At 42.8% G+C, this 57,332-nt stretch overlaps 1 long non-coding RNA gene across 1 annotated transcript; it reads left to right on the top strand.

The window, feature by feature from the left end:
* Positions 1-7,491: 7,491 nt before the first annotated feature.
* Positions 7,492-43,031, top strand: LOC118529352 (uncharacterized). Its single transcript, XR_013447510.1, has 6 exons — positions 7,492-7,553; positions 30,197-30,296; positions 30,497-30,659; positions 33,514-33,573; positions 35,229-35,507; positions 42,428-43,031. It is a non-coding gene; the product is annotated as an uncharacterized LOC118529352 (long non-coding RNA).
* The last annotated feature ends 14,301 nt before the right edge of the window (positions 43,032-57,332 follow it).

The raw sequence follows: 57,332 nt of genomic DNA, 5'->3' as shown, positions 1-57,332 counted from the left end.
ACCAGCACGAGCTGTCAAACTGCCTCTTGGCTAGGCAGCCCAGAGTTTTGTCCGCCCCAGGACAATGCAGTGTAGTAAGATTAGAGACGGAGGATAGCTTTCTTCTGTAAAATGGAAGAGGGACAGTTATGAAAGGAGAGATGGAAAATCAGCATCTTCCAGCCTACAAGTGCCCCACCGGGCAAAGACATATTAAGAAGTATATACATAAGTCCCCTTTTATCCAAGGTTTCACTTTTGTGGTTTCAGTTACCCGCGGTCAAGTGCGGACCAGAAGCAGATGATCCTCCCTCTGACGTGTGGTCAGAAGGGCCTAACGCTACGTCACGATGCCTATGTCATTCCCCCCCTTTGTCTCATCACCCAGGCATTTTATCATCTCACATCTTCACAAGAAATGGTGGGAGCACAGTATAGTAAGATATTTTGAGAAAGAGAGAGACCACGTTCACAAAACTTCTATTACAGTACGTTGTTACAATTGTCCTATTATTGGTTATTGTTGTTAATCTCTTACTATGCATTATTTATAAGTTAAACTTTATCACAAGTACGTATGTATAGGAAAAAAACAGTCTATCTAAGGTTCGATACTAACCGCTGTGTCAGGCATCCCCTGGGGAGGTCTTGAAATGGATCCCCCGTGGATAAGGGGGGGCAACTACTGTATATGGATGTTGAGGTCTAGGAACATCATTTTCCTAAAGCTGTCTGTGAGCTGCACACTCTTGGGAAAGTTTTTGCGTACTCCAGTGTAAAGTGTTTGTGAGATCATGGGAAATGCCTCTGCCTCTGGTTCTTGGCACAGAACTCCTGAAACTCTTGTAATTTCCCAGGTGGTAGGAGGATCACCTAGGGTAGTGACTCTGGGTGGGCACTGGATGGCTCCTGGGTGAGGGCCAGTCACAGGAAAGCCTGAGCCATGATGAGAAATGTGGAATTTTTAGCCCCACCCTGCTTCTCTTGAGAAGGGAGAAGGGCTGAAAAGAGAGTTACTGATTGATCACACCTACACGGGGAAGCCTCCATAAAATCGGCAAAGTATGGAGTTTGGAGAGCTTCTTTGTTGGTGATCATGTGGAGGTTCTGGAAGACAGGCATGCCTGGACAGGACATGCAAGCTCTGTGCCCCTTCCCACAACCTTCACCCTACACATCTCTTCCATCTGGATGGTCATCTGTATCCTTTATCAGATCCTTTTGTAATGAACCAGTAAATGTAAGTAAACTCTTTTCCTGAGTTCTGAGAGCTGCTCTAGCAAATTAGTTGATCCCAAGGAGGAGGTTATAGGAGCCTCCAATCTGTGGTTTGTTGGTGAGAAGCACAGGAGACAACTTGAGCTTGGGCCTGGCATCTGAAGTGTGTGTGTGTGTGTGTGTGTGTGTGTGTTTAGGGGGTAGGCGGTCTCTTTGGACCGAGCCCTTACCCTGTGGAATCTGATGCTATCTCTGGGTAGAGTGTCAGAATTGAATTAAATCAAAGAACACCTGGCTGGTGTCCCAGAGACTTGCTTGTGGTGGGGCAAACTCTATACATTTGATGACCAAAGTAGTAAAGGAGACACACAGGGAAGAAACATAGATGGGACACCAAGTTTTTCCATTAGTGTTCCAGCTTGGGGACCACTACCCAGGTCATCTTCAGGCTCTACCCCATCTCCCATTGATCTGTCCTGTGAGCTCTTGTTTCTGCCCCCCTGTAACCTTCCCTGGCATCTGCCTGCTGCCCAATCTCCTGTGTGGTCTCTTGGCTCCGCAGTGACTTTCCAAGGGTCAGTTCCATCCTTTTTCTCTTTTCCAGCCAAGCACCTCAGAACTCAGCTTGAGTCTAGTGCAAAACAAACAAAAACCAAACAAAGAAAAAGCGGACATTTGTTTTAAGTGTATTTGGTTAGCTCCGTATTAATAGCTCAGAATTGAATAAGGAGGTCATCTCTAGTACCTACGCAAGACTCCTTTTCTATAAAGTTATCCAAAAAGAGCAGGGGAAGAGGTAAAGTGCTATAGAAAGCGCAGCTACCATAATAATTGTGGGGACAGGTATCAGTTACTGCTCACTTAGTCTGCGGTGAGGATCTTGCATACATTAACTGAAACATTCCTCATGAGAGAGACAATCTGTGGTCAATTGTAGCCCCATTTTACGGATAAGAAAACTAGGGATCTGACAGATTAGAATGTCTGCCTGTATACAACTAGCTGGTGGAGCCTGAATTAAAACCCACACTGTTCTGATTCCAAGTCCATGGTCTTAACCATTATGCCTCTTAGCAGCAAAGTCACATGAAATGTAACCATTTATGGCTCATGTTAACACTAAGGATGGTTAAGAGGTAATGCTTCAGGAGTCATTGCCCCCTCATTGACCTTACCTTTCCGTATCCTTTCCTTGATCTTCCTCTTTGGGCTCTTCTCATTTTTCTTTAGGTGCACCCATGTTTGAAGTCTCTTAAATGTACCCATGAGTATTGCTTCATTCCTCCCAGGGTTAAAAAGCTCAGTACACGCGGGTCTGGTGGGCAGGATACTCAGGGTTTGGATCTGTTTCTAATGTCACATTCCATTTCTGGGCTCTATTTTTCCTCTGAAGCCCACACAGAGTAATTAATATCAAATAGTAAGACAAGTTCTTCAATAATTAACACCTGGAAAGGAGCCAGACAACTGGCACCAAAGCCAGACTCCGTGCAATTTGGTTTCGTGGAGCTGGACAAATAACGAAGAAAAGAACATGTAGTCACCACTGGAGTATTCGGGCTTTAGTGGAGTAATAAAACCTGGACAGCAACCAAAGATAGAAGATAGGAAATTGGAAGCCACATAGAGTAACGATGTGGACAAGGGCAGCTGAACTGAAGTGACAGATGCATTGGAGATGGGACATCACAGAAAATATTACGTGGCCCGTGGACAGCAGAAGGCTTTATGTGGTTAAAACCACAGAGCTAACTGACCTTTCAGTTAGCTGCATCGGCAGTCAAAAGGGCCATTCGGATTAGCTAAACAATGGTTCTGAAAGCAGTTCTGTTCCAATAGTGCAGGCTGCACTCCTGGGCTTGGTGAGATGCACGGAGGGGCGCCTGGGTGGCTCAGTCGTTAAGCGTTTGCCTTCAGCTCAGGTCATGATCCCAGGGTCCTGGGATCGAGTCCCACATCGGGCTCCCTGCTCGGCGGGAAGCCTGTTTCTCCCTCTCCCACTCTCCCTGCTTGTGTTCCCTCTCTTGCTGTCTCTCTCTCTCTGTTAAAAAATAAATGAAATCTTTAAAAAAAAAAAAAAAAGAGATGCACAGAAAATGAGTGGAAAGTCCCACGTCACGAACGCCATCTGCTTGATTACTGCTCGGCCTTGGTGCCTCGAATTCCCCCCCACAACCCTTCTGGGTTGAAGCACTCCAGGGGCTATTATAATGTGTACCTTAATAGTAGGTTGCAAGATTCTAACAAGAGAGCCAATCATTCCTCTTTCATCAAAAAAAAAAAAGTAACCTAACTATCCTGTTCGGTTTCCCTCTTCACCCAGCAAGCTTCACAACGGACGGATGCATTACTAGGTAGGAGGCACACCCACCCACCTGGTCACGCACATCCTCAGCTCAGGCGGCCAATGCTCCAGCAGCTCCCCAAGCAAGGGTGGCCACAGAGTCACGGTTTTGCTCTGCCCTGGCAGGGAGAATGCAGTTGTACTCTGAAAAGCAGTATCAAGTCCAGAGTTCACTACCAGTTTTGCTTGGGATTTTTGCTTTTCAAAGAAAGTATTTCTGCAAAATGTTCTTAGTTTTACAGAAATACAGTAGAAAAGAAAATCTGCCTGCCATTTCAATAATATATTAAATGCCCCAAAAAATCACCCTCACTGGCAAGTGAGTAATTCATTGCAGTTTTTTTTAAATTGAGGTGAAATTGACATAATATAAAATTAACCTTTTTTTAAAGATTTTATTTATTTATTTGAGAGGCAGAGAGTGAGGGAGCGTGCATGAATGGGGGGAGGGGCAGAGGGAGAAGCAGGCTTTCTGCTGAGCAGGGATCCCGATGCGGGGCTCGATCCCGGGACTTGGGATCATGATCTGAGCCGAAGGCAGATGCTTAACTGGCTGAGATACCCAGGCGTCCCCAAAATTAACCATTTTAATATAAGCCATTCAGCCATCAAAGCCAGACTCGGTGCAATTTGGTTTCATTGAGCTGGGCAGGTAACGAAGAAAAAGAACATTTAGTTACCACCAGAGTGTTTGAAGTTGCAGTGGGGTAATAAAAGCTAGACAACAGAGGTATTTAGTACATTCACAATATTGTGCAACCAATACCTCTACTGAGTTCCAAACATTTTCCTAACCCCTTAAGGAGATCCTGTACTTAATAAGCAGTTACTTCTAATTCTCCCTGTCCCCCCGCCCCCCGGCCCCTGGCAACCACCAATCTGTGTTCTGTCTCTATGGATTTACCTATTCTGGTTATTTCACATAAATGGAATCATATAGTATGTGACTTTTTGTGTCTGGCTTCTTTCACTTAGCATAAGATTTTCAAGGTTCATCCAGGTCGTAGTATGTATCAGTAGTTCATTCCTTTTTATGGCTGAATAATATGCCATTGTGTGGATATATCACATTTTGTTTCTCCATTCATCTGTTGATAGACATTTGGGTTGTTTCTATCTTCTGGCTACTATGAATAGCACTGCTTTGAACATGGGTTTACATGTATTTGTTTGAATACCTATTTTCTTTCTTTTTTTTTTAGATTTTACTTATTTATTTGACAGAGAGATAGTGAGAGAGAGCACAAGTGGAGAGGAGAGGGAGAAGCAGGCTCCCCGCATAACAAGGAGCCTGATGTGGGACTTGATCCCCAGACCCCGGGATCATGACCTGAGCCGAAGGCAGACGCTTAACCGACTGAGCCACCCAGGCGCCCTTGAATACCTATTTTCAATTTTGGGGGGTATATTCATAGGAATGGAATTATTAGGTCATATGGTAAGTATAGGTTTAATGTTTTTTTAAAAGATTTTATTTATTTGAGAGAGAGAGGAGGAGCAGGGCAAGGGACAGAGGGAGAAAGAGAAGCAGACTCACCACTCAGCAGGGAGGCTGACTAGGGGCTCGATCCCAGAACCCTGGGATTATGACCTGAGCCAAAGGCAGATGCTTAACCGACTGAGCCACCCAGGTGCCCCTGTTTAACTTTTTTTTAAGATTTATTTATTTTAGAGCAAGTGAGAGACAGAGAGGGAGAGAGAGTCTTAAGCAGACTCTGTGCTGAGCATGGAGCCCTATACGGGCTCGATCTCACTGCCTTGAGATCATGACCTGAGCTGAAACCAAGAGTCGGTTGCTTAACCACCTGTGCCACCCGGGTGCCCCTATGTTTGACTTTTTGAGGAACTGTTAATGTGTTTTCCACAGAGACTGTAACATTTACATATCTCCATGATTCAGTTTCTCCACATCCTAATACTTGTTATTTTCTTTTTTTTTCTTCTTTGTCTTAGCCAATCTAGTGAATGTGAAGTGGTGTCTTATTGTGGTGGTGATTTGCATTTTCCTAATGACTAATGATTTTGAACATCTTTTCATGTGCATATTGGCCATTTGTATATCTTCCTTAGAGAAATGTCTATTTAAGTTCTTCACCCATATTTTACTTGGGTTATTTGTGAGTAATTCACTTTAAAAAGTGATGTTTATGGCTTCAAAAAACCATTCATAATTGGTAATTTCTAACTTTTGGGGGTAATGACAGTCAGCATCTTGACTCATTATATCTTTACCTTGACACTATTCCAAGAGATGCTCTTCTGAGATCACAATCCCAGATAATAACCACACTAATATTTGCTGAGTCCCTACTATGTGGTAGACATTGTTTTAAGTGCTTTCATTTATATTATTAACTCATCAAATCATCATAACCCTATGAAATACAAGACATAGAAGAAAAAAACCAAGACCCAAAGGCATTAAGTAACTTGGTCCAAATCACATAGCTAGAAAGTGGTGGAACTGGGATTCAAACCCAGTGTAGATAGACATTAGTAGAGGTAAAATAAGATTAGATTGAGGTAGTCCTCAACTCAAATTTTTGCCCTATTAATCGTCCCAGAAGGTGGTTTTTGGTTGGTTTATACTCCAGAGTTCTACAAAGCTGTTATGACAGAGAGATGAACTGCTATGTACAGAACTAAACTTTCTCAAGAGAGGGGCAACCATGTGAGTCTTAAAATTTTATCTATGCAAATAGAAAAGATGTTGACAAAAATAAGTACCCATAGGGGTAAAATGGACAACTTCCGGTGAAAAACTGTACAAATGTCCACTAATGAATGGGATGGATGATGGAGGACGTGCAGAATAAGAATGCGGCTTTAGGAATGCTAAAAGACCAAGGACTCAATAAAAAGAACCCATGGACTGTTCACTCCCTTGTAATTGGGAAGATGTGTGAACAAGCTGGAAGACTCATAGATGTGTCATCACGTGCTACCTTAATGAAAACCAACGAATAAAAAAATAAAAACTCAGTGGCACATCCTATATTTTAACACAGAAGAAAAGGCCAGGCTAATTATATTGAGTAAGGTTTTTTCTTTTTTTTTTTGTAACTGGATTCATTAAGCACAGGATGTGTCCAAACTTCTTCCTGAAAGTATGCTAAGTAGTCTTTGAAGATGTTGCTGGCTCAATGAAATGCATTAATAAACCTAAAAATGTTAATATGTTTTAATATAAGTGAGTCATGAACATGAGATACAGCTTATTCCCCCAAAGCCTTCATTTCCCCCACCCACTTTCATCCCTTTAGTTACTTCCTATTCCTTTCTTTTAAGTCTTTTTCCCTCATTAAAAATGACTTATAACTTCATAGCGAGAATTGAGGTCTATAAGAAACTGTTATAAACTGGAGAGCTAAAGGCCAGAAAAGAAGGGAGGAGTTTGGAAAACAAAATCAATTTGGACTAAAGCAGAGAGCAAAATTGGCAAAGAACAGGTTGACAGCAGACTGCCCGAGGGCATGGGTTTGGCTGTGTGGTTCATGTCTGATAGTAAATGGACTTTATAAATAGCCAATCATCTAATGTGTAGGCATTCATTTAGAAATATCAGTAGATGTAGAACATGCCAGTGTTTGACCAGGATAAATATCAGAGACAACTATGACACATACCACCACCGGTATGCAAATGCCTCTCAGCAAAGGGGCAGAGAGCAGCGACTGTTTCTTTGAGTTTAATGAAATGGCCTGTTACTCCACCAGGCATATTATCAAATGATGCTTTTTTCAGAATCTGTTTCATGGAGGGTTGAGTGGATGTGGTCATGGGAAAGTGGCTGGAGGAAGAGAGATTGCTAGACAGAGAGTTAGGAGAGATGTCCCTGTGGAGTAGGGTTTGGAAAAAGATCTGTAGGGAAGAGACAAGGTGACCAGGCAGGAAGTATGTGGGAGGCTCTTTCAGCTGGGGTGGGGGGGTGGGGAACAGAGACATCCTGAGGAACAAAGGAGAGGTCACGAGTGCGTCTGCTTGGGAAAGATGCGAAAAGGAGTCCAGCAAGGTGAGCGGGATGAGAACATCACAATGTGCCCATGCACAAATGCAGAAAGAGGAGGTGACTGGTGGCTGGGTCAGAAAGCCTGGAGAGGGAGAGTATTCCAGAAGATTTGGTCTTGAAAAACCAAAAGCATTGAGCTGCTAAGAGTGTGAGTGAAAGCCTGCGGATCACATTGGCAAGGTCTGTCCTGCAAAGCAGGTTTTTGTTTTGCTTCCGCAGATGTTGGAAACCTTTAATGCAACCTTGACCTAGGCAGGCTAAGTATCATTTCCATCTCCATGATTTCTGTGGTTGGCAAGAAGAAGAGTAAAAGACTAATGTGTAGAGCAGTGTGGTTCTCAACTGGGGGCGGGGGGTTGCCTCTAATTGGCAATGTCTGCAAATACTGTTGGTTGTCAAGACTGTGGTGGGGAGGTGGTGGTAGTGGCAGCTAGTGGGTGGGGGACAGGGATGCTGCTGACCACCCTACAATGCTCAGGACAGCCCCCACAACAAAGAATTATCCAGTCCAAAATGCCAGTAGTGCCAAGGTTGAGAAGCTCTGGTATAGATGGACCCATCATTTTCCTTCTCTTATGCTTCATGCCCAGGAGACACACACATACACACACACAGCGAATTTGGGAATCTGAGTCTGGGTCCCAGGTGTCAAGGTTTTGGGCTGTCATCTGGACACTAGCAAGTGACTGAATAATGACAATAGTAACAGCTACCAATTTTGAGTGTCAAGTGCTGGGTATGGTTCTTTATTAATCTCTCATTTCATCTCTCCAGCAGCCCCAGAGGGTGGGTGTTCTCCATTCAGTTCTACAGAGGGAGACACTGAGATTCAATTAGAAAACGTATCCAGGATCACACTGCCAGCCCCTCAGCGGGCTTAGAAGGATTTAGAAGCCAGCTCTAGAGATCTGAAGGCCACATCTTTTGATGAGACTGTTTTAACATTCCCTGTGATGCCAGAGCCAGTTTGCTTTGGAACATTTTGCACTGGAGATAAAAGGTCATTAAACTCTCAGCTGTTTGGTTTAACCAACGACATTTTGGTCTATTCCAGACCTTCACTTCTTTGATTGCCTGGGTGAGGATGAAGCTGAGTGAGGCTCAGAAATATCTGTTGTTTAGATTTGGGGAGGAGGCAATGAAAAGAAGGTGGTCTGACTTCTATACCACACTACATTTCATCTGTCATATATATATATCACCTTTTCCTTCTTCCTTCCTTCCTTCCTTCCTTCTCCTCCTCCTCCTCTTCTTCTTTTCTTTCTTTCTTTCTTTCTTTCTTTCTTTCTTTCTTTCTTTCTTTCTTTCTTTCTTTCTTTTTCTTTCTTTTTGTAGGACAGTACACAGCCTACAGTTGTTTTTTTTTATTATGTTATGTTAATCACCATACATTACATCATTAGTTTTTGTAGTGTTCCATGATTCATTGTTTGCGTATAACACCCAGTGCTCCATGCAGTACGTGCCCTCTTTAATACCCATCACCAGGCTAGCCCATCCCCTCTAGAACCCTCAGTTTGTTTCTCAGAATCCATAGTCTGTCATGGTTCGTCTCCCCCCCCCCATTCCCCCCCTTCGTTTTTCCCTTCCTCCTATCTTTTTTTTTTTTTTTTTTAACATATAATGTATTATTTGGTTCAGAGGTACAGGTTTGTGATTCATCAGTCTTACACAGTTCACAGCGCTCACCATAGCACATACCCTCCCCAATGTCTATCACCCAGCCACCCCATGCTCCCACCCCCCACCACTCCAGCAACCCTCAGTTTGTTTCCTGCCAGTTGTTTTTATATATAACAGACTGTCCTATCTTCTTAACCACCTCTGCCCCTTCCCATGCTATCTCAGCCCCAGGTACATTATTAGCCCAGTGCCATGCCCTCAGCAAGCATTTCATAAATATTAGCTGTGATTACTATTATTTCTTCATCTCAATGCTTGTTACAATGTGGGGCTATCTATACATTTACCTGTCTCCTCTCCAGGACTGGGACCTCCTGTGAGGCAGAGACTGTCCCTTTCTCATCTTTGCAATCCAGCTCCTGGCAAATGTCTGGCAGTCAATAAATATTTGTTGAATGACTTCTCTATTAGAAGGTAGGCATCAACCACAAGGTTGATGATCCAGGAGGTACGATTTTGGTGCTTTCATTCAGCACTTCTTAATTTCAAAACAATAACTGAAATGTTAAAAGCTTAAAATTTTTAATGTGCATGTTTATGTATGTATTATAATTTTTAAATTAAAGTTTATTTAAAATCCAGTAAAGAAGAGGAGAGAAAGAAGCAGGGTGTGGTTCCAACTGTCCTATCACCTCATTTTTTCTAAAAGAAGTGTATGATTAGATCTTGGAATTAGAAAACAAACAAATGGGTCCTTGAGTCAGTAAGTAGGGCTTTCCTTTTTTTGCATTGGTTCATAGAGTGCAAATTACAGAAAATGGTTTTTGTAGTTCTTGGCTTAATGATCACCCTGGAAAATGATTTTGGAATGCTAGTGATAGCAAGAGATTGTTTATTCTATTACTTTCACTCTGACCAAGCCCACATCTTTCTCTAAAGTATGTCTTATTTTTAGAGTTTATAAATCAAATGTATTGTAGAGATGGAATGCAGCATGAAATGCGCTCACAAACAAAAATTCAGTCTGATTCTGCAGTCATTACACAGCAGAAACAAAAGTGGAGCCACTAAGACTTTTCCCTTCATGAAGCTGTAACCTTGGGACCTTTGTGAGATAGTTAATGTGTTATTATTTTAAAAAATTAGAAATCTACCTTTAAAGAAAATTTGGTTATTTGAAGAAATATGTACCAAGAGAGACAAAAACCAACACTTCATTCTTATTCATTCCAACATTTTTGGACCACAAATTTTAAATATTTAAAGTCCACCAAAGGTACATAAATATTTAAAATGAGCATAAAAATGAGAACAAGCAAAAGAAAGCAATTCATTAGCACATGATCACTTTCGTATCTAAAAAGAAGGCACATGCCCTTGTGAGTCTTGTACCCTCTCTGCCCATTCCTTCACCTGAGAGATGAAAGAGTTGAACCATGTTTTTTCAGGTTCCTTCCTGGTCTTCCCTTCTTGATTCCTTACTTCTCACTCCCAAGTATATTAATCATCTCATACGTCATCCGTATTTTACATATCGCCGATCCTACAGTCATTTGGAGGAGTGTTGTTTTAGACACAAATCCAGTGAGAATCTCTCAGTTGGCTTGATAATGGAACCAGCTTCAGTCAAGTTGCTCAGAGAAGGACTAGTCTTGTGTACTTGACTGCTGATGAGCTGCCCTTAGATACATTATGGAAAATTTTCTTATGTCTTTGCTGGTGGCATCCTGGTGCCCTCAGATCCTCTGCTCCCTATCCCCCAACCCAGGGGCCCAGCCACTGGGGACCTTCAATTGCCCACGGCCATCCCCACTTTCTCACTATGAACCTCAGGCTCACCACTGCAGATTGGTTTCCTTGCCCCAGTAAATCTTATTCAGATACATACCTTAAAACATATTGTGCACATTTCGTATGAGCCCTGGTGACTTTATTCCTTGGAAAGTTTTTATTTCTATTAGCTCACTGGCTGTTCGGAAATGGCAGTATTCAACAGTAATCTCAGAACATCTGGTTTCTAAATATAGTCCTACTATTTAAAAAAAAAAAAGAAACCTATGTGTTTCACTTTATCTTACTTGACGCTTCTGGAAAAATGGGAAATAGTCACAGCCTTTGTTCCCTCACTCAGATACCGTGAGGATAAAATGAGATATATATGTAAAAGAGGTCTGAAAGTTTTTGATAGGGCTGATATCAATGTAAAGTAATATTCAACATGAAATTAACGTTAGAACAATCTCCAAGAAATATTTTCAAATGTGTGTGATGTCTCTTTGTGTTAGGTGCCTGATAAATTATAGCTTTCAGATCCAAGTTAATAGAGCGGTGGGAAAGAATCTTCCCTCTCCCCACGCCTCCCACCCCCTCTTTTCTCCTTGCCTGAAACATCTGGTGGCCCTTTGTAGTTCTGGATGATTTGATTTGGAATTCATTAGTAATAATTGATGTGCTTTCTGGAATTTGTTTAAACAGTTAATCGTGTGGTGAGTAGCTAAGCCAAAAAGGATTGTTCAAATGGAGGCTGCCAACCTGGTAGAACCGAGATGGGCAAGTATTGAATGCTTGGTGTCTGAGGCTTTAGAAAGCTCCCTACAGCCCTGCCCCTCACTTGACTTGGGTGTGAGGGAGTGTGTTCATCATGAGGGAAGTTTGGTTTCCTTGTAGAGTTTTTAAGAGCTACCTTTTGGCAGAGCGATGAGGAGAATAACCAAAGACATTTGGACTTTAATGACTATAGGTGGTGGGGCCACACACATACATAGACCTAGGAATTTGCCTTCGAGAAGTTTAAAATCTGGAAATCTAGAGGAAGAAAAAAAGTGTCCACACAGGCAACCCTAAGCAGCGTGGGGAGGATTACTCAAAGGCAACTCTGGGGCAAGGTTTGTCGACACCGTGTGGGTCGCGGACCTCTACTGGAATCTGATGAAAGCTATTGACGGGTACGTGCCGCACATATGACATGTATGGAGGTATTTGTGAGCGGGGATTCATGTGCGATTCCATTAGGCGTACAAGTACAGCGGGTTCACAGACTTCCTGAGGCACATCCAAGGACCCAAGTCAAGAACCCTTGGAAAGACGTGTTCCGATGAGCAGTGGGTGTTATACACAACTAATGAATCGTTGAACACTACGTCAAAAACTAATGATGTACTATATGTTGGCTAACTGAACATAATAAAAATTGTTTTAAAATTAATTAATAATAATAAAAAAGAACCCTTGGAAAAAGGGATGGTAAAATAACAAATATCATGTTGGTTAGGAATCTTTCTAAGTAACAGAAAACCCATCTGTGCTTTATAAGCCAAATTTTAAAATTATTAGAGCAATGGGCATAAAATTACTCTGTCCAATTGTTACAAAAGTTTCAAAAAGTGTACTCTCAGCTTCTGTACTTATCTCGTCAAGGATCAGTAACAGACTTTAGGCCGGCATGGGTCCACGAGCCCCCCTGTGTAACCAGGCCTGTCCCAGAGCACAGCTTGCTCATTCAGGGAAATTCTCCCTTCTCTCTACTGAATCGTCAGTTTTTTCCTCTCTACTAAGTAACTATCACAAGCATTCACACATACGACTAAGAAAACTCAGTTCAAACTGACTTAATCACGAAAGGAATTAATTGATGCTATGATCATACAAAAACCCGTTGAAGCATTTTAAAGGCTATTTTCTCCCTAAATAGTTCAGCATACCTTTCTAAAAATTAAAGTCAGTTTTTTATACAATAATTATGCTAATATCACATTTGAGGAAATGTAACAATAATTCCCTTATAACGCTTAATACTCTAATTTGCCCCAATCATTCCCCCAGTATTTGTTTACAGTTGGTAGTTTTCAGCAGGGTCCAAATTAGGCCCCCATGTTGCATTTGTTTGCTCTGTTTCCTTAGTCTCTTATAATCTTTAACAGCTTCTCCCCTATCAACACACACACATGCTATTTTTCTCCCCTGCCATTGACATGTTGAAACAATGGCTCAGGTGTATTGTAGAAGCTTCCACATTTTGGATGTCTCTACTGGCTTCATCATGGTGTCATTTAACTAGCTCTTCTATCCTTTGTTATTTCCCAAAAACTGCTAGGTTAGATCCAGAGTCTTGATTAAATTTGGGTTCATACTTTTTGGTAAGACACTTGATAATGATGCAATGTATTCCTAATGCATGACATTGGAGGCATAATGTCTTATCCTCTCACTTTCAGTGAGAGATGAAAATTGATCAGTGGGTTCAGGTGATGACAAGGGATAACCTCCTTTGTAAAAACACACTTCTTTATTTGTGATCAACAAATCATGGGTGAGTTGATACGAAGTGCTCTCAAGTGTCAAAGAAGGATACCTCTGCAATAACTGGCTAAAGCTTGAGTTTATGGAACTTCTTATGTGGGATGTTATTTCTTTTAACTTCCCTTCCAAAACACATGGAATATTTCGGTGCAGGTTCTGGCCTCCAGCCCCCCAGGAGGTATGATCGATATGGAAATTCCTAGACAAGCCTAGATCATTTTTGCTTTAGTGTGAATTAAGTGTCTGCAGTGTGCTACACTCTTCTTATCCAGTCCTTCGTTCTTTCTCCTCCTCAAGAGCATAGAACCTGGCAAATCTTGAAAATATTGGTGACACTGAATATTTGGTATTATGCTTTCCACGAAGAAATGATAGTTGTTAGAAGTCAGATATTTCTCAAATTTTCTTTATATTTCATAGTTATAATATTTGCTCCCTTTCATCTTTTTCTTTTTTCTTCACCTATAGAACCTCAGACTTCTTTCCTTTTTCTTATAGCCAAACATTATCACCATAGGAAGCCATTTATTAAGCTATATATGCTCCCCCCAGAGCTTGTAAATTGATAGATGATGTCGTGGAAAGAATTGAAAGACCCAAATTTTGTTTTGTTTTGTTTTTTGTTTTTTTAAGGATTTTATTTATTTATTTGACAGAGAGAGCACAGCGAGAGAGGGAACACAAGCAGGGGGAGTGGGAGAGGGAGAAGCAGGCTTCCCACTGAGCAGGGAGCCCGATGCGGGGCTCAATCCCAGGACCCTGGGATCATGACCTGAGCCGAAGGCAGATGCTTAATGACTGAGCCACCCAGGCACCCCGAAAGACCCAAGTTTTGATCCTTTTTACCACATATATTGGGCAGAGGCAATTTATGTTTTACTGGTATTTGCTCCATTTGAAGTAGTCAACTTTCTTTTGGAATTCTAAAAACGTGGCATTTCAATTTTGTGAAGTAAGATATGACAATAGGAAGAGTTATCACAGATCACGGTTTCCAATTGTGTTATCAAAATAGAATATAAGTAAAAAAATAAAAATTTTGGAACTATGTTAAAGACAAATAATAGTACTATTAATAAACCTCATACAGGCTCTGAGACAGCCATGTCTGTTCGTTACTTTGCACCATCCCCCCGCCATTCTTGGGGCTATAGTGGGGCCAGGGTGGGCTAGGAAATGACACGGACATGCAGACCATCTCTAGGCTCTCAGGAGTCCCACAAAGCGCCCGGAGTTGTTTTCAATGACACCAAATGGAGACACAAGAGGCCAGAAACTGGGAAAACAACCCTTCTCATCCTTTTTCAGTGTTGTCTTGACTATTACAAGATTTAGATCATATGGGTGGCTCAGTTGGTTAAGCGTCTGACTTCGGCTCAGGTCATGATCTCAGGGTCCCAGGATCGAGTCCTGCATCAGGCTCTCCGCTCAGCAGGAAGTCTGTTTCTCCCTCTCCCTCTCCCTCTGTGCTCTCCCCCTCTATCTCTCTCTCTCTTAAGTAAATAAATAAAATTAAAAAAAAAAAAAACCTCTGACAAACAAATTTACCATAAAGCTTTAACAAATGGCCTTTCAGATGCAGATATCATCATTCCTAAAGTTTTCCAAATACATAGGCATTATAGAATTTTAGGTTTTTTTTTTAAAAGATTTATTTATTTATTTTGAGAGAGAGCACTCAAGCAAGCATGAACAGGAGCAAGAGGAGAGGGAAAAGGGGAGAGAGAATCCCAAGCAGACTCTGCGCTGAGTGGGGAGCCGGACACAGGGCTCAATCCCATGACCCCGAGATCACGACCTGAGGTGAAATCAAGAGCTGGAGGCTTAACCGACTGAGCCACCCAGGTGCCCCAGAATTTTAGGGTTTTGAGGCATCCGAAAGTCACGGAGTCTAACCATGGATCTTATCCATGACTCTCAGGTTCCAAGAGATAAAGGGTCAAGCATCCTCTGCTCTGGCTTTTCCTGGGAGCAGATCTTCCCTGTCTTGTGCATCCCCCTACTTATTTATTATGTGCTTGCAATGTGCTCGCAGCTGTGCGAGGGGCTAGATGACCTGAAGAGAGAACTCTGTGGGTAGAGAGAATAGGAAGAATACAGATGAGGTAAAAGAGATCCTTGAACAAAGAGAGATGGTTCTGGACACTAAGAGTCAAAACAAAACAGCGCATCTGATAATACCCGACAGGCATTTCTACTTGGCCATTCCCTCCTGCCCGCCCCCCCAACATGGCCATTGTGAAAGCTGCCACAGCAGACTGGCACAATTGGTCGTAGGTCTCCATTTATGTTCGGAAAAATACCATTTCACCACTCAAGTAGTGCTACATTGACCCACGTTCCCCGTGGAAAGGTTTCATGATCTAAATCCTGTAGTAGTCAAGACAACACCGAAAAAGGATGGGAAGGGTTGTTCTCCCAGTTTCTGGCCTCTTGTGTCTCCATCTGGTGTCATTGAAAACAACTCCGGGCGCTTTGTGGGACTCGGGAGAGCCTAGAGATGGTCTGCATGTCCGTGTCATTTCCTAGCCCACCCTGGCCCCACTATAGCCCCGAGTATGGCCGGGGGATGGTGCAAAGTAACCTGCAGACATGGCTGTCTCAGAGCCTGTGAGCCAGGGAGACAAGAGGGTGGAAAGGAGAGACTCTGAGCCAAGCTGCTGTCACAAGGGGACAGGAAGGAGATGACAACTGCTATCCATAATGCCAACCACTCTGGGACACCCTATGCTTTGCTCGGGCTTCGGATGATGTTTTCTTTCCAAGAGAACAAGACTATTATTCTTGTTCACTGACATGGAAGGTTATGGCTCCCAATTGTCCTTTAGGACTTTCAGGGTCTCTTTCCTTTCTTCTTTCTCTCTTTTTTCTTCTTTTCCTTTTCCCTCTCTGTTTTTTTTATTTCCTTCCCCTCCTTTACTCCTTTTGTTCTTTCTCTCTTCTTCTCTCTGTCTCTGTCAGTCTCTCTCTCTCTCTGTCTCTCCCTCTCTGTGTCTCTGTCTCATTCTCTCTCTAGCTATGTCTCCTCTGCATATGGGCAAACATTCTGGGCATTGATCTAGAGACTGAGATAAAAGTCTTCCAACAGCTTGAGGAGGATAGAACATGGGGCTAGGGTTCAGGAAACCTGGATTCTCCGCCTGGCTTTGTCATTAATATTTGTGACAGACAGGATAAGATGAAAGATGTAAATGTGCTTTGAAAAATTAGTACAGAGTACAATTGTCTATTCTTCTCAAGCTTCAGTGAGGCTGGGACTGCCCAAGGACAATAAGAAATCTGTTCAGTCACCCGTTGTTGTGCCTGGCATTGGGTCAGAGGGCCCCACTCAGCCTATAGAACTATTTTTGAGTTTAAAAAGGCCCACTTCCAGCAAGAAAGCCTGAAGAATTCATGCAATACCAGACATGCAGTGAAACCTGAGAATACAGTAATTCCTGAGCTCAGTTTAAAATCAAGATCGATGTTGTCCTTCTGAAGTCACTGTTCCATTTAGCTCCATGCCAAGGATTACTGCCACGCTGAGTGATGGGGCCCCTGGACCCAGCTCTGCCCCATGAAAAGCATAACACAGACAGATGTTGTTATCTCTAATTATACTCTTGAATGCGCCACTATGATCTCTCTGATACAGGCCTGTCCCCAAGCACATGCTGCAGGGAACACAAGTGACTTTTACAAACTGCTGTGGGCATGCTTAGGGTGATAACTGCTTCGTTATACCCATACTTTCAACGCCCATTTTCACTTCACTTCATTTTCTCAACCCGAAGCCTGCAAAGGATGGTCAGACACATCAGATGGGCTGCTTGAGAAGCTGGAGGACCTGCTGCTGTTTAGGGCTCCGATGAAAGAAAGCGGAAGTTGTAAGCATGGTTTCTAGTCTGGTGGTAGCAGCATCTCCTGCACACTGCTTAGAATTCTCGGGCCCCACCGAATCAGAAAACTCTGGGGGATGAGGCCCAAGAATCTGTATTTGTTTAAGATTTATTTATTTATTTTTGAGGGGGAGGGGCAGAGGGAGAAGGAGAGAGAAATCCCAAGCAGACTGCGCTGAGCACGGAGCCCCACACGTGGCTCGATCTCATGACACTGAGATCATGACCTGAGCTAAAATCAAGAGTCAGATGCTCAAATGACTGAGCCACCCAGGCACCCCACAAAGAATCTATATTTTAATAAGCCTTCCAGGTGTCCTGATGCACACTGAATGTATTCTTTTCCCGCTGCCGTAACAAATTACCACAAACTTGGTGGCTCAAAGCGACCCTGATGGGTTATCTTGCCTTCTACAGGTCAGAAGTCGGACGTGGGTCCCACAGGCTGAAATGGAAAGGTTGTCAGGGCTGCATTCCTTTCTGGAGGTTCTGAGGGAGGACTGTTCCCCTGGCCTGTTCCAGTATCTATGGGCCGCCTGCATTCCTTGGCTCAGGGCCTTATCCTCCATTTCCAAAGCCAGGAATGCGGGTCCAGTCCTTTCATTCTCATGCTCTCCAACCTTTCTTCCACTTTGAAAGACTCATGTGATTAGATTGAGCCTACCCACACAATCTCCGGTCTCATCTCAAGGCCAGCTCTTACCAACCTTAGTTGCATCCAGCCCTGTTGCCATGTCACGTGATATTGTCACAGGTTCCAGGGATGTCCAAGGTGTGGACAACGTGGGTGGGGGTGGGTAATTCTGCCTACCGCAGTCCACCCTTCAGCCCCCAAAGTTCCACGTCTGCCCCCCATGCAGGACGTACTCACCCTACCGGGGTCCCCAAAGCCTCAACGCAAGACAGCATCAACTCAAGGTCCAAAATCTCACTTAAATCTCATCAGCTCAGAAGTTCCCAATCTCATTATCTAAATAATCTAACTAGGGGATGGGTGAGCGTCTGGGTGTAATCCATCCTGGGGCACAATTCCTCTGCCTCTGCAGACCTGTGAAAGTACTGAAGATACCATGTTAGGAGAGACATAGGATAACAAGTAGAGATAGTCTTACTCAAAAAAGGACAAAAAGAGGGGAAAAGGAAATCACGGATTTCAAGCAATTTCAAAATCCAGCTGGGCAAACTCCACTTGGTTTCAGGACCTGGGAATAATCTCCTGTGGCTCATTCCTTTGCTCTCTAGGTCAGTGTGCATGTGTTTGCAGCTGAGTAGCTGTATCAGACTGTTCACTGAGTTTTGGGGCACAAATGGGCTTCTTTCATTTCATAATCTCTCTGAAACTTTCAGACCAAGCTTTCAGACCAAGGAGGTGTTTCTGCCGGGATAAGATTTCCAGGAGCCTTGTGGGTCTTCCATGTAAGTCATGGTGATTCACTCCATTAGACAAGAGGATCATCCCCAACTCTTTCTCCGACAACCCCATGTTTGTTTTTGGCCTCTCTTGAGTTGGCTGATGGGATCTATGAGCGCCACCTTCATCTACAATGAGATTTTTTTTTTGTGACCCAATATTCTGAATGTTTGGTCTTTCTAAGGTGTTATTAAAATGTTGTTCAGCCATACCTTCAGCTTTTCCTCTATGGCACGCTTTCCTGACAGTGAATCTCTGAATTTAAACGTCTTTACCAATCTGGATACACTGAAAATTTTCCAGATCGTCAGGTCCTGGTTTCTCTTGGTTTAACTGTTCTTCCCTCGTTTATCTCATCCCTCTTACATTTTACTCTAAGCAGAGAAACCAAGCCACACCTTCAACACCTTCCTTGGAAATCTCACCCATTGCCCAGTATCATCATTTATTGGTTGTGCTTTCCACACAAGTGCAAGACACAAGTCCACTGAGCTTTCTGACCCCGTGTAACATGGATTCCTTTTCTTCTAGTTTCCCGTAACTGTTCTTTATTCCTTATTTATGCTTTCTCTACCATGTTCCTCACTTCCCCCTAAGTCCTCACTAGCAAAGCCATTAGCATCTAAATTTCTACTAACAATCTGCTCGAGGCCATTTGGACTTTTCTGTCATGCTCCTCAAAATTCTCCCAACCTCTACCCATTGCCCAATTCCAAAGCCACTTCCACATTTTTGGGTATTTGCTATAGCAGCACCCCACTGATGGTACCAAAGTCTGTATTCATTTTCTATTACTGCCATAACAAATCACCACACCACAGATTTAGTGGCTTAAAATAATATGAATTTCTTATCTTACAGTTCTGTGGGTACAGTTTCAACAAGAGTCTCACTAGGCTGAGGTGGCAAGGTACCCAGGCGACTGGAGAGCATCCTTTGGATTTAGATTTTGAGGTGGGGAGGTTAAAAATGTGTCTAAGACCACACAAGCCAGCACAACAGTAGAACATCTGGCACAATGCTTAGGTTTATGATAGTTTAATAAATATGCATTGTAGGCAGCTATGACTACAACTTTTCTTGCTGGCAAAGAAGAGAGTGAGATCTAAACACTATGAACTCAAAGAAAAATACAAGGAGATGAAAGCAGTTCGAATATGATAATAGAAGACACAGATGTTCCAACATAAGAATAATTGGCATCCCTGAACTAAATAGCCTGATAAGTGCATCAGTATCAGAAAAAGTATCGTGAGCTATCATATGGGGAAATTCTCCTGAATTGGAGGCTAAAGTGAGTCGGCAAATCAAAAGTTCACACCATATGCCAGGAAAAATTCATACCAAACACTCAAAATGAAATATACTCGGGTTATTAAAACTCAAGAATGAAAAAAAAAAGTCTCTAGGTGTCCATGAAGGAAAATAAAACTACCTACAAGGGGAGAAATTAGGTAATTCTCAAATTTCTCTAAAACAATATCCAATGGTGAAAGATAATTGAACAGTGTGTGAAATTCTGAGGCAAAATGTAATTTAAGAATATTATATCTAGTCAGATTATATTCAGAAATAAATGCAAGAAATAAATTTATGTTCCTTCCTTACAATGGTAAACTATGTAAACTTAAAAGAACAAAAAACAAGAGATAGTAAACAATCTCCAGGATGTAAAGTTAACTGAATAAAAGATGTTCAACAATGAACATAGAGTTACAATTTTCATTGAATGCCACTTTGTAACTTTTGAATTTTTGTTGTTATTACCACATATTTTTTGAATTACAGAAATAAAAATGTTTTTTAAAAAGGAAACAAATTATTTTAAATAAATATTTTAAAAATAAAATGGAAATATTTTAAATCAGAAAATAGATATATATATTTTTAAATAAATATTTTAATTTATTTAAATCTTAAAAGTTCTCATCACAAGAAAAAAAATTGTGACTGGTGAGGGACAGTAACTGGACTTATTATGGTCATCATTTCATGGTATACACATATATCAAATCATCATGCTGCACACCTGAAACTAATATAATCTTACAGGTCAATTATATCTCAATAAAAAATATTTTTAAATATTTTAAAATATTTTATAAATGTAAGAGACGATCTCAACCTGAAATGACTCAGTTAATGTTGTTTTTGGGTTTTTTTTTTAAAGATTTTTATTTATTTATTTGACAGAGAGAGACACAGCGAGAGAGGGAACACAAGCAGGGGGAGTGGGAGAGGGAGAAGCAGGCTTCCTGTGGAGCAGGGAGCCCGATGCAGAACTCGATGCCAAGACCCCGGGATCACGCCTGAGCCAAAGGCAGAGGCTTAACGACTAAGCCACCGTTAATGTTGTTTTTATGATTCTTTCCTTTTTAAAAAAGATTTATTTATTAATTTTAGAAAGCGAGAGACCACATACACTCAAGAGGAGAGAGGGGCAGATGGAGAGGAAGAGATAGAATCTCAAGCAGATTCCACACTGAGCACAGAGGCCCATGTAGGGCTCAGTCTCACGACCCTGAGATCATGACTTGAGCCAAAACCAAAAGTCAGATGCTCAACCAGCTGCGCCACCCAGGTGCCCCTATGATTTTTTCTTTAAAAATAATTAGTTTGAGGGGCACCTGGGTGGCTCAGTCGTTAAGCGGCTGCCTTCGGCTCGGGTCGTGATCCCAGGGTCCTGGGATCGAGCCCCGCATCGGGCTCCCTGCTCGGCGGGAAGCCTGCTTCTCCCTCTCCCACTCCCCCTGCTTGTGTTCCCTCTCTCGCTGTGTCTTTCTCTCTCAAATAAATAAATAAAATCTTTAAAAAAAAATAAAAAAATAAAAAATAAATAAAAATAATTAGTTTGGTGAAATTCAGGTATCTGTAAAAAAAATCAAAATAAAGAACACAGAAATGGAAAAGCTGTAACAAAAGCACTATTACCAAACATTGTTCCATGCAAGTATAAAACTAAGACTAATGTTTGGGGTATTTTAGACTGCAAAATTATAAACTCTGCCTAACAAAATAAAAATAATATAAGTCACAAAATCTGAAGATGGGATGTGAGAATCTGGAGGACATTTTCATAATAAAGCATTGATTGAGGTTGCTTAAAAATTCTTAATGTAAATAAAAATAAAATAAAGACTCAAACTTCTAAGTGTTAAGAAAGGCACACTAGACTCACCTTCAGAAGATTTGTAATATATTTGAGGTTTTAAAGGAACAGAGTACACAGTAAACAAGTGAATAGCATGTCTCAAATTAACTACAGAATACTTTTTCACACGATGTTTCAGGGAACGTATCTCCAAGAATGCAATGCCAGTCACAACAGGTGGAAGATGAAAACCAGCAGGAATCATGCAGGGAATTGGGGCTATTTGATCAAAAAAAAAAAAAAAGAAAGAAAGAAAGAAAAGAAAGAAAGAAAGAGAAAAGTAGAGCAACCTTAGTCCTCAAGCATATGAAGGATTGTTGTAAATAAAATAGTATACAGATGGTCTCTATATACACAAAATGAGAAGAATCACCATTCAATCAACTATTTCTTGAACATTATAATCATGTACTCGGAACAATGTGAGCACCACGGGATAGGAAGAAGTAGAAGAAATATCCACACTTAACGGGGCGCCTGGGTGGCTCAGTCGTTAAGTGTCTGCCTTCGGCTCAGGTCATGATCTCAGGGTCCTGGGATCGAGCCCCTCATCGGGCTCCCTGCTCGGCGGGAGGCCTGCTTCTCCCTCTCCCACTCCCCCTGCTTGTGTTCCCTCTCTCGCTGTATCTCTCTCTGTCAAATAAATAAAAATCTTAAAAAAAATAAATAAATTAAATAAATGAAGTTTCCTTTAAAAAAAAAAGATCTACACTTAAAACAATGTCCTCGGAGATAAGATAAGCCTGGTGAAAACATCAGTGTAAAACCACATGACGCTTCGTAATTAAGCACCACGATTTGTCATGAAAGGATGATGTGATAAAGACCATGGGGTAGGGGCAGCAGCATGGGAGCTGGTGCTACTCTAAACTGGTTCTATGAAGTAGTTGGGTGGGAAACAGTGTTTCCATAGAAGTTCTAAGCCACTGACAGAATGCATGTCAATGTGAAAATGCTCTTTTGGAAAAAGTACTATTTTTGCTTCTATAAAGAAAGGAACAAAGGTTTTTCATCCAGCAATCGGTAAGATGTTCAGTACAAAAGGCTGAAAACCACAGCCCTAATGGTCACCCAGAGAAAATTGTAATTGATCCAAATGATCAACTCTTTTTTTTTTATGTTTCAAGTTTTTATTTAAGTTGTACTTAGTTAACAGACAGTGTAATATTAGTTTCAGGAGTAGAATTTTATGATTCATCACTTACATATAACACCCAGTGCTCAATACCACAAGTGCCCTCCTTAACGCCCATCACCAGTTTAGCCCATCCCCCATTCCCCATCCCCCACCCCCCACCTACCATCCCTCCAGGAAGCCTCAGTGTGTTCTCCATAGTTAAGAGGCTCTTATAGTTTGCTTCCCTCTCTCTCTCTTTTTTTCCTTCCCTTACATTCTTCTGTTTTATTTCTTAAATTCCACATATGAGTGAAATCATATGGTATTTGTCTTTCTCTGACATATTTTGCTTAGCATAATACTCTCTCTAGCTCCATCTACGTTGTTGCCAATGGCAAGATTTAATTCTTTTTCATGGCTGAGTAATATTCCATTGTATATATCTACCACATCAAATGATCAGTTCTTAAGAGCTTCCCTGTCTCTGAAATAGGACATAATACTGCAGCAAATGGCAGCTTAATACAGAACAAATTCTGAAGGGACAAATTCCTTTGAAAATGTGAGTCCAAAATGGAAATACTCACTGTGAGCCCTGAGATTATAGGAGACTTTAGTGGGGAAAGGACTTTGCAAAAGAACAAGATTCTTCACCTTAATAGTGATTTTTGTTTTGCTTTATTTTGCTTTTGGATCCAAACTATATTCTTTACTGGAGAGCAGATGTTCAGTAGAAACTGGAAGTAGTAAGTTCAACCAAGGGCGTCACTTGCTTCGTGTTCAACACACATAGTCAAAACAAATAAACAGAAAAAGGCCTCCAGAGAGTCTTCCCTTTGTGACTGCTTTCTCCAGGTGACATGAAACAAACACAGCCTCCCACACCAGCTGAGCCCTGCGCCCCTCGGGAGGCGGCTGCTGAGTGCTCTGCAGTGCGTGGGCTGCAAGCATCCAGTGTCTCCAACAGACTGGAACGATCCCAGACAGAAGTCTGGGGGTGATTGCATTGCATCCTCAGAAGCTGCTTTCACACGATGTGAGGGTCTCTTCATATGAAGTCTTTTTGTCGATAAGCTCAATTCAAATGGGAATTCATCAAGCCTCAAACCTCTTTTTCAAAAGAATCCCGTAACACGTCTATTTACCTTGTTTTTCATAACTTGTTTTAAAATGTCCTGACTTTCTATGTCTTCCTTCCATTGGGCCATTTCTTGTATCACCGTTGGAGTATATAGAAGACCTTCGGAAGACTGGTGTGAGTAATCTGCGAGCAGGAACTATATTGTAACACACCTGGGGAGTTCAGAAGGAGCAGCCGGAATGGTTTCTTCTGAGAAGCACCCAAAAAGTGCCTAAGAAGCCTTCTGGTGTTGGAAGTCCCAATGAGAGCCTCATCTCCCTCACCTTGGGCAAGTGGTCTCAGCTCGCTCTAACCTGCAGTCTCCTAATTATGATATTTTTTTCAGAAGCAGATTGGATTAGGTCATTGATAAGTCAGAAACTGGAGGGTCTGAGATTTTACCCTACGTGCAAGCTAAAAAGTTAGGCTGCCACAGGTTGGTTGTATACTTACACTGACAGGAGACATGAGAACTCTGGGCCAGAGACAAAGATCATCTATTCCTCACAGCAAAAGCAGCAGCTAGAGCAATATCTTGCTTTGGTCCCCAATGTGATAAGGGCCAAATGGCACTGGCACATGCTGTGGGGTGTATTAGAGCAGATGAACTTGGAAATTAGGAAAATCTGATCTTAAATAGGGCTGCTGGTAACCTTCCCAGCTACCCCTCTAAGGGGAGAGCTTACTCAATACCTTGGAATGCGAGCCAATCTCTGGGGAGGGGAAGAAATGGGCTTTATCTTTATTATTGGGATGTTTCCAGAGAGAGGGAGAAACATCTCTAAGCTTTACTATCCTGGAATGTCTCTTTATACAAACATCGGCTATAAATTCCTTTGCTCAAAGAAACTGGACCGTGCAGGAACGTGAGGATTCCATAGATGAATGTCACCCAGCAGTTGCTCGCTTGCTTAAAGTCCTCAGTGGTTCCTCTTTGTCATTAGAATAACATCCAGCTCTGCCTTGTTGTGGGCCAAGAGGCCCTACTTGATCTGGTCCCTGCCTACCTTTCCAGTCTCATCTCGTCCATTTCCACTAGGCTCCAGCCACACTGGCCTTATTTGCATCCCTTAGACATACCAGATTTATTTTTACCTCAGAGTCCTTCAACTTGCTGCGTCCTCTATCTGGAACACTATTCCCTAGGACCTTCCCAGGACTGACTCCTGATGCTCATTTTGGTGCAGCTCAACTGTCACCTCCTCAGAGAAGCCTCTCGTGTCCCCAACACTTGTCCCTCTGGACCACATCACCACCTCATCATCTTCATGGCCATTAACATTATCTTCTGTTTAGTTCTCTGGGTTCTGGCTGTCTGCCCTTGAAAGAATGGAAGTCCCGTGAGAGTAGAGAACTTGATTTGCACTTAGTTTTTAATCTAATAGCTAGAATAGTATCTGCCTTATTTCAGTAAATATTTGTTGAATGAATGTGGGATCTGTAAAATGGGGATAATCATAGTTATTTCATAGAAGTCTAGATAATTTAACAAGTGCAAACATGCTTTGTAAACTGTAGATACATATAAAGGAAATGTATTCATATTGAATAGAATCATACAGGGATTGAGGTGAAGGCATCACATGAAGGGTAAGCCTTACATCGTACTCTAAATAGTCATCAGTCTACTCCAGAACATAGCATCCTCTTGCAGAGGACATAAGCCAAATACAAAGAACTCAAAAATCTGTGGGGGCTTCATTTGTATGTGCATCTTACTTTTGACCTATTTATGAAAAGCTGTAGAAATGCATAAGTGAATTTGATGTAGCCATATAAGAATTTTTTTATTTCTTCTTTTTAAGATTTATTTATTTATTTGAGAGAGAGAGAGAGAGAGAGAGCGTGCATGGGGGGAGGGGCAGAGAGAGAGAGAGGGTCTTGCTTAAGACCGCTTATGACAGAGCACAGAACCCGACCTGGGGCTCGATCTCATGACTCTGAGATCACAACCTGAGCCAAAACCAAGAGTCGGACGCTTGACCGACTCTGCCACCCAGGCACTCCGAGATTTTTTTTTTTAACTTCTTGAGAGTTTAGGCCAATATAAGACTAGACATTCATTAAATATGTAATTAAAATGAATTGAATTAACTATCTAATATGTAAATAAAACTGCTCCTGGGGCATAAAGATTATTTTCTTTATTTAACAAATGCTTATTGAAAATCTTCAATATGGCATGGGGATTTCCCCATGATCTACTACCAGACCAATTCCCTAACATCATTTTTTGCTCTTCCCTACCTCACACTATATATACTGTAGACACAATTGGCCTGCTTTTGCTCCCTGATCTTGGTCTACTATTTCAGACTTCTGTTCCTTTGTTTAACCCATGCTCACTGACTGGAAAGCCTTGGGCACACCCACCTTCACCTGCTTGGGAAGGACCTCACTTTGCCAGGAGGCAGTCAGTCCCTGCTTGACTTTCTAACCCCCGTGGTTTCTGGAGATGTGCCTTTCATCCGTGCTTCCTGTCCATGTCTCAGTCACTGCACTTACCCTGTTCTATGATTTTCTGTTTACATATCTGTTTTCTCCACTATACTTGCCTCTTCTGTGACAGACTGTGTTTGAATTATCTTTTAATCTCCAACATCTAATGTGTTATATGACAGAGTAGGTGCTCAAATTATATTTGTTGAAGGAAAGAAGGAAGGGAGGTGGAAATGAACGGATGGAAAAAGGAAGGAAGAAATGAAGGGAGGAAGAATCATTTTGGTAATGAAAAAAAATATAATTTTCAAATACAATAATCTGATTAAATAAGGTGATAAGAAAACAGAGACATAACCACTTTGATTCTGTCTTAGTTAAAATTAAAAGAAATTACAGGTGAAAATCAGTTTGATGCCTCGGGGGCAAAATTCTATTATGTCAAATTCCAGTCACTGATAGGGAGATGGGTTGGAAAATATTTCCATTCTGGTAATCTCAATAGTATAAAAAACAAAGAAATCAGAAAGGAGAGAAAAATGTCTTATTTATATTTGAACTATATGAACCATGACCGTTGCTATGTTTCCTAAAAAATATGAAGCTTCCTGAGATATTCACAAGTTCTTTATGGGTTTTTCTTTCCAGAATGGTCTTAAAAATTAAATACAAATTTTCTAGGATGTAAACTTTAATCACAGAGCATGTAGAACAGTGAATTTTTATTTAATCTATAGAAAACATTTGTTTTAGGGACTGGAACTTATTCACTTAAAATGCAGAACAATTGTTTTCTCTCTCTCTCTCTTTTTTGTTCTTGTTGTTGTTGAGGTAAAATTGATGTCTAACGTTATATAAGTTCCAGGCGTACATTAAAATTCGATGTTTGTATACACTACAAAGTGATCACCATCATAAGTCTAGTTACCACCCACCACCATACAATTGAGCCCCTTTACCCATTTTGCCCACCCCTAACTGCCATCCCCTCTGGTAACCACCAGTCAGTTCTCTGTATTTATGAGTTTGCTTTTGTTTTGTTGCTTGGTTTGTTTTGTTTGTAAATGAGCTGTTAATCTGATTCATCATTATATAAATTGTGTGAAATTCACTAAAGAAAATCATTCGGGGCCCCTGGGTCCAGTTTTTCTCTATGCCAATTTTGTAATACATAATAAAAATAAGAAAGTTCTGTGGCCAATTCAAACCCAAATACAATAAGTCCAGTATTTTTGAAAATATATTATCCCTTCTTCAACCACACACTATTATCATGGATCCCGCTTTCTAAACAACACTGCTGGAGGTCCCGTCTTATATTGCTTCTAGTGTTAAAAGATAAACTGAGGCATATTGAAATTTTTAAGAATTTATTTGATCATTTATTGACTCAAATCAAACAGTACCAAACCAGAAGTGGTTAGGGCCCTGGGTGGACAGGAGCCACAGGAAAGACAGAGAACCTTTGGAAGCAAGGAAAGTATTTGATTGGCCACAACAAAAGCTTAATCGACTTTTTGTGACTGGTTGTCCTTAGTGTTTTGTTTTTCTAAGGTTGAGGCATTAATAGGCTTAGATTTGGGATTGCTTACTAGACCAGCTGACAGGACATCAGAATCACCTCTGACAAATGGCTTCCTTGTTTAATTAATTTAACACTGGATAGAAGCTTCTTTCAAATTCTTATAGTCTGCATTTGCTTTTTAACTTTTTAAGTGTAAAAAATAATACAAATATCTTCTACTTTACCACAATCTGAATTTCCCAAGCATTGGGAACAATTTGACGCTGCTCCTTGATCATTTTTCCATTTCAGTAATATTTTCCCCTTTCCTCTTAAGGAAGAGATGAAGGTTATTTTCCATTTATGACTCGGCTGCTAATAACAGGGCATTTAAGAGAAATGTTACAGCACGGGGGTGGGGGGGGTGGTCCATATTCACTGTCTAATTGCATCATTGTACCCAAAATGAAATCACTTCTGTCCAAGACGCAGGGCCGGATGACAGCCCAGTTATTATGGGCACAGGTAAAAGGAGACATCTAAGTGCTCATCTGGGAAATCTGTATGAAGCAGGACTCTGATTCTGTGTGGCATGGCTCATCTGGGTTGCAGTGACCATCTGAGAGACCAGCAGGCCCAGGCTGGGGGGCAGGCTTCCTGCAGTGTGTTTATATCCATGAGAAGAACAGCCCCAGCTATGCGAATGATAGGCTATTCAGTTGGAAGTGGCTTTAGGAAAAATAAACAGAGCCCAGCTGCATTTCTCATATCTCTGCTCTTCAGTAGAAAGGAAGGGCTCAGGCTCACCATTCTCTCCTGGAATTCGTAGATTTTTAAGATGTCTGATAGATTTCCAAGGTTTGGGCGTAGGACTAATAATACTATTAGCTGCAACTTCTTGGACACTTAATCTACGCTACATACTTTGCATTTATTGTCTCAGTGAATCTCCTCAATCACCTAATGAGTGCTACTATTCCCATTTTCCCAGGAGGTGAAGTTATACAGCTCATAAATTGCAAATCCAGGATCTGAGCCCCCCCTCTCCAGCCCCCAGTCTGTCTGACTCCAAAGTCCGAGCCCAGACCATGACCTGTGGCAGTTGCCAAATTTCAAGCCAACTGGAAGACAGGCACATCTGCTGAGGGAGGAAGTGTGACTATGAGCCAGCCTTGGAAATAAGCAGTCACCAGTACCCTAGCACAAGAAGGCACTCCCAAATGCTTACTGCTTGAGCTGAGTATTCAGGAGTGAGGAGAAAAAGGTGCAAAGTAATTTGTAACTGAATGAAGCAAGTGTGGTTAAGGGAGCCTGGGCTTCTCAGGACGGTGGGCAGGGAACAAGTGATTAAGAGCCTTTACTGCAACGCTAGCAGTTAGGATTTATTCTGGGCCAATGAGCAACCCTTGAAATCATTTAAACAGGGGAGTAATACAAGCAGATTTGTGTTTCGAAAGATCTTCTTAGCCACAGTATGGAAGGTCAATTGAAGGTGAGCCATGATGGTGGCAGTGAGGAGGCAGAATTGGTGGGATTTGGAGGCTGAGGGTGTGAGGGAGATGGAAGAGCCAAGGATGATGCCCAGGTTTCCAATCTGACGGGGATGGGTGGCTGGTGGTACCACTCACTGAAATAGGAAACAGGAAGAGAAGAAGTTTCCTGATGATAGCTCAGATTTGGACTTGCTGGGTTTGAGATATCTGTAGGATCTGCAGGTGAGTGACAGACAAATAAATCTGCAGCTAAAGAGGGAGGTACAATTGGAAAATGGGAACGTGGAAGTCACTAACTTATTGTGACACATTAAGTCAGAGATATGGATGACATTGTCTTAGGAAAGCCTTTGGAATAAGAATAGAAGTCTTGGTCTAGACCCTTGAGGAATACCAATAGGTAAGGGATGAATAGAGGAAATGGAGCCATGAAAAATGATTGAGAGGGAATGACCAGAGAAAGGAAAACCAAGATGTATTGTTCTAGAAACCATAAGAAGAAGTGTAAAGAGAACTTGCCCACCAATCTCAGATACGCAGATGCCCTCCATAGTCCCCAAAACACCTGCCAAAGCCTTTACTGTGTCATGTACTGCTTGTCTCTTCCCCAGGGGTGGACACCATCTTCGAGGTCAGGGGCTGGTTATTTGTCTCTGGATCTCCAGGATCTGAAAACATGTCCATTGGCTTAGGCAACTGAGAACAGCTCCGGTAAAGTGATGGGGGTGGAATTCCGGTTGGAACCGATTGAGGAATGAATGGATGAGGGGGAATTTAAAATGTTAAATCTCAATTATCCAAGCCGAGAGAACAGAACAGAAATGGGGATGAAACAAACAGAAAGAGATAAGCCCAAAAGTTATATTTGACTTTGAACATAGACTCTGTAGAAAACCTGTGTTCTTTCACAGATTCAGACAGCCCTCCCTCAGTCCCAGCCCCCGCTCGGATATGGCCCAAGGCCTGCAGTTGAAACTCACCCTGTGTGGCTCAGCTGGGATTAGGTGCCTGCCTTCAACTCAGGTCATGATCTCAAGGTCCTGGGATCAAACCCCACACCAGGCTCCCTGCTTGGTAAGGAGTCTGCTTCTCCCTCTCCCTCTGCCCCTTCCCTGACTTGTGCGCACTCTCTCTTGCTCTCTCTCTCTCTCTGTCTCAAATAAATAAACAAAATCTTTAAAAAAAAAAAAAAAGAAACTCGCCCAAGGAGAGGAAAAAAGGAGACAGTAGACACCTCAAAGAGGATGAGCCCTTGCTCTGTGATTGAGAACTGCCTAATATGAAAGGGGCCTAAAAAATGAAGCTTCGTGTAAGGAAGCTCTGCTGGTGCAGATAACAGATAATCATAAGGTGTATCATCTCTATTTTCATGACAAACAGAAGGTCTGAATGTTTGCAAGCCAATAAAACATCCTCAAGCATTTGAAGATTAGTGTACTTTAAGATTTTGGATGAATGCCATTCAGAAAATGTTTCCTTCATGAAGGTGTCATTATAATAATGAATGTTTTGCATTTGGGGAAGTGGTGTAATATTTGGAATGTTCAGCCAAAGGGAAAAAGATTAGTAGCTAGCTCTAATGACTTCTGGAGAACATGAGAATTTTAGTTTCTTGAGTCTTCTTTTTTTTTTTTTCACCCCAAAGTCAAATGAAGGGTGGAATAAGGAAAAATTGAAAACAAATACAAGAGATTGGCTTGATCATAATAATAACAAGAGTACTTCATGTACATATCAATTTGTTTTTTAAAGTGCTTTGACATGCATTAAGCTGATTTGGATGTATATTTATAAATAAACCATAATGAGGGCATGTTAGCTGTGATAATCCTATGAAAGAGATGAGGAAATTGATGATCAGATATAGCTTCATCCTTAGCAGCAGCATCCTTTTGACGGAATGCCCAAATCAGCCTCCCCCCACACCCTTCCTCCCTCCCTCCATTCCTCTCTCCCTTCCTTCCTTCCTTCCCTCCTTCCGTAGAGCACAGAGGACTCTGCCATCGTGATACTGTAATATAATAAGAGAGATATATATTTTGATCTTCATTCCTGGCTCCTAAAACAGTCCCAGAGCAATACAGATGAAAGGAGCACCTTTTGTTTTAAGATTTGGTTTCTGTTCCCAGTTCCTGAAATTGTTCTGGCTCAATAAAGATAAAAAAGACCGACTTTTCTTATTCATTACAAGCCCTTTCAACCCACCTGAGTTTATATGAATGAGGTGACTTTTAGAAAGTCCCTAAGGTTGGGAGCTGGTTTCCAAAGGAACCAAACTTATAATTAGAGAGTTGGAACTTTCAGTGTCCCCCTCCCCATTCCACCTCCAGGGACGGGGGAGGGCCTGGAGTTGACGTTAACCACTAAGGGTCAATGGCTTAATTAATTGTGCCTATGTAATGAAGCTTCTGTAAAAAATCCTACCGGAAGGGGTTCAGGGAACTTCAGAGCTGGTGACCACATGGAAATGCCAGAATAGTGGAGCATCTGGAGAGGCCATGGAAGCTGTGTACTTCCCCCATACCTCGCCCTACGGGTCGTAAGGGGAAAACCCCACATGTTTGTGTCAGACATAGCAATAGTAGTAGTAGTGAGAGAAATGGAGTTTTCTTTTTAGTCATGTACTATACAAGCTGCTAATCTAATAAATACCTTATTATAACCTGTGTCCCCAAGTTATCCTATTGTCAAACAGACATCCTTCTTGGACTTCCGTATACAGGAAGATGAGAGCTACATGGTGGTCCAGGGCATGAGTCCTGGGTCCACGTACAAGCTCTTCGACCTTGGGCCAATTAATTAAAATGTGTGTGCCTCAATTTCCTCACTAATAAAATAATCCCTCCCTGAGAAGGTGGTTAGGAGTAGTAAATGAGTTCGTATTTGTAAAGTCCCTACTTGGCACTCAATAAACGTTATTTAAGTGTGTGTTTAATAAATAAATGAGCTGGGTAAGCTCGGCATTCCTTTGTGAGGGGAGAATAGCTCTTTATTCCTTATTGCTCAGCAACTTGTTCACACAATTACAACTAATCTCCAAATACACGGGAGCAAGACATTCGCTTTATTGTTTCTTTCCACCATCTAGAAGAAATTCCATAAGTGAAAGAGTTTATGAGAACTGAATATATATCACCAAACATCTCTTATAAAGGCGCAGATCCAATGCCTACTTAAGGAAGAAAGGCTGCTTCTTTCCTGGGATGCACCCTTTATTCAAATCCCGGGGGACATTCCATATCTGAAATGGAGAAGTTAATGATTCCCAGAGACCACTTTTTGAGATTGTTGAACTTATTTCATCAGTTTATGCCATTTGTGGGTGGGTGGGAAGATTTTACAGTCCGCTACCAATTCTTTCCAACTGCTAGAGAAGAATATTCACTCAGGGTTGCTTCTACTAAGGTCATGAGGTCACGGCATAATTTTTTTTTCTCTTGTCCTTACAAGGAAATCTTCAAAACTTTCTTCAGACAGGGAACCAAAAATAGTGACAAGGAGAAAGGGTTGCCAAAGATGTGTCCTTCCCCCCCCATTTCATTTATAGTAAAATCTTAAATCTTTGAGAACAGTTGTGCACGTTCCTCTCGATAGACACTGTTTATTTCAAGCTGTAATTCATGCTGCATTTACACCACCACTCTCAGGTTATCTTATGTTTAAATATCCACAGCGACCACTAGTCCCTTCTGGTCGTTTTTAAGTGCAATAATTTTCCAGACAGTTACACCTCTTTCTGTTTCTGCCAAATTTTGCAAGATTTCTGTAGTCTCTGAGAGAGGCAACAGTGGGTTCTGAGGGCGGAAGACACGAGTTCAAGTTCTGGACCCACCATTGGCTCTTAGCCCCGGGAAAGAGCTCTGCCATATTTCCTCACTTCTGAAATGTGGGTGATGGTAACTTGAAGTCTCCCCCTCCTTCCTCACAGAGCTATGGAGAAGATCAAGTGAAACGATGATGTAGAAGCACTTGAAAGCTCTATTTCAAAGTAAGTTACATTACTTTAAGCATTTTCCCTGTATGTATATTTCACAATAAATAAAGCTAAAATAATTGAATCTGAAAATATAACAGGTGTATCATCTCTATTTTCGTGACAAACAGAAGGTCTGAGTGTTTGCAAGCCAATTAAACATTGTTGAATTTGCAAAACAAAAGGTGTCTATTCAAATACCAGTACCGTGCATATATACATACACGCTAGGGTACCAGACATGTCAGGGCTCTAACCGGGACTACCAACTTTGGACTTAGCATCTCTGAACCTTAGAACCTAGGATTCAGAAAACAGATTGCATTTTCTCTGCCCACCAAACATGCATCTTCTCCTTCTCTTTCGAACGAACTGAGGCCGGGTTTTTAGCGGAGCATGCTGATCCCCAGCTAGAGGATGACATGTCTCATTTTCCTGTACAGTTAGGTGTGGCCATCGAAGCTCTGGCCAAGGAGATGTTAAGCAGGAGTGTTGTGTGGGATTTCCAGAAAGTTCTGTAAGTTCTGTAGTAGGGAAGAGTTGCACCCTCTCTCTTCCCTCTCTTCTCTTGTCCTGTTGTTTGGAAAGTGGCTAAGACGGCTGATAATGCAACTCTCACCTCAAGTGTGAGGAAGCAGACTGCATCCTAGGGAAGCTGAGGGTAAGACGAGAAGGGTTTTGTGTACCTGGCGACAGTGGAGTCAACCAACAAACCCCAGATGACCTGGCTCTGAACTTCTTATGTGCAAGAAAGAATTAAACTACTATCTTGTTTCAATTTTTTTTGGAAGGGGGGGAGTGGGTATCTGTTATTCACAGCTGAACCTAATGTTAACTGAAAAATGTCTCTCTGTGACTGACCCATCATTTTTTTAAAGATTTATTTATTTATTTATTTGAGAGAGAGAGCAGGAGCAGGAGGGGCAGAGGGAGAGGGAGAGAGAATCTCAAGTAGAGGCCTCACGGAGCCTGACTCAGGGCTCGATCTCATGACCCTGAGATCATGACCTGAGCTGAAACCAAGAGTCAGGTGCTTAACCAACTGCACCACCCAGGCGCCCCTGAGACCCATCATTTTTAAAGACAAGTTTGAATCTCTTTCCTAAAGTAAGATGCCGGGAGGCAAAATATATGATCCCCCATGATTATTTGGCAATTTACTGATGACTTTGTGTTAAACCCCCACAACTCCCAAATCTTGGTCTTTGGCAAGCAATAAGACTTACACAAATGAAAGGTTGGGCCATGTCAGCTGAAACAGAGCAGACAGTGTCTTTTTAAAAAAAAAATCTGTCTGAAAGAACAGTGACTTAAGCAGGTCACTGTGGAGTTGCATGTCACTTGCTCATGGAGGCTGATCTGACAGAGCAGCACCTCATCCCTTGACACGAGTCTGGTGAAGATCCAGGGTGGCACATGGAGTGAGGTAGGTGAGCACATGTAAGTACATGGGCCTGTAGTTTTGTGCGCAGCACCAAGGAAATCTAGCTAAACAGCATTTATACCTGTATTTGGAAACCGATGAGGTGATTAGACAATCCATTAATATTTATTGGGCAACATGGTATTTTTGTACGGACAAAATAAACAGCCTCTTTGGGAAGGTACACCTGGCCATTATGTTCTCAGAATGTATGGTGCAGCACTGCCTTCTTCATTCACTCACTCAGCATGTTTCCATGGAGGTCCTACTGCATGCCAGGCTACGGAGCGACATGGGACCACCTTGCTGACACGACTCCCCCTTCTGGGATAACATCTTTTATTCTCACTTGTCGAGGGCCAACGTGTCTCTGAGGCCCAGGTTTGGGCCGAGAAGGCTTCTCTGACCTCCACAGCCCTCAGCCTTGGTTCCCTGCTCTGCTCCAAGCTCCTGCGATGTCTTGTATCTGCACAACCAATTGGGCACTTGGCAAATGCTACCTTCAATGGGTTTATTCTACTGTGAGGTGAGTACCTTGAGTTCAGAGACACATCTATGGTGCCTAATAAATGCTTGTGGGTGATACCATATTCGTTGAGTACTTGACAATTTCTTTGGTCAATATTCATCTCCTGCAGGCCTTGCACTATACTAAGCACGAGTGGGGAGAAAAGATGAATAAAACTCGGACTCAGGGGCCACTGGAGGAAGAGAAGTGTGAGCAAATCATTATAATTCAACATCATATATGTTAGAAAAAAAGCTTGGAGCAAGTGGTAGGGTAGAAGCTTCTGATTTCTTCTTGGAAAGACTTCACAGAAGAAGCAGCGTCCCACCTAGCTCTAAAGGGAGAGGAAAGGCCACGTGGGTGAAGGAGTGGCTCACACACATTCCACCAATGGCTCTTCAGGATCTCTTGCAAAGTCGGTAGGGCACTTACTGTATCTCCACTTTTTACACGAAGAACTGGGAGCAGAACATGTCAGAGTGTGAGGTCCAGGAGCTCCTGGCTGTCAAGAGAAATGAAGTGGGCCCAGAACTCAAGCTCTGGATCCCAATCCGGTGCTCTTTCTATCATGCCTCCTGGTCTCCCTAAGTAACGTGAGTTCGGCCCCGGAGGAGGTCAGGTGTTTCTTATTTTCTCAGTTAAAATGAGCTGAGCCACCCAATTCATTTAATTTATTGCATTTTCCCCTTCCATTTTTCATAATTCTCTCATTTACGAGGCCAGAGTTCTTAGTAATTCCCCTTCCTGGAATCTTCCCTAAGGAAATAATCAGAGAGGCAGACACAAGTTTATGTACGAAAACTTTCCTAGCTGAACTATTTATAATAACAAAAAATAGGAAACAACCTAAATTTCCAACAAAAACAGACTAGTAGGCAGGCCCTAAACATCTTTCCATATTTTTTAATGACATTTTTTAAATGCTTACAATTAATGCTATTAAAAAAAAAAAAAAAGGACAGGATAAAGACCCATGATTCCAATTTTGTTGGGTATATATGCCACGATACGCAGAGGAGAAAGAAGGGCTTTCAGCAAGATGCTCACCGCGGCCATCTTGATGCTCTTTGTTCAAATCGCCTGTTTGCCACAGTGTGCATTTTACCATCAGAAAAATAAAGAAATAATAAATAAATAAATATCATTTATGAAATGCAAAAGTCATCAAGAGGGCAATAAAATGGAGACTGGATTCTTGTATTCGTCAGGGTGTCCAGAGAAACAGAAACAGAATGAGTGAGAGAGATTGATTTGTTGTAAGGAATCAGCTCATGTGATGATTAAGGAAGCCAGCAAGTCCAAACTCTTTAGGGTAAGCAGCGGGCTGGAAACCCAGAGAAGAGTTGATGCTGCAGTTTGAGTCCAAAGGCAGTTTGCTGGGTGAATTCTGTCTTATTCAGAGGTCAGTCTTTTTTCTAGTAAGGCCTTCAACTGACTGAATGGGCCCCACTCACATTATGGAGGCTAACCTGTTTTACTCAATGTCTACTGACTTAAATCTTAATCTCATCTAAAAAAGACCTTCACAGAAACATCAGAATAATGTTTGACCGAATACCTAGTTACTGTGGCCTAGCTAAGCTGACACAAAATTAACTATCACAATCCCATGACTAAAGATTTCTCACTGTAGATGCAACCATTTGGAGACAGAAGCTCTGTCTCGTCCTCTGCACCCCTCTGTCACTCAGCACGGGTCTGGCTCATGGTAGATGTGCAGAAGGTGTTGGATGAGTGGGCCGGTGAGCAAGGGAGCAAATTACTAAAAGGATAGGCAACAATATTACTAAATCATCAATCCAGAATGTCACAATCTACAGTCAAGTTCCCTTAGCCTGGGACCTGGCCTGCCTTCAGAGGAAGCCATACCACACCATAAGGGCAGGTCCTGGCCGCCGTGATTACCCCAAACCCATGATTTACCCTACTCTACCCACATTTCTAGACCTACCAGAAACTTGCCCTGAGCCCAGAAGCTACTAAGGACACACAGTCCCTCTCAGTGATGTTGCCTTGAGTGAACAATGATCAGTGGGAGACACAAGTCCTGTAGGGCCCGAGATATGGCCCCTCCAGGGGTGCCTGAGCATAGTCCTCACTAAACAGCCTCCTTTGCCTCAGTCCAGGCAGGTCCCAGGGACCGACAGCCAGACAGCGCCCTTTGCTGCCTCAGCCCCTGCTGAGAGTATGCAGTTTCTCCAGCCACCACAGAGTCCTCTTCCATTTTTCGATGTGGGTGTTTGTTGCCTCTGGGTTTCTTGTTTTACTGATTAGTTAAAAACTTGCTTGGGCTAGAATCTTTCCTGAAACCACAGAGCCCCAGATCCTCTGACCTGCCCATATTCCACCCCCCTCTGGAGCCTCAGAAGGGCGGAACTCTGGATGCCCAGTCAGTTCAGAACTGCCTGGCTTAGTTAGAGACATTTCAATAGCTGTGGTCACCAAGGCACAAAGGCCAGGGAATTCCAGAGGCCCATAAAGTGATTTGAAAGAAGGAACAAGGAGCAAGTTGTTTTTTTTTTTTATAATGAATAAAAATCTTATATTCAATGTGGTGATCTTGTTCTAGTCATGCAAAAGGGTTTTGTCTTGTTTTTAATGAAAGATCTACTACAGGGAATAAGTTCTAAATCTCATGTATTTCCTAGGAAAATTCAGACACAAAAGTTCTTAGTGAGGGAAAGAGACTATGATTTTATGTAGGGATGGGGATAGAAGCTGTCGTTGGCAGACATCTGATCACGACAACCCCTGTCAGAAGCAGGTTTGAGGTGGGGGTTAGAGGACCAGGCTTCGCCCCACAGAGGAGTAGGCCTGTTAGGTGAACTTGTCCCTTTCTAGGCACAAAAGTGCTGACATGCAGTCTATATGGAAGGTGTTAGTTTTGTGTACAGGTGAGAAGCATACCTGGTGGGCAGCGTCCCAGAAAATCAACAGCCTAAAAAGTATGGGTCATAGATGTTGTCTGATGTGATAATGCACACATTTATGGGTCACTTACCCATAACCAGGCACTGTTCCAAGTGCTTTGCATAGATAATCTCATTTAATGCTCACAATGTCCCTATGAAGTAATTACGAAAATTCTCCCTACTTTAGAACTACGGAATCTGAGGCCTAGAGAGATGACATGACTTAATTTGTCAAGTGCACAACTAGTAAGTGATAGAGGTAGGAATTGGTCCCACAACTGTCACTCTTAAATGATATGCTACACACATACACACACACACACACACACACACACACACACACACACACAGATTCTGGGGTGCTAAAGTCAGATGCCTTACACAGAAATGACATGCACACTCACTTTCTTACTTCCACGATCCCTGCCTGAGCCAATTTTCTGGCCTCTATTCCTGTTCCATCTCACTCCAACATTCCAGCTGCAAATCTAAACAGCTGTATTCCAGTCTTGACCTTTCCTTCATTATGTTCCTTGCTGTGAAAGCTCTGGACCAATAAGTCACCACATACTAGGATTAATAGGCATTCTGTGCCTACTCAGTGGCTGCCCCTGGACACTCGTTTCTTTGGTCTTGACAGTGATGGAGCCACGTGGAGAGGAAGCTGAAGAGCCCTGCATCAGGCCTCGGGAGACCCCAGTTCTACCTCCAACCAACAAAGCAGCCTCCTGGGCACAGGGTTCTTATCTCGAAACAAGAAATTGGCATCCGCTATCTCTGAAACACTAACAAATTGTGTTTCAGTCGTCTCTTTCCAGGGGTGCCAGACTGGTGATTCTTCTTTTTGTAGCCATCATTCTTGCCCAGGCAACTTGGTGGTCTATCCTGGGAGCAGGAATGGGACACAAGGAGATTTATTTGAGGAAACTGGCCATCCACACAAGTGTTCATGGTGTCCTTTGGGGCATAAGAAAGCAAGACCCCAACACTGACAGCGAATGCATCTTTGCCAAGTCTTGCAGGGGAGCTTTCTGATTTACAGGATCAAATGTATTCCTCAATTCAGAACGACTTGTTCTTCTTCCTCTCTTTTCAGGATATTTGCAGAGGAGAATTTTAGAATCACTCGTAGTCGTTCAGTGAAAATAAAAATGGCATGAGACTAAATGAATAATCTTTTTAAGTCAATACTTTTGAGAAAGATAAATATTTGCAGTTTATCCATTCTGTGCATTTTACAGCATTAGGAAAGCACCAAACAACAAAAATAGCTCCTGGGAGGCAGGCAGGTGCCCAGAGGCACTGAGAAAGCTGAGTTAGCACCTAGGGGTCACGTGTAGTTAGGGAAACCACCCCTCACAGAGGTAGGGGAGAGCTCCTTTACTTTGATGCACCACACTGGCCATTGGAATTTGCTGATCTTTCCTTAGAATGTTGGGATTAATGCACTGAATCTAATCCTCTTTCAGACTTTGCTGGGACTACCCAAAGGAAGAGAGAAAATAAATATGGTTAGTGGCTTGGCAGCCAGTAAAGCGGGTGGGGTACAAATATTCTGTCATTCCTGACTTGCTGATTTCTTGCTTTATGAAACCCTTCTTCCCAAGGTAGAAACCCAGCCTCACTCATACATGCTTGGTATAAGCATGACCAAGTCCAGCTATATAATTTGTGGGGCCCAGTAAAAATTGAAAATGTGGGGTCCATTATTCAGAAAGTAGGAGGGAAAGGTGCAGTTAAAGGTACTACAATATGATCCATTTTTCCTTAAAAATATTTTATTACTGGGGCACCTGGGTTGCTCAGTCATTAAGCGTCTGCCTTCGGTTCAGGTCGTGATCCCAGGGTCCTGGGATCGAGCCCCACATCGGGCCCCACTCAGTGGGAAGCCTGCTTCTCCCTCTCCCACTCCCCCTGCTTGTGTTCCTTCTCTTGCTGTCTCTGTCTCTCTGTCAAATAAATAAATAAATCTTTAAAAAAAATTTATTACTGGGCGCCTGGGTGGCTCAGTTGGTTAAGCAACTGCCTTCGGCTCAGGTCATGATCCTGGAGTCCTAGGATCAAGTCCTGCATCGGGCTCCCTGCTCAGCAGGGAGTCTGCTTCTCCCTCTGACCCTCCCCCCTCTCATGCTTTATCTCATTCTCGCTCTCTCAAATAAATAAATAAAATCTTAAAAAATAAATAAATAAATAAATAAAATAAAAAAATTTATTATTCATAAAATGTACTATGGGGTAATAGAGATATGTTTACAAATTGCAAAAAATTGTGTCATAATTTTAAATCAGATAATAAGGAACAATACTTTATTAATGTGCTATTTTGACTGATATTAAGATTCTTCTAACTTGCTTTTCCAAAAATCCATTTATTAGGTCCTCAAAATTTATGCTTTTAGCAACATGATTTTCGAACAATATAATCAAAAGTGATGTCAATTGTTCTTATCAAAGTAAGATCACAAATAATTTTTCATAAGTTTTTATTTTGAGAAGGACTTTTCTGATGCCACTGTTATTGAAATTGTTAAGAATATTTTATAGTCTCTCACAACATTTTTGATGAGTTACTTCGAAATAACAAATTTTAGTACCTCTAGAGTGGATAATTCTTGCAGAATAACTTTTCTAAAAAGATTTAACTCCTCATACAAATCAGTTTGGTGTAGGTCTGAATCTAATTTTAAATGCAAATATATACAATGACATTTTGATGTTTCCTCTGGTACTTCCTATAATTTGTTGAGGCCAGCTGAAAGTGTGGTCAGGATTTGTACATGATTCAAAAGGACTATTTATGCATTACATCACTGTATCTTCAGTGACAAAGAAAAATTAACCTTAAAACGATTTTCCTTGTTCATAATTGGTTCATCTAAAGCTTCATCTGAAAATAGTTTCTTTTCCATCAAATGTGACAATATCAAAATTTGATATTTGCTTTGTGGATATTTGCTTTGTGATGTTGCACAGTTTTAAAAACCAGAAAGTCCAAACTCTTTGAAGAATTCTAATGATTCCCTAACATGTTTATTGCAATGTCCGTGTATATGCATTTATTTTGTAATAATTCACTAAGCACCAGCAGTTTCCATTCTGGCTGTCGGGCTGGAGAGTATAAGTTAGATTAGAGTCACTGCGCTCATATTTGGATAGAGGTTGCAAGGATGCACAACCTGGCTTCCCCTTCGGGTCCCTGCTTTACCCTCTCCAGAGCCCTTTCTCTCCCTGGGGAGCAGCCACTCCCAGCACAGCTGCGGCTGCCGCCATCACCACCACCAGTCTGGGCCCAGGTCCCGGCCCAGCCACCACTTGGGAACTTCCTGGTACCTTGGACTGTCACAGCTGAGGACGTCGGCACTGGGCATCCTCAAACTTTATGGGCCCAAGGGCATGTGGATGCACCGCTGCCCAGTGCATCTCCTCTGTCCGTGCACGTGCTCTACTGTCCCATCACACTGCACAGGAAAAACACAAGTTAAAAGATCAAATTGTTAAGAATTTCAAGACAGCAATGGCGGTAGACCAGTAAGCCAAGCACAGGCCCCTTCTGAGAGAGGATCCCTGTTTATCTGCACAGGCTGCATGCCACAAAGCCACCCTGCAGGTAAACACAGGTCTAGTGATCAGACACAGGCCTGAGAGTCTGATTCAGAAGTGAGATGTGCAGAGAGACGGGTGTGGCAGGAGGCGGTTCTGTCTTGCCGACACGGTGGACCGTGGGCGCAGTATGTTTCTGGGGTAGACATAGTTCTCACACTACTGCAACTCGAATAGTGGGTGGAGGCAGCAAGGCCTTGATTAAGCCAGTGAGGCAGAATAGTACCGGGAGTTATTCCTGGAAATGTACCCCAGAGCTCATTTCTCTAAATCCTCTGGGGTCCTATGAGCCATCCACTTCTCCAGTAAATCTCTTTCTGTTTAAACTAGGTCAAGTTTGCAAGTAAGAACCCTGATGATATGGTCGTTTTACCCATTTTACAGATTGGAGTATTTGCAAAATGGAGTATTTTCATTTTTCTACAGATGAAGAAACTAGGTTTCGAGAGAACTTGCCTATGTCCATGGAACTAATGAACGATACAGTACAGAATTCAGACCCAAAGCCTGGACTCAGCCATCATACTGCACCAATTCTTCTTCATACAACATCAGAGAGCTCGAGAAATCATCCTCTACACTGCATCGTAACTTCATGCTGAATATCTGCTCATTTTTTCCTTGGATAACATCTTTCCCTAGGGGGAACTACCTCTTCTACACTTGGTGGTATTGTCAACCACATGCCCTAATTACCCAGTAAATGGGAGGTATGTGAACAGCCCGGGCCAGTCAGAGTATCCCATCTTTCAAAACACAATGATGGGCCTGGTGGTGGACTCTTGACCCAGACAAGGTCATTCCGAGTCCACTTTGGAGGGACACATGCTGGGAAATTGGGTCTCTCTTCCTGAGCTTACAATCATCATGTAAGTTAACTGGGACCATTTTTTTCTATCCAAATGGAGCAAGAAGCTAACAGAATAAAGCTGAGTTGAGAGACACTCTGATGATGTCACTCAAGCCACTGTATCTAGCCATTCCTGAAGCTTATAAGTGATCCAATAAATTCTTCTTTTTACCTATGCTAGTTCGAGTTGGTTTTCTGTCCCTAAACATTAAAACAACAACAATAACAACAAAAACACTATGAAGATTCTTCCCACAGCAGAAGGGACAGCAGAGTTGTTATACTTTTTGGCCACTGTCTGCTACCTGCCTCTATAACTGCTTGTGGAGACTTCTTCTTTGACCCAAATAGCTCCTCACAAGGGACTACATCTCTCCCGTTATTTATTTTCCACTTCTGTTCACAATGGAGGTCACATTGAGCAGGGATTACTGCTACAACCACTCACTCACTCTACATGTAATTCATGAATTTTTCTTTCTCTTTACCTTCTGTCCCTGGCCATACCCGACTCTCAGATAAAAGGCATTTTTAATCCCTGTCAGAGACAGAGAAAGGTATGAAGGAGGAGCTTCTCTTTAAATTCTAGAAACAACGTGAAATACTTTGGATCATGTGGCTTATTATAAATAGTGTGATTAGGTTAACACCAGTGTTTGGGTTTCTTTAGAAATATAAACTAAAAGGTCCTAAATGGAACCATGGAGATAAACTCTCTCAGTGTCAGTCAAGTGTGGGTGGCCCTCTCTGTTATACAAAAGACGATTTCATAGGAACCTGGACACGGCATTACATAATGCTAAACCGGAAGTACGCCAGTCTCTCCTGAATCTAATCAAGAGGAAACAACAGACAACCAGGAATTGAGGGTCAGTCTACAAAGGAACTAGCCTGCATCCTTCCAGAATATCTACGTCATGGAATAAAAAGAAAGGTGAGGAATGGCTCCAGATTAAAGAGACATGACCGCTACATGCAACATATGATCTGAACCAATTCCTGTACTGGGGAAACAACTATAAGTGACATTCTTGGGTCAACTGACAAAAGTGAAGCACAGCCAGCAGTTAGGTAGAAGTATTGCAGTGACGTTAAATTTCCTGACTATGATCATTATACTGTGGTTATAGAAGAGAATATCTTTGTTCTTCGGAAGTACATACTGGGGTATTAAGGGCGTGGTGTATGCAACCTACTCAGTGACTCAGGCAAGAATTCTAAGTATATAGACGGAAAGAGAGGGAATGATAAAGCAAATGTGGCCAGTGTTCAAAACCAGCAGATCCAGACAAAAGATCTACTGGAGTCCTTTTGTTCTATTCTTACACCTTTTATGTAAGTTTGAAATTATTTAAAAATAAAAAGTTTTCTTACAAAAGAGTTAGCCAGTCTTTCAAGTTTCTTTCAACCCTTGTGATTATGTCAAAGAGAAAGTATCAGTTTGGAACTAATGTATCTTTAACATTTTTCTAACACCTGCTAATCTCCCTCTTTAATGAATAGAGAACAGGGGTGCCTGGCTGGCACGGTCGGTAGAGCACATTATGCTTGATCTCAGGGTCTTGAGTTCAAGCCCCGTGTTGGGCATGGAGCTTACTTACTTCTTTACATACACACATACATACATACATATATAAATAAAATAAAGAGAGAGCAAGCCTCGGGCTCAGTCTTTGGCAAGCAGTAGCTATTAGCTAGAATTTAATTGCATAATTTTGTTTTCATTTTATTTACTTTTGAGTTATGGCAAGTAGGGTAGCTTTCCTTATATGGTAAGATAGAAAATACTCTTTAAAATAAATTTATATAATTAAAAATGAGTTCATGTAAAGAAAGACATGAATATAAAAATGCAGGTAGCATTTGTAGGGTAAAGATATGATATTTAATCACAAATTTGCTGATGTTTAGGAAACACTGTTTTATTCTAATGGCCTGGTTTTATAGAAGGGAACCTGCAACTCTGGAAGCTAGGTGGCTTGTCTTAGATCACACAGTCCCTTGTGATGACAACGAAGCAGGAACACAGACTCGAGAGCTCTCCTGGCTATCGCCCATTCTACCACAGCCCATTGCTGTGTGACTAGAGACACAAGAGTGCCAACCCTACAATAAGAAACACACCTCAAGACACAACACACATTATTGTTATCACCATAGATATGTTATCTACACATACACACACCACCCACACAAACTAGGTCGCCATTTTGCAAATTAGGCACTCATAGCAAAAGCAACCCTCACTATTGGCTTGGACCTTTGACATTGAAACAGTCTTGTTTCTTCTTTTCTAATCTCCCAAGTGATCAATGAAGCAGAGTGAGTTGTTCCTATAGAGTTTATAGACAACTTCAAAACACTCTTTAAAAAAAAAAAAAAAAAAAAAAAAAAAAACCTGTACAGGTATGATCCTGGAATCCTGGAAGCTTGAAAGAACAGCTAGTTCAATCTTATAAATAATTTTAGGAATAGTTGAGGGAAGCAAAGCTGGGCATTCACATGTCCTGAGGTGGTGACCTTATATCCCAGCTCTCACACTTAAAATTCCTGTAGTCGACAGTTAAACTATTTCTTTTTTCTCTAATGTTCTTGCTCTCACTCAACATTGTTTTCCCATAGGTCTGTAGGTGAATTTTATTTGTCCTTCCACAAAAAATTTGAGATACCATAGTGAGTGCTAATGTGTATGTCTGATCTAGTCCTTTTGCTACCGTCAGGGAATTCTGATCTCACTAGAAGAGAAGTCCCTCTGCTTACAAGGGTGCCAGAGGAGGGCATTTGACAGCTTCCTTAGAATCATTCCAGGCTTTATTGCTCTGACTGGCAGGACAGCCTTCCTCCCACTAACTGAATCCATCTGAGCACGAGTGTGTGTCTGCATCTCCTCGTTAACTCTGTTGTGGAGAGTAAATGACCTCAGTCTTTGCAATATAATCATTGTGTGTTTGAAGATGATTACCAATCCTCCCTTTGACTATCTCTCCCCGATGTGAACTCACCCAGTTTTTCCATTTTCATGCATAAAATAATTTTCCCATCCACTCATCATCATGGCTCACCTCTGTGCTTTCCTGTTGTTTTTTCCTATCACTCTGAAGTTGTGGAGTCCAGAACAGAGCACAGTATTTTGAGGGTGTGTTCAGTCAGTGCAAAAAAGCCCAACATTCCTGCTTCCTTGGGAGGCCCAAACCTCCAGGGTATGCTGGGAACCCTTGGACTCTCCAGACCCCAACAAATCTATTCTGGGACCCTTGGAGTCCTAAAAGTACCTTTGGTTATTCAAGTTCCATCCACACAATGTTTTAGGTGAAAGGTGGTATGGGAGGAAATTTAGACCTACTCTATAACTTCATACATGGAAAGTTCTGTTTATTACTAGGATCCTGGTCTAAAGGACAACCGAAAGGTTGGCCAGGTCCTAAAGCCCCTCTAGAGAACCAAACTCACTGTTAGGGGAAATCAGGCATACAGGTCAATCTGGGGCCTGTCAAATTCCTACCAAAGTAACCTACTTATCTAAGACTGCTATGTGGAATGATTTTAGGCACACTAAGAAATCACCGAGAGATGTCTCTCTCCCCAGTACCACGGGAGGAATTCTACACTGTGCCTGAAAATTTCAATTTACCTAATGCATTTGAGCTTCATTTAGCAGTTTTGTGTAATACTCTTGTCCTGCCCATCTTGCAGTAATGTGAGAATACTATCACATATGAATCAATCACTCTGAAAACCATAAAAACAGAAAGATGACACAGGGAACTGGAGGTAGAGGATTTAAGAGCAAGTTTTCACAAAGTCCTGTTTGAGGCAGTCTCAGAAGTGTCCCAGCACCTAACTGTCATGAGGCTAGTTCAGCACCTCAATAAACCACCTGGCAGATTTAGAATTGGGCCCTAAGTTCTGAGATACAGCCCCCCCAACCACCACCACGGATTGAAGGGGATGGTGGTTGTCAGATGGCTGTATATTGGACAGTCTACCCAAATAACAAGAAAAGTACTCTCTAAACAGTTTTATGCTGATTGTTGGAGGCCAGTGAGTCTAGACTTCCACTATGTATGGGGAAACTGAGGCTCAGACAGGGTGCTTGGTCCATGGTCAGGCAACAAGTAATGGCAAAACCAGGGCTAAAATGGACCTCTCTTTCCTTGGCCATTTTGGCCTTCTCTGAAAATACTACAGCATCAAACCACTAAATAGAATGGGAGAAATTCTTTCATCTCTTTATCTGGACATTTGTAATAAATGAGGGTATGTCAAGTGCCATTTTCTGGTTCAGCTCAGATGGCAAATGGAGGGTGGGTAAGTGGGAGGCAGGGTTGAACAGTGAGTGTGTGTAGATTTCAACTTCTTTCTTTGCATTTTGATTATATTTAACAATGTGTTACCTCTTCACAGAGTAGTTTATATCATTTCAGGATGCCAAGAATGACATCAACATCTGTTAAAACCTAATGTTTCACATTCTCAACTGTAAACATTAACATTGCTTCGTTTTCAGATATAAACTCAAAGTCATTCTGAAGTTGCATGGTTTCTTTCCAAGAAAGTTGGTGTTACTGTAATGAAATTTACCTAATTAATCTCCTTAAGGAGGGAAGGAATCCAATGATGACGGTTAATAAAGATCTCAACGTTCTTCTTACAATCAGAGCAAGGCAAGCTGTGGATTCATTTTGGGAGAGACCATAACTTTCCAAATAAATCTTAGTAAAGCTTTGCAGACAGGGCACTTGAGCTATTTCCCCACTTGGCTGGCTTGCTTTCAGCCTTAACTAGTCCTGTGTAAACTTCTCTAGAACCTCTGGGTGTATTTATATCCCAATGTCCAGGGTCACTGTTCTTGAAGCCAGAGCTCATATAAAAGGTAAATTTGCATGAGTCATTGATGGAAACTCTTGGTCTGCCATATTTCAAAGCCCTTCCTGGGCATTACCTGCTTGCTGTGTGCAGGGGCCTACCCCCTGATACCTGCGTAACATTTTGGTTGCACCAAGCAGTGAGTATGAAGAAAGGCAGCAGTCACCCTCTGCCAGGGCCTCGTCTGAGGAGCTGTCTACATATATGTCACCAATAATTTCACCATTCAAAGGAGCATAGAATGTCACAGCTGGGTATAGGAAACCATACTGGGGAGTAAGGAGAACATCCCTGAGTCTCCTGGTCCTGACTTCAAGAGGGCTGGAGAAATGGCACCCACAAGAGTCTTCTGAGAGATAGCTTTCTGTGAAGATGCTCAGGGAGTAGTTGGGCCTATTAACCCTGGAACTGGGGGGGTCCGCAGGTATAAAGGGAATCACTGGGTGGGAACCTTGGGAGGTTGGGTCAAAGTATGGGCATGAGGGTATAGAAGAACACTGAGGGTAATAGAGAAGGCCTAGGAATATGCAGGAATTAAGTTTTCCAAGTTCGGACAGCTGGTCATCAAGAGACAAATAGCCAAGGGTAATTTCATCCTCAGTCCCAAACACAGAGCTGGATCTGTTTAAGTCCTTACTGATTCAGGACATGACTAGACAGGGAAGTGAGATGGGTTTGGGTTTGCAAGTGGCAAGTGGGACAAAAAATGTCAAGATAGGTAACATTTTAGGCCTGACACTATCTCAATAAAGAAGGCCATAAGGAGTCCCAGGAAGCCAGTGACCTGAGTAGAATTGTCGAGAACAAACTCTCTCCACCATTTCCCACCCCATCCATGGAAAAGTACTATTTAGGCCTTGATGTGGTAACAGAGCGTTCTATGCTCTGCAGCTTCCACTGCCCTTGAAAGAGGTCTGAAATCTGAGACTGGGCTCTGGCTTTATTGAAATTACTGGCTTTATCATTTGTGTCCCACACTGGATTATAAACTCCATGGGGGCAGGGAACAGATCTAATTCTATAGATCAATTTCCAGTACAATGCTGACACTCAATAAATATTTGACAAAAGAATGAATAACTGTATCCGACGGTATTACTATGCTCAAGCATTCACTTCCTCCTTTCCTACAACACATCCCTTTGGGCTTGGCCATGTGACCTGCTTTTGCCAATGGAGTGCAAGTGGGCGTGACACAGCCACTTCTGAACAGGCGATGGAAGTGGGATCGCATGGCTTGGCTCGGCCTTGTGCTTCTGCACTCTGCCACAAGGCTGCATGTTGCAGGTGGGGACTGCTTTTGTGGCCTGAGCCCCAGAAGAAAATGTGAGATGCTAACCCAGAGTCAGCCCACATCCTTGAAAAGAGCCACGGTCAATCCACCGCTCTCGTGTTGCATTATGGAGAAATGAATGTTTGCTGGTATAAGCCACTTGGATTTAGGAGTTGTCTATTACCATGGCAAAAGCCCTGAGATTAGAGGAATGGGTATATCATTTACTTTCACCTAAGTGCTGGCACAGTTGCCTTCGATTTCTCTTTTTTGCCAAAACTGAGAGCAGATGGCAAACCCATTTGCCTTGCCCCCTGTACCATCTAGCAAGTGACCTTTCTGCTTCCACTTTTCCAAGACAACACACAGGGTTTCCTCCCCCGTCGAGAAACCTAATGGTTAACCATCAAGGCTACTTTGTAAAAGAAAGTTTACATATCATATTTTAAACATTTACACGGTTTTAAAATAAATACAAGCCTGAAGCCAGCTCCAACCCTCTCCCTTTCTTTACCTGCCATGGAAGCCTGTTCTTCCAGTTCTTCAAAAAGCCAGAGTGCTACTCAGGCTCTGATGGGGAATGCTGTCTAGAATCTGCAGATGATCTGGGTGAAATCTCCAGGGCTTCTCCTTCTGCACCCGTCTTCGATTTATTTTGGGAAGAACTTTGAGTATATAATGTGCATGGAACTTTAGGCACAAGAAAAAGCAGACTGAGGGAAATCCTGGAGACACTGTATTCCTTGCTCAGTTCTGTTATTACCCCCTGAAGCTCTCTCTATGGTATTTAAACTTTTGAAGAAAGGTGAAAAAATGCAGAGAGATCTATGAGATACTGGTCATCAAGAGCCAAATAGCCAAGGGTATTTGTAAACATCTGTAAACAACTTAATGGTTCATCTTTTTATCAGAGTCTGTAATGACATCTACCCTCCACTAATATGCTGAGAATTCCAAATTCTGCATTTCCGACCTCAGCTTTGCTCACAAAGTGCAGGTTCCTGGTAGCCACTTGATGGTGCGTAACACTTCAGATGCCATATGTTTGAAATCAAACGTTGGACAAGCCCCTGAGCATGGGCTCCTGTCCCTTCATTTCCTGTATTGATGAATTGCCCTCTGTTCACCCCATCATCCAATCCAGAGACTGGGAATCTTATTGGGTGCTTTCCTCTCCCTCAGCCCCTGCACTCATCTGATCATCAAGTCCAGCAGTGCGACTTCAAATCCTTTGCAGGAGAAAGTTCGCTATAAATTATTCATACCTACATATATAAATAAAGGTCCTACTTATAGTGTCTCTGAAATGTCCCTAAAACTCCCTTCCTCCACACCCTCAGCGTGCCCCACCCTACTTGTCTCAGCTCATCTCTACTGCTGCCAAAACCTCCTAACCGGGCCCTGCAACCAGTTTAGCTACTGTCCCCCCCACCCACCCACCCACAGTCTGTCCTTCAGACCAGAGTCCACTTCCTAAAACACAAGCCTAATGGTATCATTCCCTTCCTGGAAAGCCCACTGTGACTTTCCATGGGCTACAGAATAAAGTTCCAACTTGACTGACTCAGGAAGAATGTGGTGACCGGCTTCTGGGAATTTTCCATGTTCATCGCCCACAGTGTCCAAACTCTGAACATCCTTTTTCCCTGGGAACACCGTGTTTACCTAGGGGACCCCTGCTTGTCCATCACGATTCAGCCCAGGGTTCCTATCCCCAGCCCCCGAAGAGCTAGGCAACCCTCTCCCCAACAAGTGTCCAAAGCTCTTCTACAACGCCAACAGCATTGTTGTCCGTGGCGTGTTCACGTGTTTGTCTCCTCTCTCAAAGGTCACTGATGTGAAAGTGGCTAACCTGCCTGAGCTCTCTCTCCAACCTCAGGACCAGGCGCATTGCAGGTGCTCTGTAACGTCACTGAATAAATGGAAGAATAAATTCTCTAGCCATGGCCTTAGTATCCTTAAATGGATAAATGACTTAGCATATGAATTTCCCTATCTGTAAATAAAAATGATAATGAGAATCAGCAGCCTGATATATTCTTCTAAATAGAAGGACAAAAAATTATGGTATCCCAGCATTATTTCTGTAAGGACGATGACATTTGCTGTCGAACTAGAACATGAGAACGTGGATACACGACGTCTAGCATGATGTCTCCCACGCAGTAATGTTAAAAGGGGGGATATTAAGGAGGAAGATGTTTAAAATCTAAGGTTTTTCCTTTGTATTGAGGAAGCAAAAAAAGCTTATTTTGCAGAGTTCCCCAGACCTTTCTTTTGTGGATTGCATAGTCACTAAGAACATGAACTTTGGAGACCAAACTCTCAAGGTTTCAGTCTCAGCTCCAGCACTTAATAGCTCTGGGATTGCAAGCTTTCCTTTCTGTGCCTCAGTTTCCCTGTCTTCAAAATTTATATGTTAATAGCACCTATCTCATAAATTATTCTAAGGATTAAATGAATGAATGCATATAAAGCACTTAAGACAATGTGGCATAATGTAAGAGCTAAGTAAGTCACATATTTTCCCCAAAATAGCAGAATGCATTTTCTAAGTATCAGAGATGATTGGATGCACTTGAAAGGACACGTCTCCTACATAATCAAGCAGTTTTGTATTTCTATGGTTCCTCGTCATTAGTTATTGCCCAGGGTTTTACAAAACCCACACAATTTGCATGACGTGTACATGAAAATTTAGAGAAATAGACCCAAGATATAGAACTTCAAGGAGTTTATCCCCAGCTCCCTGCCTTGACTATCCTTCAGTTTTCACTCAGGGAAGATCAAGCCAGGAGCAGTGAGTGCCGGAGAGCCAGAGCGCGCCATGATGTGTGAGCCCAGTGTCACTGTGCCATCTAGTGGACATAGAGCTCAGCCGCCCTTCGAAGCCCTCTCAGAGGAGCTGGATCCCGGTGAAGGGTTTAGCCGTAACTGTTCTGGTCCATCTGGCCAGCTCCTGGGTGATCTCATCACGCAACCCCCTTGATGTGCATCATCAGCACTAATCATCTGGGACGCCGGGAATCTCCTATAAGCTGACAGCCCTACCGATGAATTCAGCTTGTCCATCAGCCATAACAGCCATCTTTGCAAAAAGCAGGCGAGAAGAAAGGGCTGAAAATGGACACAGCAGTATTTATACAAGTGAGAAAAAAGCTAGCCAGCATCCCCCTATGTTTTAATAAGGAGCTACCAAACAAACCGGCCAGCAAAGTGTGCCAACGCTTAGTAACTTTTTGACCTCCGTTTCTGGCTTCGGTGCATATTGGCACAAAGAAATCTGGGGCTGACGAGGGCTGAACCGACTGAGGGCTGAATCCCACTTTATTGAAATGTTTTTAGGGGAGGCCAACTGCTCTTTGTAGGTGATTAAAAGCTTATCCCCAGAAGGCAAGTAAACACTCCCCCGCCAATAACTCAGCTCTGGCATGCAGAGCAAGGGGCATTGAACACCATAACGGGGAGAGAGTATCCACATAAAAACCCAATCAAAGGCAAGGTTTGCCTTTGAGGGGTGCTTGGGGGCCAATAATCCACCTCGTCTTTATTTTCCATTCAAAGTTCTTGGCCACAGTGACGGGGCGGACCAATATTAAACTTGAAAGACAATGGGTTTGGAATCAACAACTAACTGAAATCACTTGCTTGGGCACATTCGGCACATTCCGGCAACAGAAATATTAACCAGTAAGTTGGCAATGGGTGAGTTTAGCTGCATCCTGCCCAGAATGCAAGTTCTTTGGGTAATCCATTTATTTCATGGTCCTTCAAAAATTTTATACCATTGTTAGAAGAAAGTCTCTGGGACACTATTTGTCCCAGAACACCATTCTGATGAAAAGAAAAAGTCCAAATCAAGAAGATTTAAGTAGGAAAGATTTTTAAATATTTTAAAATAAAAGTTTTTGTTGTGTGTTTCTTTTTTTTTAAAGGGAGCTTGGAGTGGGAGTTATAGTGCAGGGAGAAAGTCTAGACACGTAGGTAGATTCTAATTACATTCTCTTTTGGTTAGTTCCAAATTTATAGAATCAAAGCACTGTCCCTTTTAAATTTATTTTATTTAATTTTAAAGTTTTTTTTTAAATTTATTTAAGTAATCTCTACACCCACATGGGGCTCAAAGTCACGACCCCGAGTTCAAGTGAGGCATGTTCTTCTGACTGAGTTAGCCAGGCGCCCCAAAGTATTGTTCTTTTTAAAGATCTATTAGAGAAAATAAACTAAGTCAAAGCACCATTTTGTAAAAATGCTAAAGAAGCATAAAAAGGCTACTAAACAGTTCTGTAAACTGCAAAGGTTTACAGGAGGGAGGACGTCTTGCCCCATCTCTTTGGTGACTAGCCATCCTGAGCCAGGAAGCCCTGTTTAGGTCCTCTGATGGCACTATGTGGATGCAGGTCCTTGAGAGTCTAGAGCTAAGAAAGCAGAACTTCAGGCCACATACCCTCCAACCCCTAATCCTTCAGCCCACCCAACAAAAAATGCAGGCCCCAGAGAAATCAGGGTCACTCAGCTAGTGAGTGGCAGAGCTGCATTTCAAGATTCTAAAGTTCATGTAAATAATTTCATTTCATTGCTCCTGCAATCGGAACCCAACCTGGAAGGGGTTCATTCATTCATGTATTCTTCATTCATTCAAAAAATTTTGAGCTTCTACAAAATGTAAAGATACCACAGTGAATAAAATATCACCCTTGCTCACAGTGAATGTGTCATCCAGTAGAGAAATAAACAAACAAATCAACAGTTACAAAGCAGTGTGGTGAGCTCTCCAGGTGGGTCATATGCTCTCAGTACAGGACAGAGGTCATCCAAGTCAGCTGTCTAGGGTAGGGGAAGTCTTCATTAAGACACTTGACTCTGAATCCCAAAGGGTGACTAGGAGTCAATTAGAATAGAGAGGGAATGGTGTTCTAGAAAGGCCTCCAGACTTGGGAGAATATGATAAATGCAGAAGATTGAAAAGTCTGGACATGGTTAGAGCATAGGGTGTCTGTGTGCACATTGTGTGTGTGTGTGTGTGTTGGTGTGCACTGTGTGGGGAAGGAAGTAATGTGGAATGGAAGAGGAGATGAGATGTTTGCAGCCAGATCATAAGGGTCTTGAATGCCATGCTAAGTAAGGAGTTAAGATTTCAGCCTGAAGGTAATGGAAAGTCACTGAAAGATTTTATCTTGATGTGATTTAATATCTATTTACAGACAACTTTCGCAATAATGTGGAGCTTGAATTGAAAGGGGAAGGAGTAAAATTCATAGTGATTTCAAAAAAGAAATGGCCTGTTTCTCCAGTTAAAATAGTTTTCATAAATATTGACTATCATTAGACATCCTTTATAGGAAGAAGAAATAAGGTATACTGAGCCAGCAAACCCTCCTGAGACCCACATATCCTCAGGGGGTGCCAAAGGGTTTTCCCTGTAGGTGCCTTACCACTGCCTGGGACCCCTCCACCCTCGCCACAGCTTTATTGGACAAGAGCGGGGGAGACACCTGATCTAAGGCAGCCTATCCAGGACCTAATGTGTCGCTTGTGGTGTGGTTTGGGGCAAAACTGCCTGTCAGGAATGATAATGACGTAGTACGTTCATCAAATCCTATTCTGAGGGGTTTGAACAGGAGACATAGAAAGAGGGTTGAGCAGTGGCTGAAGGAGCAGAAGTTGAACAAATTTACAAAAATAAAGACTGAGACTATCTGGTCACGGTTACAGGGCTCTCCTGCTACTGAGGGGGCCCCAGAATAACCTAGCCACTAGAGCTTTCCGTTCCCAAACCACTTCCAATCTGGGTGAGCCCCAGCTCTCTAAGGCCGGGCGCTTTGTCCTTGTTTCTATGGCATTCTGACAACAGTGCCCTGTGAAGCCGAGCGAGTGTGCCTCCGCTCCTGGGAACCCCAGAAGGGCACTGAACACACACTGGTATCAAGGAAGACAGACCCAGGCTGAGATTTGCCGATGCGAAGTCAGACTTGCGAGCAGTTTGGTGACTGCTACTTAATCTCCCACTGTGCGGTTTCCTGGTCCTGTCTCAAGGAAGACAGTACAGCGTCCACACGTCTCTGGAAGGTGTCACAGAAGCACCTCAGCAGGGTCAAGAAAACATGGAGCCAGTACAAGGGGCTAGAAGTCAGCCGTAGGTGCGGAGACAGCAGGCCCCACCCTTGCCGCCCCTCTGCAGCTGCGAAGAGCCAAGCACACAGGCGGTGGCCCGAGAGGTCTCCGGACCTGCACACCTGGAGCTCTTAGAGCACGGGACCCCAAGGCGCCACCAGGCTGTGAGATCCTGCCGGCGCACCAGCCAGCCCTTTCTCCCACTGACATTGCTGTCTGCTGACTGTGCAGGCGGCCATGATCAGCACCGGCTAAACAAGAGACTTCTCTGGTATCCGGGAAGAATACCGTCTACATCGCCTCCCGTCTACATCGCCTCCTCCCGTCTACATCGCCTCCTCCCGTCTACATCACCTCCTCCGTCTTCAATAAATATTAAGTTCCTGCTACACCTCGTGGGATTATTTTGAACCATTAAAGGGAGAACTGCCCCCCCCCCAAGTATGAAGGTCTTCGAAAGGACAGATATGACTAATGATCCCAAAACACAGCCGAGGACACTTTCTTCTTTAATGAAGTTATTTACTGTCATTCCTTTGGTTCTTGCAGGAAAGATAATCGCAGGAGATTGTTTTCCTAGCCTTTCCTTCTTTTTGCCCCTTTGGATAGCAGACGCCTGTTCTGAATTACCCAAATATGCCTAGAACTCAGAAGCATGCTTCTGATTATGCCCTTTCACACATTTAATGTGGAAAAACCTCACTAACAAGAAAATAGGACGGCGCGGAGATCACGAGCTTCCTTCCCCCCGCGAGCGAGCGCGGGGTGCGCCACTGTCACTCCCAGCTCTGCCGCCCAGCTGTTCGGCAGCTGCCTGGGGGTGCCCAGCCCTGCGGGGGTAGTTCTTCCCACGCTGGCAGAGCCCCCCCGCCCCCCCCCAAGGCAAGCCCTGGGTTTGTTGACATTTACTCTACAAAGGGAGGAAAGGTAAGTCAATCAAGCGAGCAGAAGTGACTCAGCCAGCTCGAACAGCTATTTTATGACCGGGACCGCACAAAGCTGAAGACACGCGAGATGAAGCACTTTGAAGGCCACGCAGCCCCTTGGAGGGGCAGGGCTCGGGCGGCTGATGCAGCACCCCGCCTGTGGTCGCCTCCTCTTCACCCTGCAGGTGAAGGAGGGAGTCCCGCCCTAGGGCTCGGGGGATGGCCACGCGCTCGCCCGCGACCCTGGACAGCTGAGGTCGGCCCCGCTTGTTCGTCCAGTGTTCTCCTCGCAGGGGAGGACGACTCCCCCTGCCAACAGAGCCTTGCAGGGGCTGCCCTCAGGCGCGGTGAACCAGCGCGGGCTGGGGGCGTGGGCCCGTGGAGGCGGGCTTTGTACTATCAAGAGGGTGGGCTGTGCCCCGGTTCCCAAGGGAGGATGCCATTGGCTGTCTGCGTAATTCCGTGGGAACCAAAGCCTGGTAGTCAAGGCTAAGCAGGCACTGCGCCTCGCGCGGGCGACTGTGACGCACAGGGCTGTTGCGCGAAGGCAGCTTAGCCACAGGAGCAGAGTGGGGGGGGGGGAACTTGTGGTTAGGCCATTCAAGGCCCTTCTGGTTTCGGATGTCAGGACAGCACATAGTAGTGGGCTGACTTTGAGGCCCATACCACACACCTTCACGTCTCCTTCCCTTCCGTCTTCTGGGTTCGGGAGATGGATTTCTCTGATACCTCTTTCTATTTCCTGTTGCTTGTGCGATGTCATTGTTCATGGGCTATACCAGCCACTCTTGTATGAAAATTGTTTCCTAAATGGCAGGATGCCAAGCCCTCGGGGCAGGAGTATTTTCTAGGGGAAACTGAGACAGATGGTATACCCAGAGACAAAAAAACACCTTTAAGGCAGAATTCCACAAGGGGACTGCGTGCAGGAGTTTTGCCAACTTGAAGCAACAACATCTCTACTCTAATGTCAGGTAAGGCCCTTGCGATTCAGAGCTAAATATAGCTTTACGTGGAGGAATTGTGGGAACTTCATTAAGATGCAACACGTTTGATGAGAATGACTTAGTCCTGCTCTATAATTAGCTCTCATTTAATGCATCGTGCTTTGTCAATTCCAGTGAATTACACAGACGCACACAGGGAACCAAAGGCACACGCTGCGCTATCAATGGCAAGATTTCTGTGCGGTGGAGTTAGGGGATTTCTTCTTTCTTTTACTTGTATTTGGAAATGATTATAGATTCGGAGGAAGTTGCAAAAATGGCACAGAGATGTCCCATGTACCCTTCACTAGATTTC

Source organism: Halichoerus grypus, chromosome 5 (genome assembly GCF_964656455.1).
Source record: "Halichoerus grypus chromosome 5, mHalGry1.hap1.1, whole genome shotgun sequence".
Lineage (NCBI taxonomy): Eukaryota > Metazoa > Chordata > Mammalia > Carnivora > Phocidae > Halichoerus > Halichoerus grypus.
The sequence above is the reverse complement of the archived record's forward strand: the minus strand, read 5'-3'. Positions and strand labels throughout refer to the sequence as shown.